This window comes from Sabethes cyaneus, chromosome 2 (genome assembly GCF_943734655.1).
Source record: "Sabethes cyaneus chromosome 2, idSabCyanKW18_F2, whole genome shotgun sequence".
Lineage (NCBI taxonomy): Eukaryota > Metazoa > Arthropoda > Insecta > Diptera > Culicidae > Sabethes > Sabethes cyaneus.
In genome coordinates, this window is record NC_071354.1 from 208,906,321 (window position 1) to 208,975,207 (window position 68,887).

The 68,887-nt window shown below is 39.8% G+C and overlaps 1 protein-coding gene, 1 non-coding gene and 1 pseudogene across 2 annotated transcripts; 2 read left to right on the forward strand and 1 right to left on the reverse strand.

Moving 5' to 3' along the window:
* The first annotated feature begins 7,059 nt into the window (after positions 1 to 7,059).
* On the forward strand, positions 7,060 to 7,166 carry LOC128739018 (U6 spliceosomal RNA). The gene has a single exon (XR_008412163.1). It is a non-coding gene; the product is annotated as a U6 spliceosomal RNA (small nuclear RNA).
* Positions 7,167 to 14,079: 6,913 nt separating this feature from the next.
* On the forward strand, positions 14,080 to 47,392 carry LOC128738503 (fatty acyl-CoA reductase wat-like; annotated as a pseudogene).
* Positions 47,393 to 57,409: 10,017 nt separating this feature from the next.
* Positions 57,410 to 59,096, reverse strand: LOC128738504 (fatty acyl-CoA reductase wat-like). The gene is made up of 3 exons (XM_053833693.1): positions 58,975 to 59,096; positions 58,314 to 58,912; positions 57,410 to 58,255 (listed from the first exon to the last, which is right to left on the reverse strand). Exons 1-3 carry the CDS (start codon positions 59,094 to 59,096, stop codon positions 57,423 to 57,425), a joined length of 1,554 nt encoding a protein of 517 aa, XP_053689668.1. The 3' UTR covers positions 57,410 to 57,422.
* Positions 59,097 to 68,887: the final 9,791 nt, after the last annotated feature.

The window sequence follows — 68,887 nt, forward strand, 5'->3', positions numbered from 1 at the left end:
ACATCAATCTTTAATTATCCCAGGCCCAGCTTAAGAAGATGTACTGAAGATTACGAGAAGACGATTGAAAATTACTAAAAAAATCACTATTTTAATTACAGATATCGATTCTACAGACTATTTTGCAGATATTGATACTCTAGAATCTTTTTTTTAATTTAAAATTAGTAGCAAAATGAGCGGAAAAGTTTGTAGAATCAAAATCTGAAATGAAAGTGGAAACTTTTCAAAAAATTTAGGTCCTTAAACGTTAGTCGTATTTCGAGAACAATGAAACAGTGGTGTGCGTTTTTTTTCGTTTTCAATTTTTGAAATTCAATAAGATGCGAAAACGAAATCATGAAATATTTACAGGAACGCAATGTACTTTAGTGGACAGCACACTTTTAGTTTCTTTTTGTTATTCTTAAAAATGACAGAAGTTACCGATTGTCAGGGAACACCCGCCATTAATCTATGACAGCTGACAGGTGTATTTATTGCCCTTTTACCATATTAAACCAGCGGGACTTCGCAAGGATTTCCTAACAGCACCGTGCTTGACTTCCGGATAAACTGTTGCCTGCTACCTTCCGAACTACGGTTGGCATGCAGCCAAGCCGGCCGTTGGATTTACACGCACCGCTGGCTGGCTGCACGACTTGTGCGTTTAAATTGATCTAGGTAATTATAATTGCTGCAGTATCCACGGCGTGCACTTCCACAATTGTTGCGGTTAGGTTCCAAACTGTACCGAATGCAAATTTGACCTTAATTAAACGGGTAAGTCACTTGACTCGGCCGGTTCGTGTTGGCTTTGAACTCGACTTTGTCACTTATTTTCCGCCAGCAGCGTCAAACTCTCACTCGTGCTGAGATGTGGAAAATCGTTTCAAACTGCACTAGGATTTATAGGTTAGATCCTGACCACACGACTAACTGTCCGAGAACTGGGGTATCAGATTTCCGATCTTGCTACTGCTAATTGCGAATGACACGTAGAGTCGTCTATATTAATTAATTATTTAAAGGCTGATCAGTAATATGAACATCAGGAAGCTTGATCGGATTTGCATCTAATAAAGTTATGTAGTTGATTTCGTCTACTTTGTAATCGTTTATTTGAACAGTGGCTAAATGTTTGTGCACCTGCAAAGGCATCGCGTACATAAAATCATACGTCATTCCGTTTTCTACATTTATTGATTGTATCAATTTGTAACCGGAAAAAACTGGTTTCCGCGTAATTGGTTCCTATTCTTCACCGCCAGTCTAAGTACAACCCTCAAGAGCATGACAAACTTCTTCGAACTTCATCCAACAAGGCAGACCGACAATACTTCACTTCTTCTGCGAAAGAATCGTGACGTACTATGTCCGAAATTATTGCCATTGCCAGACAGACAGAGGTTTATTTATTCATAAGTTTTGTTTACCAATTGAAAACTTTCGACAGTTCATTCTTTTTTGTGCAAAGAAGGATCTCAGCGGATGACGTCGTTAAACATCAAGCAATTGTTGGCGTAGTTAGCTTGCATTTCTCCTAAGTGTGGGCTTTTTCTCGTTTTGAATGGTCACGTAGTACAAAATCAATCGATGTACAAATAAACCTCACAAAGTGCAGTGAGACTAATTGTATTGTAAATAACCTTGGACGGAATGACTATTCAGGATTGTGTTCCATGAGGCATCGCAACAGATTTCGGCTTGGCATATACATCTGAGCATTGGGCGCTTAATTGCGTTTAGTTATGAGTATTGCAGTGGTTGGTGTGTGATATTTGTTAACGGAAACAGATACAATCAATGGCCAAGGTTTCCGGGGCAGCATACCTGCATACCGAATTGCAGTTGTGGAGCTGTATGAATCTGAACAATTTACTCAGCAAAAAGCACAAAACCACTACTGGTAGGAGCAATTTTGTGTTAGCTATGTCAAAAACTTCCATATCATGCTGACGGCTTGATTGTTTTTCTATATTGGGATATTGCTTGTCTCTTTACGTATGAAAATTTGAGCGCTTCATTCACCAAAGAAGGTCTCTATCTTTGCACAATTTGCTCAACTTTCATTTTTGCTATTATTCTTATGCATCTCTTTGGAACTGGATTCTTCTGCCTACTTTATGCACGTCATGCTCACTATGCTTTTTTCATACATTGCTGTCAAAATTTCGTTCGTTACATTGATTTTTCTTGAACTTATTTCATAGAAAGTCTAAGAGGGGATACCAGTATAACTAGTACATAAGGGTTATCTCTAATAGAATACTTTGGTACTCCAAAGCAATTATTTGAAATTTGAAATGCATTTCATTAAAAAATTGAAACTCTCGAAAACATCTAAGAATACACATCGAAAAAGTATTTTTATTGGATGATATCTTATCAAGCGTTTATTCCCAAGGCATTAGGTGTATAATAGTTAAATAACCTACTATAAGAATAAAATATATGTTAGGTGGTTTTGATAGATATAAAACTACCAGTTGTTGAAATAGCCACGTGTTTTCAACAAGACGGCCGCATTCCTGAAGTGCGTTCTTATGGGGGTTCGCGCCAGTCAGTGGTTGATTGAAAAGCGTCAAAAGCGGAAGAGCTGCAAGGAAAACAATACAATTGAACGCAATGCGTAAAAGATGCCGACCTTCATTTCATGTTATATGTAGGTATGTTTGAAAATGGTTCGAACGAGAAAAAAAATGTTAGTTTGTTTATCCGTTCTATCGACTGGACTTTTCTTTTTCAAAGAAAACTTATTAGTTTCATCTTCTGATTTAGATAAATTTCTTCCGTTCAAGTTCTTTATAGAGACGAAATAAGTATTTCACAGAAAATTAAGCAAAATGTTTCGATGTTTCCAACTTTTCTTACTGATTTTGTTTGCTCTGTTTAATTTTGACTGTCTTGCCACGTCTAGTAATCTCGACAGAACTGTAGCCTTCAACATAAAGGAGGATATCTGTTTACCTCAAGGAATATCACAAACTGAAACGGTTTACGCAGAAGTGCAATGCTTCCAAGAACAAGATCGTTTTTCAGATCGGTATTATAGATAACATCATATTTTCGTGGATTTCAAGACAGCATATGATACAGTCGAGCGCGTACAGCTATTGCAGATAATGCATCAAAAGTACGAATTTCCGGACAAACAGACGCGGCTGCTCAAAACTACCCTGGAGCGAGTGATGTATTACGTGCGTGTTTCAGGGGCACTCTCTAGTCCAGGGCTTCGACCGATCCTTTTTTTCTACCGCAGTCCCACCAACGCGCATTCAAGTTCACACCGTCCGTTTAGTGATGGAATACGAACGCTATGCATAACACAACTGGCAGTTTGCTCAGTCAAACGCCGATGGCACGCAGTAGTATGAACGGATTCTAAAGCTTTTTAACATTTTCGTTTCGATCAAGTTGCCTTTACCGTTTGGAGCAGCGAATGACTGCAAAACAGTCAAATGACTGGCAGTCACCACGCTTACGAAAAGCAACCGCACAATCGTATGATTCAATACTACAAAAAAAAAACAACCACTACATGTGCATGGAAGAAGTCGGTCGGACTCCGTCCAATACAAACGAATATTTTGCTTGCGTCGGACCGACGTCCGGGTGACAAACTATTACTGTGAGCAGCCGATTTGGAGACAAAAAGAGAAACGAAAAAATACGTCACCGTATGCTTCCAGTCAGTTTGCAGTTTATATTCTCAAAGCGCAAAGCAAAACGGGAGATCGACTGTTTGTTTTTGCAGAGATGCCGCATGAATTGTAAGACGGCAGCAGCGCAAGCGGCAGCTTGACTGAATTGAAAAAACAGTCAAATGATCGTTCAAAAAGCGGAGTTTGAATGCGGAAAGTTCGCATTCACGGCAGTCACATTCAACTTGCGATCCCTTTTCAAGCCCTGCTCTAGTCCTTTCGAATCGTGCAGAGGGTTGCGTCAAAGGGATGGGCTGTCCTGTATGTTATTCAACGTCGGTGTGTGATCCGGTAAGCGAGTATAGAAACGGCAAACGTAGCCTCCGTCTAGCTTTTGCAGACGGCCTTATTATTAGAATCCTTAGGACAACGGTGTCAATCTACGCCAGATTAAAAACGGAGGCTAGGAGAATAGGATTACAAATTAATGCGTCTAAAGCCAAATAGATGATAAGATGAGGTTCCACAGAAAGCAACGTTTGCCTCCCACAGACAGTGACTATTGACGGCTATGAACTACAAGTGGTTGTTGAAATCATATATTTGGGATCTCTGGTCTCCACCGATAATAATACGAGTAATGAGATTCAACGACGCATTAAAGCTGGAAATCGAGGCTACTTTTCCCTCCGCAAGACGCTTCGATCAAGGAGCATACACCGCCACACACAGCTGACGATGTTACTTACTTACTTAGGTGGCTTGTCGTCCTAAGACAAAGCCTCCATGTAAGGTTGTGTTAACTCCATGTAACATGTTTCTCCATGTAACTCGGTTGAGGGCTACCGCTCTCCAATTAATTCCTTGGACACCGAGTACTCTCCGCCAGATCTCGCTCCACCTGGTCTAGCCATCTTGCTCGCTGCGCTCCTGGTCGTCTTGTTCCTACCGGATTTGAGGCGAACACTATCTTTGCAGGGCAGTTGTCCGGCATTCTTGCAACATGCCCTGCCCATCGTATCTGTCCAGCTTTAGCCACCTTCTGGATACTGGGTTAACCATAGAGCTGGGCGAGTTCATGGTTCATCCTCCGCCTCCATACTCCGTTCTTCTGTACACCGCCAAAGATCGTTCTTAGCACTCGTCGTTCGAAAACTCCGAGCACTCGCAGGTCCTTCTGGAGCAATGTCCATGTTTCATGACCATAGAGAACAACGTGGCACTGTACATCTCGGCCGCCCGCGCAGCGTTCCCCTCATCCATCACCCTCCTACATTTATCGTCAAACCAATCGTTCCGCTGATTCCGGGTCACATGCCAGATGGAGCTCTCCGCTACACTGCTGATGGCTGTTTTGATAGTGTTCCAACAGTCCTCGAGAGGGGCTTCGTCCAGCTCGTCCTCTTCCGGCAGCGCAGCTTGGAGTGAATGCGCGTAGTTTGCGGCGACGTCTGGCTGCTTCAGCCGCGCGAGATCTAACCGAGGCTGGCGTCGGTACCGAATGTTGTTCACAACGGAGAGTCTTGGGCGCATCTTAACCATAACTAGGTAGTGGTCCGAGTCAACGTTAGCGCTTCGATAGTATCTGACGTCGATAATGTCTGAGAAGTGCCAACTGTCAATCAAAACGTGGTCGATCTGTGATTCTGTCTGATTTGGTGATCTCCAGGTGTACTTGTGATGGATTCTGTGCTGAAAAAAGGTACTACGTACGGCCATGTTCTTGAAGGCACCTTCCAGCATTGGACAAAAGATAGGAGTCACAACGACAACTTGTTAAGCATAGCTACCTATTACCCCCCCCCCCTTCTTTTCCTCCCTTCTCCTTCATTCCCGGAAAAAATCCTTCTTCATTACTTCCCCTTACCGTCCCTTCATCAAGTGTAGAATCATCGTTTCAAAAAAAAAATATTAATATATGCCTGACCGCATTTCAAGGTCATGACTAAAGTCACGAGTTTGGTCAATTCTTGGAGGCACCAAAGCTGATGATGTACAATACGTTAATCAGACCGGTAGACCTCTACGGACTTGAGACAGAACCTTTACTTACGGAGGATATACGTGCACTTTCCGTATTTGAACGAAAGGTGTTGCGGACTATTTTTGGCGGAGTACACATGGAAAGAGGAGAGTGGCGTAGACGTATGAACCACGAGCTGTAAGCACTACTTGGAGAGATCCCCATCGTACACCTGGCGAAAGTTGGGATACTAGGGTGGGCCGGTCACGTCGCATGGATGCCGGGCGACTGTGCAGTGAAATCCGTTCTCTTCAAGAACCCCAACGGCATCAGGAATAAAGGGACCCAACGTGCTAGATGGTTCGACCAGGTTCGACAACGCATTGGCTACGAGTAGTCCAGGACTGAGTGTACTGGGAAGGAATTCTTGATACGGCAAGAGCCACCTGGCCTCTATGCTGTTAGAAGTAAGAAGTAATTTATAGATAACATTAGTGGTTAGTTGTAAACAGAGAACTTTTTGTATACATGGTACTCATACGGAGGAATTGCCTCGAGCCCAACCGTTTCGAATGCACGGCATTTATAACAAACATATTATGTGGTTCCGATTACAGTTTTTGTCTAAGGACCGATCGGTTTTTAAAACGCTTGGTTTAATTGGCTTCGACACAGTTTATTATTTTGGTTCATTCGTTCAGCGCTTCGCAATTTTCATCTTCCACTGACTTTTGAATGTACTGCATAATTAGAATTCAGATTCATATACAGAAATATACACAAGTATAACCCGCTTACAATTATATGAACATAATTCATCTAATCTCCGACATGTGTCGCATTGCTTGTTGCCATGAACCGAACTATTCCAATGTTATGCTAAATATTCAAAAACATGCACTGAATTATAGCAAGTAACAAACATGATTCTTATAAGGAATGTTTGGTTTGGCATACCATCTGTACCCGTGGCTTGACATATGACATTTTAATTGTAACCGGGTTCGTCAATCAAGAAATTTTGTTCCGTACCATTTTAGCCGGATTTGCCATCTTGCCATTACGGAGGTTCGTCCAATCGAAAAATATTTGTCCATCGTGCTGGAGGTGACGCAGAAAATACTATTAGAAGCTAGAAGCAGTTTAAGCTTTAAGGTGGCGTTCTGCGGCAAACAAAGCGGACGAGGTGGCTGTACAGAATCTAATTGCAGGAGTTAAATGAAAGGCTCACAATTCTGTTTCGATCAACCCAAGAGCCTGTGTTTTATACTAACTAGACTTCCAAAAGAAAATTAATGTGATTTTTTTCTAATGTTGATGTTGATGATGGTCGAGTGCGGAAGCGCTATCTTGACTAACTGCGATCGATCGGATCGGATTGTGGTACTGAACACTTCAGCAAAAGATACTTCGCAAGACGACAATACAGGACAATACTCCTGTAAGTTGATACGTGGATGAGAATCATTGTCTGTCCTCGCTTCGGCTGGACATATACTAAAATTGGAACGATACAGAGAAGATTAGCATGGCCCCTGCACAAGGATGAGAATCATTGTCCAAATAATATTCATCCTTTTCCGAACTCTTTTACTCTCAAAAAAACCTTTCCCCAACAGAATCTTCCATTCATTCGCAGGCGAGTCTAGATTTTTTATTATTTTAATTGGTTCAACTATTGAAAACCTAACTGTTGTATACTAAAATTTAATTATTTGCATTTACAACATTTTTTAACGTTGCACTTCTAATTTAATTTTAATGCAATCCCTATCCAGACGCACATTTCTCGCGGTTTTAACCCCCCTGCCTCCCATCTCGCCAGGGCACTATGCCACACTAGAAAACCGGACTGTTTACATTGATAGTAACCGCACATTACTGGTCAAGAGGTGTGCTTGTTTCCACATTGCTTTGAGTGCCGTAAGCAGCCGCCAAAGCAATTTTAGGTTATATAATATTCATCTTGATGTGTATTTAATCGAAATATCGTGGAGGAAATTGTCCCCGTGGGACGAATGTGCACAATACAGGGCTTTTCATTAGATGTCATTTTTTTCTCAAATGAACTCGTTCCTCACTCGTATGCGCTGAAATAAGCAATCAGGTTACTACTATTAGAGATGTTGTAAATGTTAAGGGATTCGTTGATCGGAATTTTATTGAGGTGTAACAAATCGAGTGCCCTTGATTAGCTATAATGTCAAACATAATAAACAAAGCGTTATACACACGTACCTGTGTATGATAGTACAAAGTGGGTTCGTCGCTTCTACCTTTCTCAATCATGAATCCGATAGAATGTGGCTGTAGCAAATTACCCGCCGTAAAACCGCTGTCCAGTCATTTAAATTTTCCACCCGCCATCGATGCGATGTTATCTTGATCGATTGAATGTCGTAACGAATGCGAGTAAGAATAAAATAAAATACCCTTTATTAGTTAGCAAAATTAGTTTGCCACAGTCTATCTATTGTAAGTGAACGTTATTGGTTTGGCGCCACCCTAGAAACTAATTTCTAGCACCAATATATTTCAATAAAACTAGACAAACCTTTGAAGAAAACTGCAGAGCTCCAATTTACCACTTAATCAACTAGGAACTTTCCTATCAAAGCAATGATGATTTGCGTTGCTGGAAAGGCCAGAGAACGTGCGTTGAAAGTGCACACCGGGACGTTACTATAGATTAAGTTACAATGCAATGTGAAATTCTAATCGCTTCGTTCAACCCCCTTCGTGCATGGCGTCATATACAGTAGCAGACAATCAATGCATATTAATATGGAAATCCGTTTAGCTGTCGTATTCACCGAAGTATGATTAACAGAGCATTCAGAGATGCGTATCCGGCAATGTAACAGGTGTAGGCGAACATGAGTGCAATAAAATCAGTCCTAATTAGGTATCACATTTTGTTATAGTCAGTGGAAATTATCGAATGATTAGTAACGTGTTTCGTCAATATTTATCAATAGACTAACCTCGTGATTTTGTCTTGCGCTTCAATGAGTTCAGACATATAATTAAATTTTTATAAAGTAATGAAATAAAGATATGCTCTATAATCTTTTTGCTTCGCATTTTTGTCAATTGTGTTATTCTATAATATTAATGCAAGCCAATGATGCTAGATTTCTTTTATGTAGGAAAACCAAAATAAATTTGTGATTTTTGACAACCAAAGTGCGTATGATTGTCTATGCTGTCTATGCAGACGAGCGGTAAGATGAAAACATTGGTGATAAGATGAAAAAAAAGAAAGGAGAAGAGAGTGAAGTTCGAGTGAAGTTATTGTATCGACATTCTGTCAGCAAGTTTTGTGCACACTACAGTTTAGTGTTATGTTGTTTGTATATATTATTTCTCTAGCGCTAGATAGGCCGCTGACATAGCAAGAAATGCAAATTTCGAGGGACTTTTCTATAACGGCCTCACCAATTCTTGCTGAGGTTCAAATTGAATAACTCCCAAACTGGTTCTAAGCGCAGCCTAACAACTAGTAAGCTAACTCGACAGAATAAAACACAAATGTTGCATTCCTACTGGGTCAACTACGTTGACCTCTTTATAGACTGCATACGTCCAGCTGTGGAGTAAATGAATCGTGATATACCTGCCATAGCCACAAGTTCCATAATGAACGATACTATCTGAACCAATCTATCTTATCTTATTTCATTTGATCTAATATAGACTGATGTTCTTTTATTCAGTTTCCTGGTAGAATCTGGAAAAAATCTCCTTTCTTATCATTATCATTATACCACTCTTAGACGGATGTGGACGGATTGTGAATAGTGTCAAGTTAAGCCTCTTTTGAAGGTTCTCTTTTTAAAAATGTTCTAGTTTCGTGGTTCCAGAAGCTACGTAAACATAATTTTTCAATCCACTCCACAACTTGCACTCCACAGATTGCTTGCGAGGATTTTTTCGGGAACCGAGGAATTTTGCTTGTGACGCTTCTGCTAACTTCAGGCTCTGTTTGAAAAATAGTGGCCTTTTACTTTCTATGAATTTTAGGATCAGCCACCTTTGCTGTTCCGACTTCCAGATTTCTTGTCGATGGTTTGACAGTTTACAAATAGTTTCAGAGATTTGGAACAATTAAACAGTTCAACCGATGACCTTACGATGGAAAGTCTAGGAATTTCCCTGCGAGCGTGCAAGGGTCACCTCCTGAAGCGCTTGTTTTGACTGCGATCTGATGTAAACATATGATTTCATTTATCTCATCCTGACAATGAGTGTATACTGTGATTGTATACACTCTTAGCTTACTGTTCAGCTACCGCCACAGATGTTTTGCAGATAATATCCATGTCATCGGCAAAGCAGACGAATTCACTAGATTTGTTCGAGATCGTGCCTCGCGTGTAACGCTATGTTGAACAGCAGGCATGAAAGACAATTCCTGGGGAAACTGTTCTCGTTCTCGGAACTCTGTATTCACGGCCCTTCTGGAGGATCTGCCGCAGTGTTCATATTCGATCTGTTGTAAACCGACCTTCGACGAAACCGGCTTGATAAGTTCCCACAAATCTGTTCGCATTTGGTGATAGTCGGCGGAAAATGATTTGGGACTGCACTTTATATGCGGCATTGAGAACGGTGATCATTCGCTAGTTCTCGCAGTCCAACTTGTCGCCCTTTTTATGGATCGAACAGATAACCCCATCTTTCCACTCCTCCGGTAGCTGTTCCGTATCCCAAATTCTAACAATTAGCTGGTGCATACAAACGACCAGCTTTTCTGGTCGCATTTTAATAAGCTCCGCTCCGATGCCATCTTTCCCAGCTGACTTGTTGTTCTTTAGCTGCATGATGGCCTCCTTAACTTCGCCTAACGTTGGGGCTGGTACCTCTTCCCCGTTTGTTGCACCGTCAAAATCGCTTTTCTCGCCGCCATGGTTCTCCGCTTGGGCGCCATTCAGGTGTTCGTCGAAGTGCTGTTTCCTCCTTTCGGCCACCTCACGATCGTTCGTCAGAATACTGCCATTCTTGTCCCGACATACTTCGGCTCGCGGCACAAAGCCTTTGCAGGATCCGTTCAGTTTCTGATAGAACTTTCGCGTTTCCTGAGAACGATGCAACCGCTTCAACTCTGCATATTCCTGCTCTTCCAAGAAGCGCTTTTTCTCCCGAAAGATTCGAATGGGTCCGACAATCCACCCGAGATTCTCACACAGCACTGGATCCCATCCATCGTAGTCATAATAAGTATAGTAAGTTAATCCGGAAAGCCGTTTGCGTCCAAAATTTTCAACAGCTCTTGTCGGTTTACACTATTATATGCGGCTTTGAAATCGATGAACAGGTGATGCGTGGAGACTCGTAATTCGCGACCCTTCTGGAGAATCTGCCGCTGGGTGTAGATTTCATCCGTTGTAGACTGACCCTCCATGAATCCGGCTTCATAACTTCCCACAAATCTATTGGCTATCGCGAAGTCGATGGAAGATGACTTGGGACAGCACTTTGTAGGCGGCATTCAGGATAGTGATCGCTCGGTAGTTCTCACGATCCAGCTTATAGCATTTCCTGTAGATTGAGCAAATAACTCCGGCTTTCCACTCCTCCGGTAGTTGTTCCGTATCTCAAAACTTGACAATCTACACCAATATGGTCACTCCCCCCTCTATCATGGTCTTCCGCCACGCCATTCAGGTGTTCATTGTAGTGCTGCTTCCACCTTTCGATCACCGCACGGTCGTCAGTCAAGATACCTCCATTCTTATCTCTGCATATTTCAACTCGCGGCACAAAGCCTTTGCGAGATTCGTTGAGTCTCTGATAGAACTTCCATGTGTCGTGAAAGCGGTACAGCTGCTCGAGTTCTTCGTACTTCTTCTCCTCTTGGTGCCGGTTCCTCTCCTTGAATAGTAGAGGTTGCTGTCTCCGCTTCTGTTTGTATCACTGTATCTGACTGCTGGCTCTACGCAGCATTTGTATCCGCACTGCATTTTCTCATCCAATATCTGTTGGCACTCCTCGTCAAACCATTCGTTACGTCGATTCGGTGCCACAAGGCCTGGGACGTTCTCCGCTACGCTGTTAATAGCTGTTTTCACGGCATTCCAACAGTCCGCAAGAGGGGCTTCATCCAGTCTGGTTAGGTGATCTCCAGGTGGACCGATGGTAGAGGTTATGCTGGAAGAAGGTATTACGTATGTTCTTGGAAGCGGCGAAGTCGACAAGTTTTAAGTCGTTTTCGTTCGTTTGCGGCTGTTTGCGCTGAACCGTCCAATCACCGGTTTAAATTCCTCGTCCTGACCAACCTGAGCATTACAATCCCCGATGATGATTTTGACATCATGTCTTGGGCAGCGGTCGTATTCGCGCTTCAACTGCGCAAAAAATTCGTCTTTGTCATCGTCGGTACTTCCGTGGTGAGGGCTGTACACGTTAATTATGCAAATATTGAAGAATCGGCCCTTGATTCTTAGCTGTACATTCGGGAATTGATCGGTCACCACCAACACCTTATATAAGCAGTAAACGATAAAAGATTTGTCATAGAACAGTGCTTTGACATGAATCCGTGCTGATCCTCATCAATGTACTGATGGCAAAATCCAAACATGCGATTTGATACAGTAAACTCAAAAAGTTTAGCAAGCTCAGGGCAGATATTTCACGGTAATTTTCAATATGTATTTTATCCCCTATTTTATAGATTGAGATTGGAATACGGGTTGGGACTGGGATTGAGATTGGCATTGGGATTGGGATTGGGATTGGGATTGGGATTGGGATTGGGATTGGGATTGGGATTGGGATTGGGATTGGGATTGGGATTGGGATTGGGATTGGGATTGGGATTGGGATTAAGATTGGGATTGGGATTGGGATTGGGATTGGGATTGGGATTGGGATTGGGATTGGGATTGGGATTGGGATTGGGATTGGGATTGGGATTGGGATTGGGATTGGGATTGGGATTGGGATTGGGATTGGGATTGGGATTGGGATTGGGATTGGGATTGGGATTGGGATTGGGATTGGGATTGGGATTGGGATTGGGATTGGGATTGGGATTGGGATTGGGATTGGGATTGGGATTGGGATTGGGATTGGGATTGGGATTGGGATTGGGATTGGGATTGGGATTGAGATTGGGATTGGGATTGGGATTGGGATTGGGATTGGGATTGGGATTGGGATTGGGATTGGGATTGGGATTGAGATTGGGATTGGGATTGGGATTGGGATTGGGATTGGGATTGGGATTGGGATTGGGATTGGGATTGGGATTGGGATTGGGATTGGGATTGGGACTGGGACTGGGATTGGGATTGGGATTGGGATTGGGATTGGGATTGGGATTGGGATTGGGATTGGGATTGGGATTGGGATTGGGATTGGGATTGGGATTGGGATTGGGATTGGGATTGGGATTGGGATTGGGATTGGGATTGGGATTGGGATTGGGATTGGGATTGGGATTGGGATTGGGATTGGGATTGGGTTTGGGATTGGGATTGGGATTGGGATTGGGATTGGGATTGGGATTGGGATTGGGATTGGGATTGGGATTGGGATTGGGATTGGGATTGGGATTGGGATTGGGATTCGGATTGGGATTGGGATAGATAGAGTCAGTAGGATTGTTGCACTAGCCCCGTAACTATTCTGTACTCTAATAGCCTGTAAAATCTGTCGATAAAGAAGGGTCAAGTCTTAGAAAAGACGTTTAAGCTCAAGGCTTACAATTTTGTCCTTACCGACGTCTAAGGAGTATTGGAAACGCGCTTTGGTAGAATGTAATGGTTATTAATTTACAAATCAGGGGGCTGCCGTTTCTCATTAGTATACATTCAAGACTACTTTAGACTCTTGCCAGGTTCATTTCAATTTAGTTGTTGATATTTCTAATAACTGATATATTTTTGTTTTCGCCAATACTTTTTGCTAAGTTTATTCGTTCATAGCGAACGTTCGTTTCCAGCTCTAACGATTTTAAACATCAAGCAAAAGCCCCTTACAATTGCTCCGCAATGGTCGCGATACAGTTGTAAGTGCATAAATTAGGAAACCGGAAACGTCTTCAACTCGAATTTTCCGCAGTATCCAGACGAGCGAGAGAGAGAATACACACAGAACAATCATCGCCCGGCAGTGCCAATAAATTAACGCAACAATAATACTCCTTACGATGCCCCGTGCGTAGTTCAGGTTTCTCAATGGCCGATCGGATCGGAAATTATAGTGGTAAGTTCGCTAACACCAACGTCGCGCGTGCCACCGCCACCCTCGTGCCCGACTCTGCCACTACACTGCACCGCTGCGATGAGTGACGGTCTCCTCAGGCCTCAGTACCGACGACGGTACAGTGAGTGGTGAGTGGCGCACATGGTCCGTCCGACCGCGTACGTACGTACGTCCGCTACAAGTGCTTGACAATGAAATCAGAATTACCCGTGGTGCTTAGTTTCGCAAGCTAACTCGAACGGTGTACACGCACAGAGCGGAATTAGCGGTCCTGGGGAAGAATATTTTCACCATTGGCGGTTGTGTGAAGTGATTAGAAAAGTTCTTAGTGAATATTTTATTAGGATTGTGGCAATAATTTAAATTAATTTGCTTTGTAAGTTTGTGGAAAATTTTTATTGGCAGGACAATTTTTTGGTGCATATTATGGCACCACAAAATAAAATAGTGACAATTTTTCTAATGAAAGTGAAAAAGTTGGCTTGTGAAAATTTTATCATTTATTTTCCTTCGGTTGGTCTGTCGATTCTCAGCCTGCAAACGCGCTGCTAGGCGTGTATGTGACAAATGCCTAGAGGCGAAAGCTGATATTTTTAATTGTTGAAAGTGTTTGATTTGAATAAATAAATCAACGGACTTCACCGTCGCATTCGGGCGGGCAAGAAGAGCTCGATCCAGCACGCCGATACAGCCAGCCTATGAGGCAACACAGCTCTGTTTACTCATATCATCAGCGTACTGTTTTCTCCACTCTTCCTCGCACCCACACGTTCAGTATGTTGTTTTTTTTTACGATTTTGTCGCGCACATAACTAGCCAACCTGCATGCCATTTGTGCTATTTACAAAATTAGCTTTAAAACCATTCAAGGAGTCTGTCGAACGGTCGCGCAAACTATTCAAATCGATTATGCCGTGTGTACACTTGGAGTGCCTCGATTAGCCAATCGACAGTGTTCGTCCTAACGTTTTTTTTTTAATGTCGATAAGTGAACCCTATTTCGAAATATTCGGTGAATTGTGGAATATCTACATAACAGGAATATAATATTGAAAAGTAGGAGATTTCATAGAAGCTCATTTAGGTTTTAGCAGAAGAATACGTTAGATTTGGGTAAAAGGACAGGTTATTATACTTCATAATTGTTTCGTGAAGGCCTTACCTTTTTTCTCAGAATCAGTAACAATTTTTCAAGTCCTTGGGAAAATGTTTCCACGAATGCTTTGTGCATAAAGAATGAAGTTAATTGGTAATAGAGACCCAAGGACTAAACAATATAGAAGACCAATAATTTAACATTTTTATTAGCCATTGCCTTATAGATCGAACATTCTGAATCAGTAACACCTTTGTGTAACAAATCGGGCATTTTATTATTTTACCTAATTTCCTTACCTTTAGGGTGTACAACTTTATGTGCCCATATAAAACAAATTGTCGTGTTTGAAGCGCTTGATTCAAAATATTTATTGGTTTTTACAAAATACAATTTCACGTCCACAGTTAAAGCCTCGAATTGCTTTAATTGCTCGAATTATTCAATGTTTTGCAAAGCTGAAATCGAATTGAACCGACCGATTGAAAATAACCAAGCCAAAGTACTTGTGACCTCCGGCACCTAAATTTGCATTTTTTTATTTGCCCCGTAAAGAAAGCAAAGCACCACAGTGACACTTGGGAAGACAGTGCCAAATTAATACATACTATAGTGATTTCCTTTCCCGGAGGAGAACAACAAACTAACCAATACCGCGATGAGCATAGAAATCGGCCGGAACAATGACCTCTCGCTGACGGAGGAAAAGAAAATCGTCGACACACCGGTGATGGAGTTCTACCGGGGTAAAAACGTCCTGGTGACGGGCGGGACGGGATTTATCGGCCGTCTACTGATCGAGAAGCTGCTCAGGTGAGTCCTTGTTCAGGCTGTTCACTGTATCTGCGATCTTTTTCCTTCAGTGTCAGCGTCAAGCGTCGTGTGCGAGTGTGTGCGAAGCAAATGATGACCGACGACCATAGATAGTGTCACAAATTATGGCCTAATGGCTGTGTTAGCTTCCATTCCTCCCACATCATAATCCTCTTTACGCGTCGTCTGGTTGTAACTATTCGGTAACCTTGAGGAACGCGTGTTTGCGATTCAATGGAACCGATCGATGCAGTCCAATAATGTATTCAACAAAACATCCGTTCAGAGCTGCTGTTCCCATCATGATGGTATCCATCCACTACGAATCTTTCTACTAGGTAGGATCAATTAAGGGATGTGTTTTATGTTTGATAACATCCACAAACTGGGACTGTCAATGAATGATGGAGACGTGCGGTTGTATAGTTTGTGATTTGTGGAATGTGCGATGTGCAGCGAGGGCCAACGACACAAATATTTCTAGCTGCAATTTGTACTACAAGAGCGAGACTAGCTGGTTTCAGCATTAGCTCGAAAGCCATAGCTGGAAGCCACAGCGAAAGCAACCAGTTCGTGATACATATGCATAGAGGTATGGCATTCTGTGAGGTGCTAGTTGCAATGCTGCGTCATCTTGACACCTAGCATGGCATAATCCGACGCAGTTAGTTGAAATATGGTGAAATTGACAAGAAAAAATAAGGAAACTGGTTTCCTGTTATTTTATTATGCAAACAAAGTTGTACTTGGTCTTCAAAGTGAAATGTTTTACAAACTTTTTTCTGCAAATTCGGCAAACAGTCGCCGTCAGGTCAAGTCTGCGGTTTGCACTCTATTGAGTGCGCCGGCCCGGTCGTTAAAACTTGCTGAAACATCGAGTCTAGCCATAGAGGAGGATGCGTAATTATGGTAGGTACGTATGTACAAGTACATGTAGCTGATGGAAAGTCGTGCAGCCTAGTTCAATAGAAGAATACCGGAAAAAATCGACACCGATCGTGACTGTTCCATTGTTCATTCTGTTTCATTCTGGCTGCGGTCGAAGTTTGCTTGACGGGTTTTTGTACAATTGATGGTGGTGAAATGACGTCAAAACCGCCTTGGATCGTTATTTAGCTTGCTTCATTTTTCGCAATTATTCATGCTGATTTTTTTTGGGTGAGAAAATAATTGAAGTACTGATTATTTTGCGATCCTTCACTACATGATTATTAGCAAAAACAAAAACAAAACATTGAACAAAGACCTTCGTACATCGTCTAGGAAGAGTTTCTATATATTTAGAGATTTCTATGTGCGTCATTGTGAATACAATTCCTAGAAATAGTACAAATCTTGTACCATTTGTAAATATCTGTTCAAATCTTTTATACCCGTCAAGTTAGCTTCGAGTTACGATGCTAGTCTTACAAGTCAGTCGTCGTATTTTCGATTCTTGGCTGGGTGTTACTAGATAAAGCCTGAAGAATCGTTGCACTTGCCCCGCAATTGTCCCGTACACTTATAACTAGCTGCGAAGTCTGTCGATAAGGAAGGGTCAAGTCTTAAAGATTTTTAAACCCAAGGCTTTGCTTCTTTTGAAATCTTTTATCCATCACAGGGATAGAGTAAAGTCATTTATAACCTGAATACAGTTTTTCTTCACACGCGGCCCATCATGCTTTGCATTTGCTATATACCCTGTTGATATTGTTCTGCATACAAATTTTATTTTCACTTCACCTCTTCGCCTGCAATTCCACTCTTCGTCAATTGACGCGCTCGACAATCGACCAACAGGACTCCTCAATCAGCCTTAACTTCGAATACTTAGCATAGAGTATAAGGGGATTCCACTCTTTGGGAATCACGGTGACGTCAGCAGTTCAGTCAACTCACGACCGGATGGTCCGGGATTTTGATTGCCAGTGTGCAGGATCAACCTGCAACGCGTTTGATCCGGTGATGCTAGAAGTAAATAAACGTATTCAAGAATTACGTTGGAACTATATTTTTTCGAGGTACGATTTTCATACCCATTGCACTATGGTTCAGAAAGCGATTTTAGACGGACAAAAATGATTGCGCCTAAACGGGATATTCTAGTTCAATGAAGTCTTCGGCAACTTTTTGAGTGAAAACATGATGCATCTGTTGAGGGGTCGTCCAATGTTCAGATGATACCGTAACAACAATTCAAGTAATAATTTTTTAAATAAGTTTGTTTTCTATTTTCTGGTTTCAAAACAGCCCTGCTTCATCTTCCTCGTTTTTCACATCGCAGTTTTATTTTTAGTCTATCAAATATTTTCAAAAACATCTTCATATTGTGAATATACGCGTATAACAGTAAAAGTACGTGTTAGTATCTAAAGGGATCGCAAACATCGTTTAATTCAACGTTATTATTAAATTGTTACAGTTTTCCTTTTTTTCTCACTCGTTTTTTTCTTTTTTCTGTCTGCTGTTTCCTCTTTTTCTGTTCCTTCTCTCTCTTTTTTCCCGTTTCTCGCCTTTTTCCGGAGTCTTGATTTTCTTGTGTTCTGTTTTTCGTCTTTTGACGTAGGACTACGTCTCTCAGGAAGATAGCTGGTAAAGGGGGTAATTTCAAAAAATCAAAAAATGCGAGCGTCGTAAAAAAATGAAAAGACTTTGAACGCTAATAGCTCTGCCAATCATGAATGGATTTTGATGGTTTGAATACTCATCGATTCATAATAGATGTAGCAATCATATGGTTTTCATGGTTTACAACTTTCGTTTTCCATCACTGAATAGCGAAAATTAACGCGAAATTTCAATGTCAAATTTCCCCATACATTTTCTTCCTGATTACCTGTGTGCTTCATAGGTAGGGACGACAGTTAAACACACTATCTGTTTAGTGTGGTTTCCTTTTACAAAAAAAGCAGCGAGACCCCCTCATCCCCAGAGCCAGAGTGCAAAACTACCTCTCTTCTTCAATTTGTTTTATCGTTTGAACATTTAACTTAGTCCAATTTGATGTCCTGAAAGTGAAACATCATAGAAAAGTGAGCGGTCATCCTTTCCTTTTGCCTGATTGCATCGATATACATACTGCAAAGATTTGTTCGGAATTGATGTCTTGCATGGAAACAGGGATGAAAGGATATTTGTGCATATGACGTGACGCAGCAATTCTCAAAGCGAGGAACATCAGCGTCTGTCTTGGCTGAGAATAGTTTTTGAGCGATTCATTAGCTGATTTGCGTCAGTTAATTGCATGCAATTCTTTACGTAATTTCAATTATATTCTTGTCAAGTATGCAAATAACTGTATAATAGAGTGTCGAAAATAAGGAACTAGTAAGATGCAGAGAACGTTAGCTAATTGATATTTTAACTGGATGTCCACATGTTAGTTGAAAGACAATTATACTTCAAATCAATCTATCACAATGAGTGGTGCTATCAGCAATTTCGTGGAAATTGACGAATGCAAATCAGTATTGTAAATGATAATCCAGAATAGTTATTTATTTTTGCGGTTTAACCGTAGTTGTAAACAAGCCCCTAAAGTAAGCTAACTTCGACAACTGCGCACCAATATATAGACTTTTTCTTCCGTTTTTGCTCGTTTTCAGGACTGTTTTGCCTCTTTTTGTCATTCTCTGTTCCGTTTCGAAGTTTTTTCGCTCCCGGTTTTCGTCTTTTTTGCTTTGTAACTCCTTTTCTATACCGTTTTTTTTGTTTTCATCTCTTCAATTCTTCCCCTTATTGCGTTCTGCTTATACTCGTTTTCTGTCACGTTCTGTTTTTCTTTTCTGTTTAGATTTATCTCTTATCTGATTAGTCCCTTTATGTTATTTATCTTTGTTACCTTCCGTTTGATTCTCTCACTTTTCAGTTTTGCTTTTTTACCCCGTTTTGTTCTCGTTTTTATGTTCACGTTTCTCCATTTTTTGCTCCCAAATTTTCTTCTTTTCTTTTCCTCCTTTTCTTCCCCTTTTTCTATTTTTCTGGCCTATTGATCCTTAGTTTCTTTCTCGTTTTCATAAAGACTTTCCTTCATTTCTCACATTTTTCAGCTTTTCTCTTCTGTTTTTCGTCTTTTACTGTCCAGTCTCCTCGTTTTCCCCTTTTTTACATTTTTCACTACTCAATTTACTAACATTTTCATAACTCTTATTTTTTTCGGAAATTTCCTTGTTTTTGAATGGTGATAACCCTTGGTCAGCATGGTCAGAATGTTGTGATATTACCAGTGCTCGGGAAAATTGACAGCCCTGCATAAAGGCGACGTTCTTAGCATAAACATTAAGACCAAACATTTTAAAAAGATGTTGTAAATGTAAAATTTTTGATGCATATTGAGGTTTTCTACCTCCAAGACCCAGTTTTCGCCATTTCCAGAAGCATCGTTTGCATCTTGTTCTAGTCTGAAAACTCATTTATATTTATATATTTTCCTGAAAAAATTAATTCTATTTTCAGTTGAATAGTGACAACAGAGTGGGTTTCTGTTGAGAAATAACCGCATCACTGGTTCTCGTGATGTGCTCAGAAACGGTCCATTGAAATTCGCCAATTGCGAAAACAGGATCACAATCAAATCACCTCAATCTGATGATACCAACTAAAAGTAATGTCAATTTGAGTTATGTAATCATTAAGGGTTTGGAGTCCTATTATATTGGTTCAGTATATCGTTACGTATAAATTATTGAATTGCTAATGCTAATTATTGTATCCTAAATATCAATAAAACTCCGTGAACCGCTAGATCTTAGGATGGCAAAAATTACTGCCTGGTGCCATTACCCTATAATTTTCCGACTGTTCTTTTCTTCTACAGCAATTGTCTATTTTTTTTATCTCGATGGTGGTAATTGCCACTATTTTGAAAAGAATTAAACGACAGGATTGATTGCACTTTAACGATGATTATTTTCTTGAGTGTTTTAGCTTTATTCAAAATTCTAACTCTTCCTCTTCATTACAATTTTTTTCGAGATCCTGTTTTTAAAGCTAATTCGCTTCTTCAAGTACGAATCAGTATGCAACCTGCGTCTGCTACCAACAATAACACTTGATGTAATATCTTATAATTGCCCCTTACCGTGGCATTCCTGGAAGGCTTCGAGTCAGAAAAATCTACCCTCACAGAATCTCTTCCTTTTTCCTTGGACCTGCACGGCGCGCTAGCTGGCTGCGGTGAACGGACCATGTGGTAGCCGTATACGTCGAGAACACGTATTAGGAGTCATTAGCTTCGCGTCGAGTGATGAACAATCTTGAACTTGAACCGCGGTTTGCGCCGGCTCTACCGGTGCGGTGGTTTGCAGTGCCAAACCAATCAGCCGGGGAAAAAATCGTTCTTCAATATGATCAAATATTGAAGATAGTGATTTTTGCTGCTGCTGCTACTCACCCTGTGGCACAGGCTCATGACGCTGGCCAATGGAAGGTATCCGTATTTACCTGCAGGCCTGTAGCTAGCAGCGTAATTATCCGCCGTAATTGTTATTCACTTGTTTCGGCTCTTACCGCCGCCGCGTGGATGGCGTTTCGGGCCCACACTCAGCGCGCGGTGTTGTGTGTTCACTGAACGGCGGCGCGGTGCGGCGGCACTATACCTGTACACACAGTGCAATTCATTAGAAGTGCGATCTTCCTCGCTGGGGACCGATGGCTCGACAAATATTCTCCGATGGAACACTTCCTCGGAGACTCTTCAGCTGTCGAAGGTCACGAGACGTTCGACGGATCGGTACTAGTTTTTGCCCCCTGTTTGGACGTGAAGTGAGAAAAAATGTCTTATTTGAGGAGCAATTGTGCGCTACTAGAATGATGCTTTACAGCCTAAATAATTTGTCTGAAGCCCACCTACTTGTAAAATCATAATACCTTGCGCATGAGACGACTAATTGATGGATGGAAACATGTTTCGGTTAGAGATTTTTTTCGGTACTGAAGCATCATTTGATTGGCCTAATGCAGATAGATAGAACGAGGTCGAAATTGAACTGAATTTCCGGAGTCGTTGGGATCATAACAATAACAACATCAGAGGCGGTAAACCCGGTCAGATGATATTACCGCATGGGGAGTATGCACACGGACACCCACACTCAGATTTGTTTGTTGTTCTGGTGATTCTAGTGATACCATACTATCAACTACTTCGCGTGTACGTGAGAATCATTTATTAAACGGACGCCGAACGTTAGTTCGGTAAATTCAAACAGTGCGGTAGATCGGAAATCTTTTAAACTCCTACCCGTCCCAAGAGTATCAACAAAAACTCGACCTCGTTGATTCTACGTGAACGCCGGTCAGTCAGGTTTGAATTTGTTTTTGTTTGACATACACAATAAAAAGTCAATCTTTGTTTCGGTTGCCTCTAATTAGGAAATTGCGTTTCATGCAATTTTCTTGAGTTATCTTTATTGAAAATGGTGTTATGTGACTCAAATACCTTTAGTATTTCTATTGTTAGAAAACAGTAAAAGGAGTGTTAGGAAAAATTTTAAGGAAATAATACAAAAATTTTGCAGAAAAATACAACTAATAAGTAGTACAAGTGACTTACAAATGAGGCATTAATGAAACAAAAATCACATACAAACAATACAACTTACTTACTTTACTTACTTTAGTGGCAACGGTCCGTTACCGATCCTGCACCGAACGAATTATGGCCCTCCAGTACCGTCGGTCCTGGGCTGCCGTTCTCCAATTCCCACGAACACCAGCTGAACGGACATCGTCTTCGACAGCACACACCCACCGGGTGCGGGGTCTGCCTCGGAGTCTACGGCCTCTTCCTGGTTCTCTGCTGAAAATAGTTTTGGCTACTCTTTCATCGGGCATTCTGGCCACGTGTCCAGCCCACCGCAGCCTGCCACATTGCATTACCTTCACTATATCAGCATATGTGTATACTTGGTACAGCTCGTGATTCATGCGTCTGCCCCATACTTCAATTTTACGCTCAAAAACCCCAAGCACTCGCCGATCAGCTTCCTTTAGCGTCCATGATTCATGTCCGTAAAGGGCCACCGGGAGGATTAGTGTTCTGTAGAGCGCCAGTTTTGTGCGAATTTGCAAACTACGGGACTTCTGCTGGCTACGTAATCCGTAGAAAACCCGATTCGCAGCTGGAACTCGTCGTTTCACCTCGCGGTTTACATCGTTGTCACATGTCACGAGTGTACCAAGGTATATAAATTCCTCCACTACTTCATATCATTCCCCGTCTAACTCCACCTCGGCACCAACACCACATGAGCTCCCACGTTCCCTACCAGCAACCATGTACTTCGTTTTGGCGGTGTTAATGGTAAGTCCCAATTTCGCCGCTTCCCTTTTAAGGGCCTGAAGGCCTCTTCCACTACTCTACGGTTGATTCCGGTGATATCGACGTCATCCGCAAAACCAACAAGCATGTGACCGCTAACGGTCTCAGTCTGCAGAACAGGATACGGGAAAGCACCTTATAGGCAGAATTGAGCAATGTAATTCCTCGATAGTTTTTACACTCCAGTCGATGTCCCTTTTTGAAAATTAGGCAAATGAGGCCATTCAACCACTCCTCCGGCATTTGTTCTTCCTCCCAGATTCTGACAATGATCCGGTGGATTGCTTCGTACAGCCGCTCGCTCCCCGCTTTTAGATGTTCAGCCGGGATACCGCCCTTCCCAGCAGCCTTACCGTTTTTCAGCTCACTGATTGCCTTCTTAACCTCCTCCTGTGTTGGTGGCTCCACAGCTTGACCATCGCTTACAATTTCTATCCTGTCCCTGCTGATCTCCGCATTTACCTCTCCATTCAATAGTGTCTGGAAGTGCTCCTTCCACCTGGCTGCTACCGCCGTTTTGTCGGTAAGCAGGTTGCCAGCACTATCATTGCACATCACAGGCATGGCAAAATTCCTGCATCTCACCGTTTTATAGAAACTCCGTGTGTCGTTGCTGCCGTATCGCTCTTCTACGCCGGCGATCACGTGCTCCTCGTACTCGCGTTTCTTTAGACGATGGATTCTTTCTTCCGCAGCTCTAGTCTCTCTGTGCCTCTTTCTGTTTTGACGCGTTGCCGCGGTGACCATGCGACTCCTGGCCTGGTTCTTTTCATCCGTCACTCTCTGGCATTCGGCATCAAACCAGCTGTTACGCTGTCTTCCACGCGTCGTGCCTACCACCTCTCTCGCTGCTGTTTCTATGGCACCATGGATGTTCCTCCACAGCCCATTTATATCTTCTCCTTCTACCTGCTGTTCTATGATTCGTTGGTCAAGCTTCTTGGCGTACTCCAGTGCTACGCCGTCTGCCGTTAACCGCTGGATGCTGAAACGCAGCGTCCTCTCAGTGCAAGCTTTCGCCGTGTTTGACAGCCTTGCGCGAATCTTACTTACGACGAGATAGTGGTCAGAGTCGACATTTGGTCCCCGAAAAGACCGTACATCGATAACATCCGAAAAGTGTCGACCTTCAAACAAGACATGATCGATCTGAGAGCTACAGTCTCCATTTGGATGCCTACAGATGTGTTTCCGAATATTCAAACGTGGAAAGTAGGTGCTATAGTTGGCCATTCCTCTAGCCGCGGCAAAATTTATGAGCATCAGACCGTTATCATTGGTTGACAGATGAAGGCTATGTCTTCCAATAACTGGACGGAAGAAATCCTCCCTCCCGATCTGCGCGATTGCATCTGCGATGATGAATTTCACGTCGTGTTTTGGGCACTCTCCATTGGTCTTCTCAAGCCTGTCGTAAAACTCGTCCTTAGCATAATCGGATTTATGATTTGTCGGTGCGTATATGTTGATTAGGCTGTATTTAAAGAATTTTCCCTTAATTCTCAACACGCGTATACGGTCGTCTACGGGCCTCCACCGGATAACTCGTTGCTTTTGTTTTCCCAACACTACGAAACCGACTCCATGTTCTGCTTTCTTTCCGCCACTGTAGTAGATGTGGTACTTGAAAGAAGTGCCTGCAATAGGGTCTACTACACGGAACTCCCTTTCTCCGGAATTTGGTCACCGAACTTCCTGAATAGCAGGTACCTCCACTTCGAGTTAATGCAGCTCTCGAGCAAGCAAGCCAGCCCGTGCCGGTTCTTGGAGAGTTCGGACATTCCAGGTACCAAGTTTCCAATCGTTATTCCTTAATCGTTTTCTTGTCCCTTGCCGTGTCCTATACCGATTGTTCCGTCCTGAATTTCTTTGTTCGTTGTTCGTGGTAATTGAGTTTTCGGTATACTACCTCACCGGGGTCGCGATACCTACATCCCGCTGATGGGTCTGCCATCTTAGGTATAGCTTGCGGGATACAGCATTTCATATCCAGCCACCCGTTTCGAGACAGACGCTGTGTGAGCCGCCCCTCGCCTGGAGAACAGGCGCTCTAGTTCGAATCTCCTAGCTTAGCTGCTTCAGTAAGTACATGAAGCATTTCCGGGTAAGGCCATCGACCGTCATCATTTGACTTAGATCTGCGTGGAGACGCCATTTCATACCCCAAACAATACAACAATGATATCAAATTTGAAACGGAGCGTTCGAAATATAAAACCTGCGATATTTTGGTCTTGAAACCATTCCAAATGACGATTTTGAGTTTCCCGACATATTCGAGCCATAATATAATAGATTACACAGTTTCACTTCATTTGGTCCAAATTTAGGTAGGATTTATTTCCAATTCCCGTCGTAATAAGCAAAGCCATTCAAATTTTCAGCCTTTGTTGGACGGATTTAATGAATACTCTAAAAGTTCTTGTGCTGATTTGACTAAAACACACTTACCTTCCGATCCATGAACTTTGAAATCACTGAAAAGCGATTATTGAAGGATATTATTGAAATTACGCAACTGACTTTATTTCTTAAATTCGTCCTACCGTTTTAAAACCCGTCCCTGAAAATTTTTCATCGTCCGAACTAAAAATCACAACAATGTTTACGAAGCTAACGCGCATGTGTTTGTGTAGAACGGCATGACAAATGTTATTGTGCAAATTTTCTGCAGGTCAGGCAAGTTTTTCTGGCTGTAGAATAACGACAATGCCTTGCGTGAGTTATTTTTATTTATGAATGACGGAAATTATTAACTGAAGTTTTTGGAGCGTCTTAGTAGAATACGAAACCTAAAAATAAAAAATAAGAAAACTTATCCAATTTAATTCTACTATGTGTATTTTATTCAATGACAGATACGTATTTCGCCTACGACTTGCAGGCTTCCTCAGTGTCTGTTTTCGAAGTTCGAAGTTCGAAAACAGACACTGAGGAAGCCTGCAAGTCGTAGGCGAAATACGTATCTGTCATTGAATAAAATACACATAGTAGAATTAAATTGGATAAGTTTTCTTATTTTTTATTTTTAGGAAATTATTAGTTGACATTTTCTTCTTCTTCGATAAAAAGCATTTAAACGGATCTCAGCTCACTTTGATTGATCGCGTATGATAGAAAACGAACTAAAATATTAGGGAATAATTAGTTTTGCATTGTATGTCATAAAAATATTTTTAATAATTTTACGCAATTACGACGAAGCACCCTATAACCGGGTCATAATGGGTTAAAAGTGATACAAAATGACACAAGAAATGTAGGTCGGACTCGATTATCTTGCTGATGATGATGATGATGATGATGATGATGATGATGATGATGATGATGATGATGATGATGATGATGATGATGATGATGATGATGATGATGATGATGATGATGATGATGATGATGATGATGATGATGATGATGATGATGATGATGATGATGATGATGATGATGATGATGATGATGATGATGATGATGATGATGATGATGATGATGATGATGATGATGATGATGATGATGATGATGATGATGATGATGATGATGATGATGATGATGATGATGATGATGATGATGATGATGATGATGATGATGATGATGATGATGATGATGATGATGATGATGATGATGATGATGATGATGATGATGATGATGATGATGATGATGATGATGATGATGATGATGATGATGATGATGATGATGATGATGATGATGATGATGATGATGATGATGATGATGATGATGATGATGATGATGATGATGATGATGATGATGATGATGATGATGATGATGATGATGATGATGATGATGATGATGATGATGATGATGATGATGATGATGATGATGATGATGATGATGATGATGATGATGATGATGATGATGATGATGATGATGATGATGATGATGATGATGATGATGATGATGATGATGATGATGATGATGATGATGATGATGATGATGATGATGATGATGATGATGATGATGATGATGATGATGATGATGATGATGATGATGATGATGATGATGATGATGATGATGATGATGATGATGATGATGATGATGATGATGATGATGATGATGATGATGATGATGATGATGATGATGATGATGATGATGATGATGATGATGATGATGATGATGATGATGATGATGATGATGATGATGATGAAAAAAGAAACAAAATGATAGAACAAAAACAGATGATACAAAATAGGCACCAAAGCGTTACAAAAATATAACAAAAATAATACAATTGTAATAAAAGTAGTCAAAGTTATGTAGGTTAGGTCACCTACACAAAAATAAATAATAAAATACAAGAATGACACCAATTTAATACAAAAACAGTACAAAATGACTTGAAAATGATACAATAACGATATAGAAATTAAGTGACAAAGCAGACAAAGCAGACATAAAAAGAGTTCAAAAATGACATGACATGACATTTAATTTGAAACAAAACCGACAGTAGTCGAGCAGCATTGAGTAAAGCTTAAACCAATTTAAGGAAAAATTGAATTAACAAACTCTTAACGCATCTGATAAATATAATTTTCCAACAGCTCAGCCAGAGTCGATTTTTTCTAAAAAAGACTAAATAAATGAGTGTAAAACTAAATTCTACTGATGAACTGATCTTCGTAGGTTCAGATTCGCTGCACTCACAAAGTATGTTTCGAACAGATGCCGGTTTAATTGAACTGTTTATTTTGTTGAAATGTCAATGGTATTTATGTTTCCAGTTAAACCTACCTACCTATACATATGTGCATTCTTCACGTAATACTCCTCGGACTTGCCCTAGATTGCCAGATCAACGAACAAGCGGACAGCTAATAAAAATGGAGCATAAAGTATCACTTAATGGCAACCCGTTCGGAAGATATAAAAAAAAGCTTCCGTGTTGAAGGGAACATGTACTGATAAAATGCATATTGCTTGTTCGGAACAAAATCGGACGTGGTGAAACATAAAGTAAAACATAAACTAGAACTGACTGTTCAAGTGTACCGATCCAATTTTCCAGATTCTTGATTAGGCTACGCACGATCGAGGGAATTTACAATCAATTTGAGGATATCAATTTGCACAGAATGCAATAGCAGCAATCCGTTGCAGTAGATCCGGTATTGATAAGATATCTGCATATAGAACCTTCATATTAACTAAGATAACAAAATCACCATCATTAGCGCTTTGATGCTAACAAACAAGAGCAAGCTTTAGTTCTAATCTGTTGGGCTTGGGTTCCACGCCGGTAAGTTAGCTGGAAAAATACCGTGTCAACAGTAGTGGTTAAGCGTTTAGGCGTGGTATCGTTGCACTACTGCAGTAACCGGTAGAACGCAGTTTGCATTTATTTTGCATCCTATTAGACAGGGGTGATTTTTTTTTTCTTTCTAAACTAACGACATGTGCTTCAAATCGTTGCATTTCAATCTTATCGCAAAGCGTAGCGTCGAACTGCGTTCGATTATGCCTCGCCGCGTCGCACGGTAGATCAAAACAGTACAGCAGTTTGGATAGAATTGTTTTTTTTAGAAATAAGCATAACTTCATATCCTTATCATAAAGCGATTCGACTGTGAATTTTCAACTAATCAAGGCTTAAAAGGGAATTTTTCGTATAGAAATTCGTTATAAAAACAGCCGATGTTATTCAGTACGACTTGACAGAACCGTAGCTCTAACTCCGCATATTCCTCGAACAAGGCAACCAGCAAGTGCGTTCTGCTTCACTGTGAATCGAGTGGTGGCGTATTAGCTTCTTTAGGGTTTTTGAATGTTAATCAGGTTTGCTGCCGGCTAGTTTACATCATTTGTTAACGATTTAATGAAGTGGTGCTTATCTTTCCAAATTTATTCAAGTGAATATCAGCTGTGCGTATTGAAGTGCAGCAGGGAATCCTCTCGGGCCCCGGGGGCTTTTTGCCAATTGGAATTAGAATTCAAATCACTGCTGGAATTGAGTGATTGTAACGTAAAATACGGTTTTTTTGATCCAGTGTCATGCAGTTATCGTAACCGAGTAGCTGGACTGGAATTTATAAACAGAATCAAGTGCCAGGCAAGCAAACCGCCGACAGATTTATCGATTGTAAGGCTTCTTATGAACCCTCGTAGCATGAAATATGGTTAGGTTTTGCTATAAATCCACGGAAATGTTTCACTTCAAGCTATAAATTACCAATGAAGAAACATAGAAGCAGCCATGGGCCCTCATCGGTTCTTGCTTTTAAGGAGTATCAAGTACTTCCTATTAAGTTTCTGTAATACTCGACTACCGGCTCCCCAACTCTAATCAAAACATCCGCACCGGTTGTTACGGAACGATATTTCTTCGGATGTTTATTGTACATTCCAGATTTTGCGTCGTAAATATTCAGAGGCCTTGATGAAGCGAGAAATAATAATAAACGAGAAAAGAGGCTGTAATAAAAAATCTAGTGTAATCAAATAAACGAGAACATAATCGTAGTCGGGTTACAAAAAAAAGGTTACCCACCTTGTAAAAAAACTGTACAACGCCAGATGCTACTGTTTTGCAAGGGAGAATTTTCGTATTTAACTGAACAGTGTATTGGAAAATTCTCAATTCTGATGTTCAGATCCATTTGGACGTTAAGCACGTTTCAGAAGAGGACCTTTAGTTTATTGAACAAATGCCATGCCGTCACATGATCAAGGGTTTTACTCGTGTTCCGTATGTTTGAACTGAATGTCACTAAAACGATTCACATAAGACGAAGAATCCGAGATCCAGCGATTGCGGAGTCGGCCTCGGAGTCGGCCGAGTTCTTTACTGAATATTGTCTTCGCAGATCATTCATCAGGTATTCTCGTTACGTGGCCAGCCCATTATAGTCCATTGAGTCTTACAGTCTATTGACTCGAATCAGTCTTACGCTCGAAGGCATCAAAGGCTTGTCGTTCACTGGAGTGTCACCAATAGTAGCAATTACAGTAGGATCTGTCACAAGCTTCGGTCGGCTGGTCCGTTGTGGAGCTACCCTCTCATAAATCTCTTTGCATTGGCATTCGCCAACAAAAAATTGTTGTAATTCCCTCAGTTAAGTGTCAGTAATCTTTATTCTCTATCTGTTCTAACCGACGACTCCGTCTTCCTTACCGAAATATTGTTTTTGACACCTGACCACCACCGATTCGTCAGTAATCATGTCTCCATCGTTGCACGCTATAGGAGTTATCATCGTCATTTATGGTTGTATGGAGGCTCTTTCTACCAATAACGGGTTGAAAGAACTTCTTCAGACCTATCTGTGTCCCCGATAACAAGCTTAGTATCATACACTGGGCACTCTCTATTAGTGAAGGGAATAACTCGAAACTTTAAAACAGTAGTGAATCTTGCCTAATCTCATTTTTGCAATTTTCAACTGCTGTAGCACAAAAACAAAACTCATTCAAATGGCTTTCTACGAATCTCATTTTTGTTACAACTGATAGAAGAGTCGACAATTACAGCTATCGAAGCGCATCTGCGCACCTCTCAAATGTATGCTATAAAAAACATTTACATGCAACTTACAGGTACAATGTTTTTCATTACCAATCGAGCAATCAGAAGCTTGTAATCCGCTGATTGGGTGACATAAATTTGACAGTTTTTTATGATCAACCATGCGACATGTTTCTACCACACACGTACTGAGACGAAAATTGATAAAAACGACGAGAACGATGACATATTTTGGTCTCTATGTCGTTTACACTCACATACTCTTCTCCGCCATTCTAAAGGCGTATTTGATTGATATACTATTGGTGATTTGATTTGATATTCTATTGGTGACAAACTGAAGAATTTAACATTCCACACCTTCCATCAGATTTTGTCCCACGCTGGTTTGTTTTGAACTGTTTCACATACCCTACTGTTTTCTTGAAGGTCCGTCTAACGATTAGAGTAGGGCGGGGCATAAGTGCGATGTTTGAAGTTGTCATCAATTTTCGCGAGATATAAAGAAGGACAACAACAAAATATATTTTATTGTGATACAGCTACTCAATGTCTTTACATTCAACTATAAATCATCTGGAATAATAGTGTTATTGAAAATAAATTCTTCATTCTTCTGATCAAGTGCCGATTCGCACTTTTACCCCACTAGCGGGGCAAAAGTGCGAATACCACGGGACAAAAGTGCGAAGCTCGAATCCATGAAATTAGCACAACAGTAGCTAACAAAACCATATTATCGTCAATCTGCGGTATGTTTCGATAAGGAATATTCTCAATTTACACCTTTCCTATTTTGCGCTGGTGTATTGCAGCCTCCGACAGATCGAAACTTCCCAAACTTTCCCAAACGTTTGTTTTTTGTTTCATCAGCGGAAAAACATTCTTTTCCATCGACCAACATCTGTAGAGCACAGTTTTCTGCAGATCTTCCATTTCTAGTATCTGTAATATAGTGCCAAAAGCTGTACATAAGCTATACATTTTTGCCTCGTCCATGAATCGCACTTTTGTCTCGTCCGTTAATCGCACTTTTACCCCGCTAGGCGCTTGACGGGGTTTGATTACATTATGGAGAAGCGAAATATATTTTGTAAATTCTTTTCACCGCAATTTCAAGAGAGATATCTGAGTGATGTAAAACGCCGCTACAATTTGTCAATAAGTAATATCCTCCTATTGATATCGTATTTGCCGTACAACGAAATATTACATCAAAACCGTTCTAAAATAACAGTTATCCATAACTCAGCAACTATGATTCGTAAACAACAAATGTTTATGATAGATTTAAGCTGTCAAAGTACTCACCCATCTATGCCACTGTAGTCAATTTACTCGGAATCCGCACTGATAAATCATTAAATCGCACTTTTACCCCTCCTTACTCTACTCAATATTTTTCAAGTAGACGCAGCTTCAGTGATCCAAACTCACTGGTTTTTCGGTTTTCCGGTACGACCGGCACATGGTTGGCCATATACAATTCTTTTTTCCGCAGTAACAGGAAGTGTGATCTGGCCAAAACAAGACGGAGCAACTATGTGTTCAGCCCGCCCGTGCAATTTGCGCTAAATCAATTATATTTTCGGGAAAAATGACAGTTTTTTATACTTACACTTATCTTGAACCTTTCTTTTTCCGATTCTCATGTAAAACTTTCAATTTGGGAGCTTCTTGATATCTGCCTTGACGTGTGTTTCGTCAAAAATGTCGTGTAAAACTTATACATTTTTGGTTGGGCCAAGGTGTTTTGCTTATCACTATAGTTTTGTATGCCCTAGCAGCAATTCAAATTTTATTACGTTTCTCTAGTGGTTTTCATGACCAATTTCATGAAATTGCAAATAAAACTATTATAAACCGCTAATAAACTTCTTTCCGACCAACAGGCCCACTCTTCAAAAGGTTTTTATGACCGTTTGAAGAGTCAGATCATAACCTCAAGAAGTTTTATCACGCTCTGCTGGAAGCAGCAATATAACCGATTATCATTTTCGTTTTGTTCGACAGAGCTTGCTGCGTAAAAAGCTAAATCACCCAGACAGTTTTTTCACTTGAAAGGTAAAATTATACATCCTGATGATTTACGGCGATTATAATAAAATATTCGAAAGTATATACAACAAATATTCAGTAGTTTTCGTAGTTGTGCAGTATATGCGCATTAAATTTTATCGTGCATACTTGAATGGTAAGTGGCTAAAAATACTACGCCATCGCAATTTTTCAATTTTTAAAAACCAGTTGGGCCATTGCAAATTATTTTTAAAGTTTTTGTTTCATCCCGCCCTTCAACATCGGTTTTTAAAATCGGGGGATAAAAAAGTTTGTTGAACCAGAGTAAAAATGTCTTTTATAAGATCAATTATTTGTGAGTATTATAGTGCAAATAACTTGAAAAATATGAGTACGGAGTGTTAACGCTTCTGGCATGAAACAAAAGTGGAAGTTTAAGGAATGTAATTTCCGAAAATCGGCGTAAACAAATTTCTTTCGATTTTCTCGATTAATCTTAATTTTTGTTTCGTGATTGAAAAAATCTCATTGTTTTTTTTTCGCCTCCTGTTTAGGTTGTCCAACTTCAGAAGGACAAAAACTTTATAAAATAATTGTTAGAGCTTTATTAAACAAAGTACTTATATTCGGTTAGACATTCTTAGTTTCTAGCAAAACCATTCTAGTTGCATTCTGACATGTAAACCGATTAATAATAACTTCCTTTCTGCAACTTACAGTTTGTTTTGATGAATTTTTTTACGACCAAAAAATGATATAAACGGAAGCATGGCCTCCCAGAGAAAAATTATTTCGGTGTTGAACTCTAATATTCTTCATAATAGCAGCAATAAATTTGTTTGGTCAGGATTTTACCGATTTATTAGTAAGGTACACCGGGGCAAGTGGGACCTAAAAAATGCATAGTTTGGGTTTATTCCACTGTGTTTTCTATACCTATGATTATTTCAAAATTCTTTCAGCACAGAAACTCTTCAGTGGTATCACTTCGAAGGAATAATTACGAAAAAGGCCTATAAATTTACATGAAATGAATCTGGAGGAGAATTTTCAAAATTATGGCGATGAGTCCCACTTGCCCCATTTACCGGGGCAAGTGGGACCTATATTCAAATTTGATTAAAAAGCATGAAATAATAATAAATTGTGTAAGTTAGTATACAGAAATGCTAAAGCATTGCAAGAAGCAATCAAAAACAATATTTGTACGAAGGGTTCATCCAAAAATAGCGTAACAAAATCAGATCACTACGGGCGAGCTTATCTATACCTATAAAGAAGGATTTCTGTCTGTCTGTCTGTCTGTCTGTCTGTCTGTCTGTCTGTCTGTCTGTCTGTCTGTCTGTCTGTCTGTCTGTCTGTCTGTCTGTCTGTCTGTCTGTCTGTCTGTCTGTCTGTCCTGTGTTCCTTATAGAATCAAAAACTACTGAACCAATCGGCGTGAAAATTTGCATGTAGAGGTTTTTGGGGCCAGGAAAGGTTTTAGTGATGGTTAGAGACCCCTCCCCCCACTAAGAGGGGGGGCTCCCATACAAATGAAACACAAATTTCTGCATAACTCGAGAACTAATCAAGTAAATAGAACCAAATTCGGCATGTGGGTGTTTTCGGTGACAAGAATTTATTCTAGGGTAATTTGAGACCCCTCCCCTCTTTATAAGGGGAATTATAACTCCTCTCCCCTTTAAGAGGGGGGGGTTTCCATACAAATTTCCTCATAACTCGAGAACTAATCAAGCAAATGGAACCAAATTTGGCATGTGAAAGTTTTCGAGGGCAAGAAAATTTTCTATGTTGAATTAGGACCCCTCCTCACTTTAAGAGGGGGGCTCCTGTACAAATGAAATACCAATTTCCTCATAACTCGAGAACTAATCAAGCAAATGGAACCAAATTTGGCATGTGTGTGTTTTTGGAGACAAAATTTTTTTCTATGATGAATTGGGACCCCTCCCCACTTTAAGTGGGGGGGGCTCCTATACAAACGAAATACAAATTTCCTTATAACTCGAGAGCTAATCCAGCAAATGGAACCAAATTTGGCATGTAGGTGTTTTTGGAGGCAAGAATTTTTTCTATGATGAATAAGAACCTCTCCCCACTTTAGGAGGGGGGGCTCCTATACAAATGAAATACAAATTTCCTCATAACTCGAGAACTAATCAAGCAAATAGAACCAAATTTGGCATGTGGGTGTTTTCGGTGACAAGAATTTATTCTATGGTAAATTGAGACCCCTCCCTCTTTATAAGGGGAATTGTAACTCCTCTCCCCTTTAAGAGGGGGGGCTTCCATACAAATTTCCTCATAACTCGAGAACTAATCAAGCAAATGGAACCAAATTTGGCATGTGAAGGTTTTCGAGGGCAGGAAAATTTTCTACGGTGAATTAGGACCCCTCCCCACTCTAAGAGGGGGGGCTCCTGTACAAATGAAATACAAATTTCCTCCTAACTCGAGAACTAATCAAGCAAATAGAACAACATTTGGCATGTGGGTGTTTTTTTTTGGTGACAAGAATTTATTCTATGGTGAATTGAGACCCCTCCCCTCTTTATAAGAGGAATTATAACTCCTCTCCCCTTTAAGAGGGGGGCTTCCATACAAATTTCCTCATAACTCGAGAACTAATCAAGCAAATGCAACCAAATTTGGCATGTGAAGGTTTTCGAGAGCAAGAAAATTTTCTATGGTGAATTAGGACCCCTCCCCACTTTAAGAGGAGGGGCTCCTGTACAAATGAAATACAAATTTCCTCATAACTCGAGAACTAATCAAGCGAATTGAACCAAATTTGGCATATGTGTGTTTTTGGAGACAATTTTTTTTTCAATGATGAATTGGGACCCCTCCTCACTTTAGGAGGGGGGGTCCTATACAAACGAAATACAAATTTCCTCATAACTCGAGAACTAATCCAGCAAATGGAACCAAATTTGGCGTGTAGGTGTTTTTGGAGGCAAGAATTTTTTCTGTGATGAATTAGGACCTCTTCCCACATTAGGAGGGGGGGCTCCAATACAAATGAAATACAAATTTCCCCATAACTCGAGAACTAATCAAGCAAATAGAACCAAATTCGGCATGTGGAGGTTTTTGGAGGCAAAAATATTTTCTACGGTGAATTAGGATCCTTCCACACTTCAAGAGGGGGGGCTTCTACACAAATGAAATACAAATTTCTTCATAATTCGAGAACTAATCAAGCAAATGGAACCATATTTGGCATGTGGGTGTTTTTGGAGGCAACCATTTTTCCCATTATGAATTAGGACTTCTTACCTTTTTAGGAGGGGGGGGGGCTCCCATTCAAACGAAATACAAATTTGCTCATAACTTTAGAACTAATCAAGCAAATGGAACCAAATTTGGCATGTGAGAGTTTTAGATGGCAGAATTTTTTTTCTGTGGTGTATTACGACCCCTTTCCCTTTTAAGAGAGTGGGCTCCCATACAAATGAAATACAAATTTCCTTATAATTTGAGTACTAATCAAGCAAATGGAACCAAATTTAGCATGTAGGAGATTTTTGAGTCTTGAATTTATTTTATGATAGTTAGAGACCTCTCACCCCTGTGGTAGGGGGATATGGACTCTCATACAAATAAAACAGAAATTTTTGCGAAACTCAAAAACTAATCCAACTCGAGAAATTCGAGACTCTTCCATAAAACATTAATCAATAACAAGACCACAAAAACTATCTATAGTAACACTAGATCATTCAGGACGAGCCGGTCGCGAGTGTTGCCGGTGACCCGCCGTCGGAAGCGCCGCCCACTGGGGGGCTTGCAAAACTCGAGATAGTGACAAAGATCATCCGAGATTCATGATTTATGTACAACACAGGTTAATTTGTGGCAATACGAAGTTTGTCGGGTCAGCTAGTAATTTATATAAAACACAGATTGTGTACAATTATGTTGTAAAGCATTATTGTAATGACATGTAGTTGAATAGGTCGTTGCATCCAATTCTTGCGAACGTAATTTAGCATTAACCATTGTTTAATAGCTCAAAAATACGATTATGATCTGTTTGTTCTACCATGCCCAATTCGGTAGAGCTACTCATAAGAGATAGTTACGCTATAATAACCACAACACTTTATTGTTTCAATTCCAGTTGCAGATTTGTTTAATTATGTCAAATTTGCCTTTCCAAATTCAATTAACATCGTTTAGGTGTAACCAAAATGTGACCAAACTATTTGTTCCCTCATAAGCTGTGCATGTGGGTTTCTTTTTTGGGGCCACTTGGTTTAGTCCTTTTCGGTTTTATTTTAAAGCTTTACTGATACAAATATTATGTAATTGAACTGAAAATGTTTGGTAGTACATCTAAAAAATGTATTAAAACAGGAAGTTTTGTGCTGAAACACTTTATTTTTAATAGGTCCCACTTGCCCCGGGTGCTTCGAAGTGCCGACCTTATTTCGACCCATTTTTTAATGCCATTTTTCAAATTAAACAACTAGTTTTCGGGTATAATTTGTTAATACAGTCGTTATGTTTATCTACTGCCAGAAAAACATGTACTTTTACGTAAAGCTTGTGGCCAAAATATCATTTCTAGAAAGGTGCGTCAAACTTACAACGCAAATTGAAAATAACGCTCAAATTTAAAGTCTAATTTTGTCATTTGAAATGCCTGTTATAAATAATCTATAATTTTAATACATGCGTTTGAGTTGTATCTTTCATTTCTAGAAAGGTTCAGTTGGAGAAAATGAAGTTGAAGATAGTTATGAGCTCCGTTCCCACTTACCCCGTATTCCCACTTGCCCCGGGGTACCTTACTATAAAACTACCAATTTTATAACGGTGTGGCAATCCGAAAAAAAATAGCCATTACACGAAAATAAGAATTATTGTAACAGTAAGATACAAAATATAGTAAAAACATTAAAATTTTGTAGTCAGAAAAGATAACCATACTATCAAACTTATTGTACTCTACCTTAACATTCATGGTTTTAAGAGATTTTAAAAATGGCGGGTTGTTAAGTTTCTTAACAATAAATAAATCTCTTTTTTGTTAACCAAAATTTTCATTTACAGTAAATATTATCGTCCCTTTATGGTGTTTTTTTTAGGTGAAAAGGCAAAATACAATTAAAAACGGCAGTAAATATGTGATGAAATATGGCCAATTCCATTCCATAAAATAAGAAACAAAAATATGAATATAATTCGAATTTGTGACACTTTTACAATAAATTTACCAAAAATTTCGTTGTACACAATAAATACTGTTGTAGACGCATTGTTTTTATTACAAAATTTAATGTAATTTTTTTCGGGAAGCAACCGCAATATGATCAACTTTAACGGCCCATGGTACAATTTGTGTTTTATTACACTCTTATGATGGCATTTAAGACCAAAATTGGTCTTGACGATCACCATAAGAGTTGCTTGGGTGATGCGCCATATCGTATTACTACGTGTCACTTATAGAAAGTTTATGAGAAATGTCTTACGAATGCAACAGGTATTGTCACAATCCATTAAGACTTGTTTAGATATCAAGTATCAAGTATTTGTGGCCCCAGGTGATTCACGATATTCAAACTTACGGATTCAACTTATTCATCTTAATCGTTTCGCCATTTACAATTAAGGAAGAAAACAGAAGGAATCTAAAGGTTAAAATTTGGGATATTGCGGAGAATCTTGAGAATAAACCCATGCTTTAACATCGAATATCCTAATGCTACAAAATTCTAATCAAGGGTTCGCTCGCTTGTCAAAGTTTTTTTTTTGCAGTTTCATGGATAAGCAGCCGTGTTAACATGGCTAGCTTAGGAGCGCTTCGAATTTTTTATCAAAACTCAAGCAAATCAGAATTATACTAAGTTTTACGAGAACCTAGAGGGGATACAGTTTGTCATCACCAACAATACCGAGGTTAAACATGTTGAAAACTAAACCTTTCACGTGTAACCTAAAGTTTAACATAAAATTTGACTGGATGAAAGCATTCTGGAATGAATTGCAATCGAAATCGCACCTCTATTCTTCAGCATTGCTTCGTCACATTGTTGTGCCGCCGGGTCAGGAAGTTATACTCTTTCCAAATAATAGCGCAAAACATAAATAGCTGTAATTATTTACCTATTCCCTTTGCTGACTTCATTAGCGTGTGCCATGACGGGTACGAGCTTGGCAGTATCGTGATTTTACGGCCGTAGTTCTGAAAAAGTGTGATGGTCAATGGTTCTAATTTGAATTTCCAATAAATTTACCACGACACGACACCACCATGACACGGCACACAGCCAACAAATAATGCGCTGGTCATGATTCGCCCCATGACAATTACACTTAAGAATAATGAATATTTTAAAGTCCTACTGCTTGTTCCGACATTTGTTGTCATCAGCAGGTTTCCGGATATTTGTCTGATATGCTTACTGTTATGCTATTCTTTCTTTCTTTTTTTTTCTAGAATTAACGTCAGACAAATCATCCTGCTTTCGAGGCCCAAAAAAGGCAAAACGGTACAGCAACGATGCGACGAGCTATTCGGCAGTGTGGTGTTCATGAACCTCAAGAAAGACTATCCGGCATTTATGGATCGAGTGAAAATCTTGGACGCTGACCTGCAGCATCCAGGAGTCGGACTGTCTGAGGAATCGATCGATTACATCGTCAAAAACACACAGATTGTCTTTCACGCCGCATCGGACGTACGATTCGACCAGGCACTGAAAAAAGCGATAGAGGTCAACGTGCGGGGCACCCGTGATCTGCTGAAGATCTGCGAAAAAATCATCAATCTAGAGGTACATTTATTATTCTAGTAAGATAAATTTAGGAATGATTTAACATATGATTATGTCTTTTACAACAAACAGCTGTTTATCTACATATCGACTGCCTACTCGAACTGTCCGGAAGAGACCATTAAGGAAGAATTCTACCCGCCACCTTCCAATCCAGAGCGAATGATCCAGCTGGTGGAGGCAATGGATGACCACTTCGAGGAGCATCTGAACCGGACCGTCAACGAATTCATCCACCCGTGGCCGAACACCTACGTCTACACCAAGGCACTAACGGAGGACGTCGTGCGACAGTTCGGCGAGCTCCTGCCTATTGCCGTGGTGCGACCATCTATCAGTGAGTATCTAAGGCCTATCATATGGATTTGTGGGAAACAATTTTAGATTTTCAATTGCACTCGAAGCAGTATAAACAAAACGCTGAGGATTCTATTCTAAGTTTACTGTCAAGTAATGAGTTCGATCCTAATTCGTTTTATTTTAAATTAGAATTCAAAATTTTATTTGGGTGCAGGTTCTGAACAAGTGCAGTATTGAGAACCCTTGCGGACCAGAACTCAAAACTCGACGAACTGGTTTACTCCCATTTACCACATTCAAGACCAACAGGGTCAGGTTTAAGATCTTGCATAGCACAAACTTGTTAGTTTTTGAGTATAGCGAATCGATTTAATCTTCTGAATTAATTGCGTATGGCTCAGTTTTTTGTGAGCGTTTTACATACAATACGATTTGCGTCAGTACAAATCGTATATGAGATGCTTTGAAAAGCATGAAATAACTTTTTTGGTAATGTGTAAGCAATATATTTTGCTAAGGTTTTTCATTTGTCATTATTTAAATTACTTTTTAGAAAAGTATAAAGCGACCCAAATTCCGGGCGCCTCCGTTTTCGGAATTCGACGCTTTTGTTCAATTGACTTTGCAGGCAAGTTAGTGTAGGAACATGACAATTGCGGGGCGAGTGTTACAATCCTATGAACTCTAACTGACTAGCATCAGGACAGCAATATCCTGTACCTGTAAATTAACGGAGGAATCGAGAAACATTTCATGCCATAACAAAATTATTAATTATTAACAGTTTATCGAGGATAATTCCATCAAAGTTAGGAAAATCTCTCTTGTAAACGGTAAAATAAATTTCAGTTTCTTTTCTCACAACTGCTATAAATACACCGATTTGACAAACAAATAGGTACGTGTTGATCAGTATACACGACCGGCGGGTGTTAAATCGCTGCAAAAGGTAGAAAAATGCCATTTATAGCTCGAACGCTAATCAGTCTGAATAAATATGCATCATTAGTTCGGCCGCTGGATGGCCGGAAATGACTCGGGCCTGTTGTTGATATTTGAACCATGGTTTAGTAGCTAGTACTTAGTAATCGTCATTTGCTACTTAGTGGTTCACTTTAGTTGACCTTCAGATAGAGTTAATCAAAACTAATACGGAAGTGCCAAGATGATCCCAACTTAGTTTAAATCGGCATTTTTGGGGCAACCGCAGCGGAAATCTGTATTGAAGTTTATCATTTGAAGAATATAAGAAAGGTTTCTTGCATTTGCTTTACTGGTGCACTCTAGCTTTTACCTAAGTACATGAATATATCAAATTGGGAATAACTCAAGTTTAATATGTAAAATTTCATACCACTTCGGGCCACTCTAGCGCATCATTAGAGTAATGCCAGAAAGCGAAATCAAGCCAAAAGATTGCAGGATTGTTAAGCTTTTTGATCAAGCGTAGCAATCTAGCAATCTTTTTAACAGACCCTTTAGCGTAGACTTTTCTTTTCATTGACATTTTTCCACATTCGCAAATGGCCTGTCACACCATAACCCTCTTCCCGATTTTTTCGGTGTGAACCGCTTTCACTGATTCAGGAAAATTCTTCCCCTTCGGTGAACTATAAAATTACGGTTGCGGCAAAGTTTCATAGTCAAGTTTTATGTAGGTTTCATCACCCATAACACCCCGATTTCAAGATCAGCGATCAGATTTGTTATACAGCTTCTGAGATTGCGGTTTCACGGATTCAGCCTGCTTGGCGATTCCACCGGGTTTGCAGGCCCGTTTTCTCTTTAGTCGAAAGATAGCACTGTTGGTAATCCCTTATCGTTCTGTCCATTATATGGTCAGCCGGACCAGGTTTTCTACCACGTCTCGAGAGATTACCTACGAATGACCGAAACACAAATGGCTGAATCTCGAAGGACCGACTCACAAATGGTCGAAATAATAAATGGTATAATAGATCTGTTGGCCGAATCACAAAAGGTCGAATTACAAATGGTCGAAACATGAATGACCGAATGTCATATTCGGCCGAAAATATTTATGACCTTCAACCTGCACAAATGTTCAGTACATGTTGTCCTTACTCGCTACCACTCTTTCGGACTCAACTAAGGGATAATCTGTACTAGTCAGTAAACCTAGGAAATTGCATGCACCTAAATAGAAGGGGCTGCCGCAGTGTCCAGTGTTACCAGGTCGATTGTCCATTTTCCCGCTGCCCAGAGGTTGATTTCCCGCTGAAATCGCGCTATCTAGAGTCTATTTCCCGCTAGAAATCCCGCTGAATCAAAAGTGATACTATTCTTTCGTTGTTGGTGCAGAATAAAAAAATATTCATTTCACTGTAGGCTTGCATTTGAAATTAAGATGATCTGCTGAAATTGAGAGGTTGCAATTAAATGAACATTATGCAAATTTGCTGCATTCATGTTGACGAATTTTTTGGGTTCAGGAAACAGAAAAAGAAATATCGTGTTATCATTACTGACAGTTTACTACGAAATTTCGCAAGAATTATAAGATTAAGGAGTCTAAGAACACATGCGAAAATTTCGAAAGAAGCTTTTAGTACAAATTCTTTTTCCGTGTCTAGCTATGATAAAAATCATGCAAAATTGCAACGCTGGCAAATGGTTATGGATTTTGGTAACAAAAAAAGATATGTTTCAATCCTTATAAGCACCCAAAAATCAAAAATATCTGTAAAGCGCATCGGCTCTTTGTTCTGGCTGATATTTTGTTTTGGCAAAAATGTACCGATTTGTTTTGGTTTTGTTATCATACAAATGCTGCGGGATATAGCAAACTATGATGTATATAGATACATAAGTGTTGTTTTGTTTCCAATTCATGAATCAGTTGGATTTTGCCATTGGCAACGAATTAGTTCTATTTTGATTGAAGCAGAGGAGCGTTTGGTGCTAAAAATGTTAGACTGAATACTGGGCAAGTTTCGATCTGCGGCTAAAAACGAATTAGTTTGTAGAAAAGTTAGGAATACGCAAAACGGATTGGTTTGGTGGTCTTCTTTTTCAGTAAGTTCTAATGAGTATTTGTCAGAACTCATCCTGTTTTAGGCAAAAACCACGGAGTTTTCTAATCAACAGAATATACTGAACCATCTGCCAATGCTTGAGCAGACATTAGAATGGCACTAAACGAAGGGTTTTGCTGTCAACCTCTCTTTCAGCACTCTTCTTGCCTACCAAATATCGCTAAATCGAGATCCCGCCAAAATCCCGCTGAGTTATTTAAGAAAACCGCTAGATTCCCGCTAGCCACTGTTTGGTTATTAAGTCCCGCTGTCCGACTTGAAATCCCGCTAAATCTAGCGGGAAAACCGCTGATCTGGCATCGCTGCTTCTGTCACAGTTGCTGCAATTCGGCCTTTTAAATTTCGACTATTTGTTATTCGGCCATTTGGATTTCGGCCAAGGCTCTGGTACCCCTTCTTAGCTAATATTCTGATCTGAAAAACGCGATGACTACTCCGTTTCAATCTCTTTTCTTTGCTCGAGGCAAAGGCAACGCATTTTAACGAACCGGACTGTTGACTTATAAGTACGTAGTGGTACCAAATCGCGATGGTCAACAAACAATACGGCCAAAACGATTCCGGAAGCTGTACACAACAATGTTGATGGAAATATATTATGTGGCAGACTTCAAACAGCTTTCTGAGTAGTAGTTCTTTGTGGCAACTAGAAGAGGAAAGAGGGCAGATATTTTCAAGCATATGTGTAGGAACGTAAACTGCATTTCTCACTGCAAATTCAACCGAGTAACAATTTTCAGTGCGAGTGTTTTGGTAGAGGGATAGCCATGGTCAAGTTAATTTGCTTTGCATTTTGTAGTATTTTTCTTGTACTTTCACATGGGTAATAAATGGCTTAAATATATTTGCATGTGTAGGAGTTATTGCTATTGAAAATTGTATGATTTTTAAACGAAAACTTTAATTTTCTCCGCAAATATTGACGATAGCAAGTTACTATATTCTAGAAAAGTATGTAATTTGACTGTTTGAAAATCTTTGCCGAATATAACAAATGTGTATAAATACTGTAGAAAGAACTGTGGTCCAAAAATTGATTTTCGTAAAGTCTCCACAAAAATTGTTCCTTATCTCTAAAACTATAATAGCTAGAAGGTTACTTTCTTTGGCAAAGTTCTTTATAATAATCTTTTCAAAAATTGTGTAGAACATTGTTTTGCTGTATCTCTCACTGTTCAAAAAATAAATTTTTTATCTTACTTTTAGGGGGATTAATCAAATAATCGTTCATGCCATATGAAACAGCTTTCTCTGAACAAATTTCTCTGAACATACTTAACCAGTATAATCAACCATTTTGGCACAATTAAAAAAACGGAACCACTGTGCAGTGTTGCTGTATGGATGTTTGCTGTATGACCTGCACTGCATTTCTTTTTGCAATAATCGCTTTTGAATGAGCGATATGCTTATTAATTTTTATGCGAGCTTGTGTGTATTGGGGTTTACCCTTCCTTCAAAGCTTGATCTACTTTACCCACTTATTCCTCGCTGCCAGTACTATCCCATATTATAGCCGTCCCTGGCGAGAACTCATTTGTTCCTCTGACCAGTACATTTAACTATAGGAGGGACTTTTGCACTGTCAAGAGGCTTCAGTGGGTAAATATAGAATCCAGCATGAAGGAAGGGTAAATGGGTGGTAAACAAATTCGTCGACAAAAGTATCACCACCGCAGCTCCAACATCCGAAGGGTTGCCACGCTCTCTACCAGCCACCATATGCTTCGTTTTGGCTTTTGGCAGAGTATATGATAATTCCTATCCTCGCAGCTTCCTTCTTAAGATGCGTATACGCCTCTTTTTGAGCTCTACGTTTAACACTCTAGAAGCACGTGAGATTTCGTGATGATGGTGCCGCTTCTATGCACTCCTGCCTTTCGAATAGCACCTTCCAACGCAAAGTTGAATAGTGACTTTGAAAGTTTGTCACCTTGCTTCAAACCATTAATCGTCACAAACGAGTCCGATGTCTCATCCACTATGTTGACGCTTGATTTTGAACCATCAAGGGTAGCAACCCAAGCAACAATGTGAGTTTTATTGTATTCTTATTGTGGTCTTCAAGACAAATTTTGGTCTTAAATGCCATCATAAGAGAGTAATAAAACCCAAATTGTTACTTGGGAAGCCTAATCAGTTTTGTGGGAAAACCAAGTTCAAGCAAAATCCGCCACAGCTAATTTCGTTTAACTGGATCGTACGCTCCCTTATAGTCTGTAGCTGCAGCTCAACATTTCTCGCGCTGTAGTACTGATTGCATCATGGATGTGCCTCCACTCTTCGTTCAGGATCTCTCCAAGTTGTTCACTGATCCGCTTGTCAGTTTTCCGACAGTACTGTGCAGCAACTCCCTCTACTGATAACCGCCAAATGTTCAGTCGTATCGTCCTTGTTGGTCTCGAAATGAATACTGAAAAGAATCAACAAGTTCTAATGATATCGATATGAATACGTTGGACAACCAGGCACGAATCTTGCTTACTACGAGATAGTGGTCCGAAGTGACCGACTTTTAGTCTCCGGAAGAACCGCATGTCTGCGACACCTGAGAAGTACTGACTATCAACTAGCACGTGGGCGATCTGATAGTAGCCCTCTCTGCTGGGGAGTTTCCAGGAATGCTTCCGAATGTTCCGTCGTGCAGAATAGGTACTACAGATAGCCATTCTTCTGACTACAGCGAAGTAGATGTGATACTTGAATGTCGTGCCCACAATATGTTCTACTACGCGGAATTTGCAGTCTCCTTTCTTCGTCCATCGCACTTGCTGAATGGTTCCAACCTCCAGCTTTATCTTCTGCAGCTTTAATACTCGGATTCCCGCGCGTGCCGCTTCAAGTCGAATCCTGACATTCCAAGTACCGAGTTTCCAATAATCGTTGTCCTTTTTCGTTCGTCCATACCAATTATTCCATTGTGGTTCATTTTCAAAACTGTTCGTAGTATGAGGTTTCAAACCATGCCGCCTTACTAGGGCAGCGATGTCTAGTCTCGCAAACAGGTCTACTGTCGTTGGTATAGCTGTCGAGACACAGCGTTTCATAAGTCTACCGCCCGGTCCGGGTCAGTCGCTGTTGTACGCCGCCCTTAAATGAGACACAGCTGCGTACCTGGTAAAGAAACGACGATCCGCCGTGGAATCACCGTCATGAGCGGAGGCTGGGCCTAACCTGGAGTCAGGCGCCCACGGCTGGCAAGGCTTTTGCCTTTTGCCAATACTCAGCAAAAGCTTGAGAGCCTGCTTTTCTGTCTGTAACCCATCTTAGTTTCCACCGGGGTTCGTATTCCGACATGACTAAAAATGTAATATTTTTACGATGTATGACTTTCGTAGACATTATCTTTGACTAAATGGTTCGTATCATTCTTCTTTTTCCAGTCATTGCCACCTGCGAAGAGCCCATCGAAGGCTGGACGGACAACATCTACGGTCTGAACGGAGTGATCGCCGGCATTGCGCTGGGAATCATCCGCGTTATGCACCTGGACGACTCGAACAAGGCCGACATTATTCCGGCGGATTTTGTCGTCAACGGAGTACTGGCAGCCGGCTGGCAGACCTACGTAGAACGGTAACTATTGAACGTTCCCTCTCCGAACGCCGATTCGACTCAAGGGTAGATGTTTGGTCTCTGTTAAAATAAAGTTTTATTTATCGTCACCTTAGGAAACACACCCGATCGATCGAAGCAAAGGCCAGTAGTACCGATATGAAGGGAATGGTTCGACCACGCACGAAGATCTACAATTGTGTCACCGGAAACGATAACCCGATTACATACAGTAAAAATATTACCTCAAATGTTTAAATAGCAGAAGTGAATTAATCATTGCTTAATTTTTCAGAGAAAATCTACGAGTATTCCGTGTCGGTCGGCAAGCATTGTCCCCCAAAGCGATCGCTTTGGGTTGTATGTCATAACACAACGACGAACAAGTATCTGTATGAATACTACAAATTCCTTTACCATCTAATGCCCGCCTTCATGATCGATCTATACCTGCGTGCGATTCGCCGAACACCTCGGTAAGTATCTCCTTTAAAAATGTTGTTAGTTGAAAAAATTAAAGAAAATATTTTTTTTTGTAGAATTATGGATCTTTACCGAAAAGTGCACAAATTCGCAACGGTAATTTCCTACTTCGCCAACGGTCGGTGGCAGTTCGAAAAGGAAAACATGAACGGGCTAATCGAAAAGTGAGTAAAACCTCCCATTCATTGCCGTGTTGGAAAAAGCCTAAAATTTATCCACGTTGCTTTAGGTTATCACCGGACGATCGGGTCATGTTTCCGTGTGACATCAGCCGCATCCAGTGGCCGGACTACTTCTGGACGTACATCCATGGGCTGCGTCGGCATATCGCCAACGAGCCGATGGACAACCTGGAGGATGCCAAAAAGCGACACCGGCAGATGCGGATGCTGCACTATTTCATCGTGGCGGTGTACTACTTCCTGTGGTTGATGCTATTCTTCTACATCTTCAAGTGGATGCTGTTGTGAGTGAGGTCACACCCAGAACGAGACCGGACTCGTGTATTCAGTCGAAATTAACTGCTTAGGTTATGTGTAGTTTGCTAAGACGTGTTTCTTTTTGTTATTGCTGAAGAATGCATGCTCAAACGTTTTTTTATTGTGACTTCCTTCAATGCGGAAGGAGAGGAACCACTTTCGAACGTTATTTTTACAACTAATGCTTTAGGCTAAAAAGGGTGTTTCTCTAGCGATTATGTGGGTCTAAGTTGATCGTACTACTTAAGTGCATCCTACAAACGGGTGTTTCAGTTCGAACAAATAAATTATAATTTATTTTGTAAGCAACTTTCTTTATTTGTGAGATAATTCGAAATAATGAAAATTCTTTAGTATCTGTAGTATTCTGTTGATCATCGCAATTATTTTTATTAACAAGATGAGCAGCATTTATTGTGGTAAATAATTTACGTTAGAATTTCGCGAAGTACAGGCTGCGGCTCAGACGATATTTCTTCCTTGAAATTGATATCGAGCAAGTTAGACCAGTTTGCCGAGCCTGCTTCTCGCAGTATCGGATGGCGTTGGTACCCGCCTCCGGAGCAAAGTGTAATGTAAGCGACAGTAATTAACTAGACGCTACCTGAATGCACAATCTGAATGCAAACCGCATACCGGTTCTAATGCCACTCGAAAATTACATAACAATTTGGTAAGCTTTGATGTGATAGTACTTACCTTCAAACCTGACCGTGACGTGGTGATCAGAGAGTGACCGACAACAACATACTCGGGCATGAATCATCCGAGTGACAACGGATCCGGCGGGACTTGCGATTACGGAAAACCGAAGGATAGGAGCAGGTTTTCAACGCAAACTGTAATTGACTTCAATATTGATTATAAGTGAAGTACATCTACGTAGTCAGAATGAGAGAAATTAAGAGGGGAAGAGTTGGAATAAATACGATAGAAAAAGTTTCTACTCTTAGTGAACATGAATAAAGGCATTTACCACAAGTTTGAAACAAAAAAAAACGGATTTTTTCAAGTGTATCCAAACTTTTGGAACAGAAGCTTTAAAACTGACTGTCGACGAACTTTCTAATACGCATTCTGTAGCACGGTGGAAGTTCCGTGAGCACCCAAAAAATATCATCTGCGTACACATACAGTGACATTTATTAACTTCATTGGGATGAAGTTAAATAAATGTCACGATTAAGAATAAAATAGCGGAAATTACCGTCGGAATTTACTAGTCTTTCTATAAGACCTTCACAATTCAGTTTATCTATTTATATAAAATCTATTTATATAAAATCTATTTATATAATCTACTAGCTGACCCGAAAAAATTCGTATTGCCACAAATTAAACTGTGTTGTACATAAATCGTGAATCTCAGATGACCTTTGTCACAATCTTGACTTTTGCAAGTTTCTGGGGAGTTCATGGGTGTTTTAATATAGGGTAAAGAACCGGTTTTAAGCAGTCTAAGCGGGCCACTGATTGTTTTACCTTATTACAAGCGATGGGTTAACTAAGTGGGGGATATCAGCATACCAATCTTCTTGCTATCTTTAGTTCTTCAAGCTGTTACCATTGAAAGACACTATTGTTGTGCTAAACTTTTCATTTTCCGCTTTAAAAGTTGGAGCGGTGGAACTAATTTTGATCAGACCGAACATATTTTCACCCTCAAGGTGCTTTTTTAAGCAATCCTGAAATTTGAATTTTTTTACGTCCCCGTAAAAAATCCCTCGAACTTTTCCCCCTATTCCTATCCGCGACCTACTAATCGGCATCTGATGCGTAATCGGCATAGCGTATCAGCATAGATGGGTGAAATGCCATATGTCTAAATTGTTTATCGGGGCATACACTCACCGCACCGTTCGGCAAACGGTATTCGTCGTCTCTTTTATTTTCTAGTGTTTTTATAGAAAACTGCGAGTTTGACGTCTCACTCGCTGTTCATAAGGATGATGGGAGAACAAAAGAGGTAAACATATAGCAGTACGCACGGTCCGACTCAGAACAGTGTTGGCAAAGCAAATAACATTGAAACGCATCGTTGCTTCATTAAATCACTGAGAAAATCTTCGAAAAGTATTGAAAAAGCTGTCTTTTCTGTTGTTTTTAATAAAGAAAAATTAATTATGAATATACATTTCTCTTGAAAGTATTGAACCACGTTTTCACCATTGGAGGTTTCAGTTAATTTCAAACCTATAATTCTTATTTCCAGAACCGAAACTGTATCTTGGCAACACGATTGTTTATCAGTTTTGCTGCAGCTGCTGCTACTGGTGAACAGGTTCCGTCAGTTCAGAATTTGTTTTCAGTTTTGTTATAAAATAATAAAACTTTCGGCTAGTGACAAAGCCTTAGATAATACAAAAAAAGAGAGTGAATAATATGGTATGTGACAATTGAGTGCTTTACTTTTAGAGTGGTTGTAATCAGTGTTGAAAAATGTGATGGATTCGTTAGTAGCGAGGTGGCGATTGCCTTCAGCAGCTGAAAAATGTACGTTTTTGGACAAACAATTTTTAATTCACCATATTTCTTGTCGGAAACCCAGTAAATTGTGTTTGTGTGAATCAAATGTATGGTTAAGTGATTTGTGAAGATGATCCTATCAAAAGATTTTGGAAATATGAATAAAATAGTGCATTTTCGGCTCATTTATTTTCAATTGATTAAAATAGGTGACACTGCTTAACTCTTTTTTGCCCTACAAATTTTCCTCACAGTAAAGTAGAAAACAACTCGCCCCATTGCGTAGCCTGATAAAATAAAGCAGATAGCATTAAAATATTCGCCATCATTACAAACCATTTCGCCGAATACCATTTTGCGGACCACCAATTCTCGGTTGACCATAACGCGGAATATAGAGTTTCGCATAATGCCATTTCGCGAAAAACCTTACGCGGGATGTACCATTTCACGGAAAATCTTTTCGTAGAAAGTACCATTTCGCAGGGGTGACCCAACTGAAGGAAAGTAATAGAGGTCAGTAGATCTAGGAAAATAAATAAACCTAGATAGAGGTGATCTCTACGGGGGCTGCCCCTCGCAGTGGCCGACGCTTCTGACGGCAGGTCGCCGGCAACACTCGCGGCCTGTGGCCGTCTCGCGTTGAATTATCAAATGTTACTATTGATAGTTTTTGGTGGTCTTGTTATTGATTAATGTTTTATGAAAGAGTCTATAATTTCTCGAGTTCGATCAGTTTTTGAGTTACGCAAAAATTTCTGTTTTTCTTGTATGAGAGTCCTTATACCCCTGTCACAGGGTGAGGGGTCTCAAACCATCATTAAAAAAATTCTTGCCTCCAAAACCCCCCACATGTCAAATTTGGTTCCATTTGCTTGATTACTTCTCGAGTTATGAGGAAATTTGTATTTCATTTGTATGGAAGCCCCCCCTCCTAAAAAGGGATAGGGGTCCTAATTCATCATAGAAAAAATTCATGCCTCTAAAAACACCCACATGCCAAATATGGTTCCATTTGATTAATTAGTTCTCGAGTTATGAGGAAATTTGTATTCCATTTATATAGGAGCCCCCCCCCCCCTCCTGAAGCAGAGAGAGGTTTTAATTCACCATAAAAAACATTCTTGTCTCCAAAAACACCCACATGTCATATTTTGTTCCATTTGCTTAATTAGTTCTCGAGTTATGAGGAAATTTGTATTTCATTTGTATGGGAGCCCCCGCTCTTAAAAAGTTAAGGGGTCTCAATTCATCATAGAAAAAATTCATGCCTCCATAAACATCCACATGCCAAATATGGTTCCATTTGATTAATTAGTTTTCGAGTTATGAGGAAATTTGAATTTCATTTGTATAGGAGACCCCCTCCTAAAGTGGGGAGGGATCTCAATTTACCATAGAAAAAATTCTTGTCTCCAAAAACACCCACATGTAAAATTTTGTTCCATTTGCTTGATTAGTTTTCGAGTTATGCAGAAACTGGTATTTCATTTTTATGGGAGCCCCCCCCCCCTCTTAGTTGGAGGAGGGGTCTCTAACCATCATGAGAACCTTGCCTAGCATCAAAAACCCCTATATGCAAATTTTCACGCCGATCGGTTCAGTAGTTTTCGATTCTAAAAGGAACATAGGGAAAGACAGACAGACAGATAGAAATCCATTTTTATGCCTATAAACTAGAAGACCCGGCAAACTTCGTACTGCCACAAATTGGGCTAAATATACGATATGTAAACTTCAGATGAACTCCTGCTGCGTTTTAGAAAAAGGAATATTTTCTAGGTATAAGTCAAGTTTTGCCGTTGTCTAAGGAGTTCTACGTTTGGTTTATTAAACGCTGTGATTTCAGAGAATGTCTAAATTTAACAACTGTATTAAGTCATTAGTAAGAAATGCATATCGGCGTTAAAGTTGGTTTGCCAATCCCCGCAATATCAACAGTCGTGTTTGTGGTAGTTGCATTGAGTCTTGTTTTATAAACTCTGCTGGTTAAAAATAGTAATACTGGATGTTAATATATTTGTTGTAAAATTTGTTACGACGGCTAATATCGTCTGCTGCAACTTTGGAATTTCTCGATAATTTAAGGACCAATTTTATATTCTGATATGTATTCAAAATCAATAGTCATCAGATTTTTATTTTTTTTTTTTGATTCATAAATCTATTGATAAAAATTACCCAAAAGAATTGCATTGCTGAATCTCGATAACTGTTATTCTCAATTCTCAAAACAAACTAAATTTTATTATTCCACAAAATCAATTGATCGCTGTATTGTTCCTTTGGTAATTCACGCACTAAAACAATTTAACATAAAAGCGTCATTTTATAAACCTTTTTACACTTCTAAAGAGTCTAATACGAAATGAAATCGACTGAAAGTTAAATACGAATGTTTTGCCTTTCTACTATATAAATATATAGTATAAAGGTATAGAAATCACTTAGAAAACCGGAAATGGGAAGAAGGTCCTGCGGGCCGAATGTTATATACCATTCGACTCAGTTTCGGAAACTGAGCATTTTCTGTGTGTGTGTATGTATGTGTGTGTGTGTGTGTGTGTGTGTGTGTGTGTGTGTGTGTGTGTGTGTGTGTGTGTATGTAACGCTTTTAATCTCACTCACTTTTCTCGGAGATGGCTAGACCGATTTTAATGTTCTTAGTGTCAAATGAAAGGTCTAGGTGTCCCATTGGTCGCTATTGAATTTCATACTGATCGGACTTTTAGTTCAAAAGTTATGTATAAAAATACGAAAAATATGGGACTTCATTATCTCATAGATCCCTTAACCGATTTGAACAAAATTGATTGCATATGAAAGAGGAGCCTTACAAACCCTTAACTTCCAAATTTCATGATGATTGGACTTGTAGTTTGAAAGTTACATAAAGAAATGTGAAAAAATAGTATTTAAAACATGTTTTTGTAACATTTAAGAATTAATTCAATGAAAAATATCACACATTTTATTATTATTTGAAAATTACTGCTGAGATCTATCAAACGAAACCGAGTTATTTAAAGTCGGACGGTTCATTCAAAAGTTATTCAAACTTTAACACTTAAGCACCGTATATTAAACCGTTAAAACGTGTGAAATCAAAACATATCAATCAAATGATGATTGTATTCAATGTGTGTGATGTATGTGTGTATATATGTATGTATGTATGTATGTATGTATGTATGTATGTATGTATGTATGTATGTATGTATGTATGTATGTATGTATGTATGTATGTATGTATGTATGTATGTATGTATGTATGTATGTATGTATGTATGTATGTATGTATGTATGTATGTATGTATGTATGTATGTATGTATGTATGTATGTATGTATGTATGTATGTATGTATGTATGTATGTATGTATGTGTATGTGATGACAATTTGCAATGAAATTCAAGAAAAGTGAGAAAAATGTCAATAGTCTGAAGTTTTTGAAGCCTCTTAGTGGAATACGAACTCTGAAATAAAAGAAAAGAAAAAAACTTTTACCGACTAAATTCCATTATTTAATATTTATTCGTGAGAGATACGTATACGCTTTGAAATAAGACACTGATGAAGCCTGCACGTCGTAGGCGAACTACGTATCTGTCGCAAATAAATATTAAATAGCGGGATTCAATTGCAAAGTTTTTTCTTTTCTTTGATTTTAGATTTCAATTGTCATTTTCTTCACTTGCTGTTACTCACAATTGTACACGAAAAGTAAAAAGCGGAGAAAAGCAGTTAATTTAAGTATATAAGTATAGTGGTGTATAGAATCAAAATACTAGTGAGTTGATTTTCCAAATAAATTTATACAAATTTCAAACAAATTTTGCGCATCAATATATGCTCTTTTCAATCCATAGATACTAGAGCTTAGAAATGTTATATGAAAAATAGGAAGTAAACGTTGCACGGTAGTAACTTTGTAAGATTTGTTTTCGTTAGTGACATTTTAAAGGACAGATGTCTTATGTCATGTAACATGTTTTAATAAATAAATCAAAAATGACAAGCACTGGAAATCATATCGATCATATTTCTCATTCTCAAGCATGTTTATGGTGCAGTTTGTGCACTATTTTTCGACCTCATCTTGTTTTCCTAACCCTCTAACATTGTAAAAAAGATGCGATCAAGCTAATGAATGACTATCTTTTCATGAAAGTACATTCAAAAGAAGCTCAAGTTTTGATTTTCATGCAAAAATAATTATCTGAAGGAGCGCCAGCTAAGAAAAAGTTCAATTTCTCTTTTTTATATCTAATGCTCTATTCAGTTATTTTTTCTAATTCAGATATATTGCAAAATTGAAGCCAAACAAACTAATAGTAAAATTTTGAGATTAATCATTTTGTTGTAGATTTGCTTTTTCTTCAAAAGCAAAGTATAATAATAATTTTTCTGAACTCCTGTTTTTCAAAGATGCTAACTTTTGAACGCATGGTATTAATATCAAAATATCAAAAAAAATCTACCCTTTGGGCTAAAACCAATCAAAAAAAAAAATATCAAAAAATCTACTATGAACACATATTTCATATTGTCAATTCAAAACAAGTTTCGTATGTGGCTCAGAAACCCGAAAGTTAAGGCCGACCGATTATAAAACTAAATAAGGTGTTCATCAAATAACATAAATGACGCTTACAAGTATTTACGCACCCAAGGAAAGAAAATATAATTATTCTACGCAATACGTTGTGAATTTTACTGGCAAATAAGGATTTTGAGGAATACGGAACGGATATTTAAAAATATAGTCAAGTTAATTATAGATGTTCCTGAGAAATTAAATAATGATTATTGTGGCAGTAGAAAGGCTAGGTCACGCCGCTAGGTGGATTAATTCGGGTTTTTTGTTTTGATTATAGTCACTTTAACCAGCTTGGGTCATTCGTGACTTCTGCGGGGTTGGGATTTGAACCCGCGTCCTCGGCGTGAAAGGCGTGAATGCTAACCACTACGCCGGGACTGATCCCTTAAATACGATGTATAATAGTTGCTTCGTTCACTATTTTTTGAAAAATTGTAAATCATATGCTCTTACTGTTGATTTATTAGCTTGATATCCAGTTAAACCGAATATGCTCATAATCCGTTAACATATGCAAAATGTATTCTTCATTTGACGATTGGGAAGTGGCAATTTAGTGAATTTAGTGCTTAAACCTTTTATTAACCCGCACTGGATCTTCTGGCTACGCATCCGATGTAAAAAGGAATAAAAATGATTTGTGTTTGTTTCATAAATTTGATAAATGAATGAACGAATGAATGAAATTAACGAATTTTATTGCTGACGCTTTAGGCTTGAGTTTAGATTGATTAATAAGTTGGACCTATTGATTCGTTATTTTCTGACATTGTAAACCCCCAAAATGTTTATTAGCATTATTAGATGTGGCGATTCCAATGAAGGTAGCCACGTGTTTGTTTGAATACGACAACGGTACTGCAAAAAATCGTACGATGATCATAGCAACCAACGACACTGCGCATACAATGCGTTGCGGGTTTTATATGGAAAACTAATTTTTCGAGTTTTCCTATCTTCCGAGTAAATTTTTCACCTTTTCTCGCCGTAAAAACATAGCGATGGTGGAAACGAACGCAATAAAGAAAAGACGGCTCAAATTGGAGGCTCCTTTCTCAAGTGATGCGCGGGCGAACTTTTTCACTTCCATTTTTATATATAAGAATTATTTATATTATCTTTTTATATAAGAGGCTTATGTCTGTACCGAAAACCAGATCTCTGACAGGACGTCATGCTTTCGTAGCAATGGGTTGTATTCTCAGTCACCTCACTGGTCAACTGCTGGACTGCTCGATTGCTCAACTGGTTGACTAAACTGCTCGACTGGACTGGTCGATTAGACTGCTCGATTTGATTGCTCGACTTGACTGCATGACTGAACAACTCATTAACTGCTCGAGTGGACTACTCGACTCAACTACTCGATTCGACTGTTTGACACATTTGCTTGACTTACTACTCGACTGGATTGTTCGATTCGACTGCTCGACTGGACAGCATGATTCATCTGCTCGACTCAACTGTTCGATTCGACGCTCGACTCAACTGCTCGATTCAACTGCTCGACTCGACTGCTCGAATGAACTGCTTGACTCAACTACTCGATTGAACTATTCGAATCGGTTGCTCGACTCAACTGCTCAACCCGATTGCTCGATTCAACTGTTCGACTAGACTACTCGATTTGATTGCTCGACTCAACTGACAGCTTGATTCAACAACTCGACTTAACTGTTCGACTTGGCCACTCAACCCGACTGCTCGACTCAACTGCTTGACTTAATTGCTTGATTTAACTGTTTGATTCGACAGCTCGACTTAACTGCTCGATTCAACTGCTCAACTGGACTACTCGACTGAACTGCTCGACTCAACTGTTCAACTTAACTGCTCGACTGAACCGCTTGACCCGACTGTTTGTCTAGACTGCTGGACCACTGTTAGATTCGAGTGCTCGACTCAACTGCTCGACTAGACTACTCGATTTTACTGTTCGACTGGACTACTCGACTTAACTGTTCGACTTAACTGCTCGACTGAACCGCTTGACCCGACTCCTCGACTAGACTGCTTGACTAAACCATTCGATTCGACTGCTCGACTCAAGTGCTCGACTAGACTACTTGATTCAACTGCTCGGCTGGCCTACTCGACTTAACTGCTCGAGTTTCGAGTGGACTGCTCGATTCAACTGCTCGACTCGACTGTTCGACCGGACTGCTTGACAGAACAGCTTGATTTAACTGCTCGATTTGACTACTCGACTTGACTGTTCGACTCGACTACTCGACGATTGCTTGATTCGACTGCTCGACTCGCCTGCTCAACTCGCCTGCTCAACTCGATTGCTTGTCGCGATATCATATGGCCGGTGTTAAATCAGACCGAACCAAGTCACAAAATTTTAAAAAATGAGTTAATGATAGCAAACGATCAAGAATGTTCTAAGCAACATTTTACTCTAATCAAACTACATAAATGTTGCAAACAGCCAGATATTTTTATTCAGTTAAATAAAATCCAATACGACCATAAAAACTGTTTCAGTTTTCGGCTATAACTCTTTTATGTACAACATCTTAGAGCTATATTATGCAATATAAGAACGCAAAGAACTAGTACAAAGATTAAACATCTTCGCAAACACTGGGTAATGTAATGTATCTGCAGTTTTCTGAATTCTTAACAGATATTTATATTTTCCGGATCGTAAGATTCGGGTTCAACTAGTTACAGATATTAGCCTGTATTCTTCTGGGTTTCCTACCTTTCTTGATGCTTTAGGTGTAGGTACCGCAGCATACTTCCAATTTTAAGGAATTTTCCCTGATTTCAGTGTTCGCAACAAAGTAAGTTTGCCCTGAAAAGGCAAATTTTTAAGAAGCGGATAGCCGATTCCATCAAAACCAGTTCCTTTACTAGTGCATTTTTCTAACGTCCAAACCAACTCACGAATTCAGTAAGTATATTTAATGAATGTTTAATTCAGTAAGGTCGGTCGATTTGACTTCGTTTTTTATCTGACAGCCGCTAGTCGCTAAGATTGATGCATCTAAATTAGTGGAAGTTATGCTGGAAACACAACTAACGGGGATCATGTGGGGTTGAATCTTTAATTTTAATGTGGAATTTTAGTAATCTGTACTGGCCTTGGTAAGGCTCCCACGCTAGCCCAAATATCAATTAATGAAGCAATTGTATTTATTGTACAACATTGGTCCAACTTTTTTTAATTCATCAGTAAATTATTATGCCGGTTACAAATGCTCACACAGTCCTACCATATCAACCGAAAACCACTCAACAACCGCCTCTAACAAACCATAGGCCTTCGCAACCTTATAGATAACATATAAAAGAACCCCATAGTACACACCTAAAAAGATTAAATGCGCCAGCTTCTGCCGGCGGTACTTTTTCTTGGCATCCTTCAGGGTATCCCACGATTCCTTCATAATATACATTCGAATCCCTTTCAGATTGTTGGCCAAAAACTCGGTCCAATCGATTTTCTTCACATCACATGGAAAATACCGATGGTCGTCCTCGGTCATATGGCCTATCACCGTGTGGTAGTGATCGTTGCGAAATTCCCACTCGTTGTTAGTGAAAAAGCTGAGCACCTCGGAGAATTTGTGCACTTTGCGGTACAGTTTCAGGACCTTCGGTTCCTGATTTTTGAGCCTGAGCGCCATATCGAACAATATGGCCGGTATTACGTGGTAAAAGATTTTCAAAAATTCCGACACGTAATAGTACCTTGTAGTGTTGTAGGTTACAATCCAGAGGGCATTTTTGTTGGGGATTTTGCCTTTCCATTTGAGCTGTTCCTCCCTAGCCATTCCCCAGCTGACGGGGTTATCCGCTGCGGTGCAGTTGATGATATTAGTTTCCGATGGGTAGCTAACCGCGTACCAACCGACGGCCAAAGTAGCATTAACCACAATATCCGCCGGAATGATGTTCGCTCGATAATCGTTGTTGATGTGAAAAATCCGCAATACTCCAGTGGCTGCTCCTACGACAACCCCATTAAAACCATAAACGTTGTCCGTCCAGCCAGGAATTGGATCACTGTCGGTTGTCGTCACTAAAATCGATATAATAGCAGAAAGTTACGAATTAAGAACTAATATTTAATTTCTCACCAGCCGATGGCCGTATCAGAGCCGTTGGAAACTTGTCCGAATATCGCCTCACGATGTCCTCCGCCAGAGATTTGGTGAACGTATACGTATTAGGCCACGGTTCAATTATTTTCTTGCTGATTACCTCAAAATTTTCCTCATCTTGGTCCTGCTCAACCAATTTAATCAACGCATACGGATCGAACGCCGGTTGATAAAACTTTTCCTCTACCATTTCCCGATTGCAGTTAGAAAATGCGGTGGAAACGTAAATGAAGACTTCCAAAGTTTTTACATTTTCCGCAATTTTCAACATCTCACTGGTACCTCTGACATTGGTTTCGACGGCTTCCTTCAGTGACTCATCAAACCGCACGTCGGCCGCTGCGTGAAGGATGATATTCGTGTTGTTCACGATGTACGACATGTCGTCGTTGCTGATCGCAAGTTGATACTTGCTCACATCTCCATCGATGATTTTTATTTTACCGTGGTACAAATCCGGATTTTCCTTGTAACTTGTGAAGATGGCCTCGGACTCCAGTAACGACGTTAGTCGTTCCGATGGAGTTTTACCCTTTTTGGCTCGGGATAGTAGTAGAATTTTAGAAACTCCACATCTGAAACGAGCAAACCTCATTCATGATACAAAACATCAGAAAGAAATAATTCCGTATCCCACCTAATCAGCTTCTCGATGTAAAGTTTCCCAAGAAATCCTGTTCCGCCGGTTAGCAGAACGATCTTTCCCTCGTAGAAATCCTTCAACGGCGAGTGGTAGGATTCAAAATCTTTCAAGTTCATTGCGTGACCTTCCCGGTTATTTGAAAAACTTAAACCGTCTTGACGAAAGCACTGCAGGTGCCTAACTGAAGATGCTAACGGGTTCGAATTCCTGTCGGGAAGCCCAATGAATAATTTACAGCTTGTGAATGCATTAATTTTTTTGACCACCGTCACCGGTTGAGGTACAACTGCATTTGCGTGTGCCTACCCGCGCGTGGCTGAATTGTTGAACGGTACAAGTGTTTAATATTTTTGCTTATTAATATTATGAATAGTTCCTATCTAATTTGTACGTTCGATTTAGTCATCACCCCGGGGCAAGTAGGAATAGGGGAAAAGTGGGAACCGAGCTCATAACTGGCTTCAACCTCATTTTCTTTAATTGAAACTTTCTAGAAATGAAAGATAAAACCCCAACGCATACATTAAAATTATTGATTATTTTGATTTTGTGTTGTAAGTTGGACTATAAATGAAAGTTTTCAAAAATGATGTTTTGGTCGCAGGTTTGCGTAAAAGTAGGCACACATAATTAGTGTATTAACAAGTTACACATGAAAACTAGTTGTATAATTTGACATACGGCATTAAACATGGGTAGAAATGTAGGCGGCACTTTAGAGCACCCGGGGCAAGTGGGACCTATTAAAAATAAAGTGTTTCAGCACGAAACTTTCTATCTTTATTAACCTTTATGTGTGCGACAAAAACAACACCTTTAGCAGGGCGACAAGGGTACCCGGGTACCCAAAATTAATATTGCTATAACGTCAACAATTTTAAACCGATTTTGATGAAATAGGTGTCATTTGATTCGTTAATTTATCTAGTTTTGAATTATTTGGCCATTTGGCCATTAAAAGACATACGGGGCTCGAAAATTGTAGCCCTCCAAACTGCTCAGCGGGAAGGGAAGGGAAGGGTAATGGTGCTAAAACGACTAGAAACCGATGTGCGTCACGGCTATTCCTCAATTGCCGTCCTCAACCTGCTGCCAGAAACAAAATGATCGAGTTTATATTCAGGTCACACTTCAGGAGAAAAATAAACGACCAGGACTGAAACTCCTTTCGAGCTAGCAAACGAAATTTACAATCAAGGTGAAGACAAAATTAGAGGACGGTGACGCTGTTGGTAAAACTCTAGAATGTGTATATAACTTATAGTTTTATTTGCCCTTTCCTGACAATTTTGGCTTAAATCTAGGCTACTTGCTTCTCTAAGGCTGGTGGAACGACCTTCTCCTCTCAGCGACGACGACGGTTTTTCCACATACGGCAATTTTGATGCTAATGTGGTCAAAGTTGCCTCGGCCACCGTAGCTTGATGGTACGGGGTATTGTTCTCGTCCCGCAATGAGTAAATCAACAGCTACGTTACCGAAAGCAAGGGTGTTCGAATTGCAGATAAATGTTGAACTAGCCGCAGGGAGGCTTTTGCGGCGGGTACGGTCAGCAGTAGACGCCGGATGGTATTGCGTCTCGGCCTGTACCAAACGATCCAACGGCCAAGAACACCGATTTACTCGCTCTGCGCCGAATGCTGACGGGCACGCAGGCTCACTGGGTACAGTTGCTAGCGCTGATGTTCTGCGCCTGTGAAATAGTCCAAGAATAAAAGGTCCCTCGAGGACGTTTTTGAGGGATATTAGCCTTTTTCGCACACCAGCCTTTGTTTTTCCTACACCAGCCTTAGTCTACTTTTACACATTTTATAATTTGCGTAAAACTATTTTTACCTTTTTCTTCCTTGTCTATCGGCACTATTACTTTTATAATTCTATTTATCCACGTTTGTTTCTTCGTTACGTGTTTGTGAATTGTTCACTTTTAGCTCTTTCTGTGGTTTTTATAGCTTAGCACTATAATATAGATTTTACAATAGATTTTTTTCTTTCTACAATACACTTTTTACTACTTGACAATTACCTATTTTTGTTCTTTTAATTTCACACAACACATGACATAATCTTCGTTTTATCTTATATTGGCAATAATCAAATAGATAATATATATTTCTTTAAAATAGTAAAACACAAAACGATACTCGCGCACTACTATCGTTTACTTTTCCAAACATCAAATGATTTGTTTATCGAGCCTGAGCCCTTTTATAAGTTCGGTCAGTTAAAAATTGAATCTTTAAAAGTTTTTCAATTTTTAACAATCTTTTGTCCTGGCAACCATTATTTACTGTATAATACCCTATGGCTCTGAATACCTTGGTTGTGTTTCTCATGGTATCTGTGGGAAACCCTGTAGGGGGGACCCCTCCGTCTATCGGGGACGTGGAGGATTATCCCACTTACAGAGGAATCTTCTGGTTGTATTTGAAAAGGCCTTCCCGAGAGAGTTACCCCTCCGTCCCAGACGAGAGACGCCAGACGTGGAGGGATATAACTCACCCAGTCGATCGCATCACCGTTTCTCTGGCAGAAAGCTTTCCGAAGTGGGCGACCCGTCCGTCCCGGTCGCGATGCGACAGACTTGGAGGGATATCGCTCACCTCGTTGACTGCTAACTCAAACCTGTTGAACTATGCCAGAGAAAGCTTTCCTGAGTAGGTGACCCGTCCGCCCCTCGCAAAGCGAGAGACTTGGAGGGATATCACCCACTCAGTAGACAGCTTACTCAGGTTGTTTTAGATATGACCGAACAAGCTTTCCCGTGTGAGTGACCGCTCCACCGGTTTGAAGCGGTTACGGTTTGGAGCGCTATCAATCACACAGTCGACAGCTTGCTCAGAGATGGACTTAGGAAATTTGGATTGGGAATTATGAGCAGATTGAAAAAAAGCATGTTAAATTGGCAGAGCTAATTTTATAAAAAATATGTAACCGAAGGTTACCAAATCTGGAATTCCGACAGAGTGTCCGCTGTGAGGTAGAGAACTGATTGTATTGCAGGAAAATCAGTCATGCGGATATATAAACTCTAAAAATTCATACAATGAACTATTTCATATAACGAGATGAATCAGGTTGGCCATTCCGGAGTAGGGTTCTGTGGGGTCATAGGTGGCCAGTCTAGGATTGGAGGTAAAACCTAGCAATATGGGTATCAAAGTTCTTGGAATTAGTTCGGTAGGTGATATTTTTACATTTCGATGTATTTTGATTGGTTATTTCGAAAATGGTTTCTACGGGGTCCCAGATGATACCGCAGGATTCAAGATAATGCTTAGCATTATCAGAACAGTTCAAAACGTAGAACCATCCGTTATACATTTGGAACTAGTTCCAAAATTATTAATCAGTACTAAACTGGCCATTTTAGTTCAAAACATCCAAACGATCCGCTAAACCAATTCTAATATTGGATTAGGCACCCAACTGGCCATCTGTAACCCTACAGGAACCCAATTCTGGAATGGCCAATGCGATCTAAAGTCACCAATTTATATAATAAGTTGTAAAAAGGGTCCACAATGTCAAGTTCAAAGCTAATAGCTTTGCTGAAAGCTGATATTCTTTCAAAACAAGCGGCTTTCCACGATTTACCGGACATTACTCCGAAATTACCGATTCCCGGGAACTATATGACATTTGATGGCGAAATGCTTTATCTAATCAAAACTAGATAAATGTACGAATCAAATGCCACTGGTTTCATCCAAATCGGTTCAAGATAGCCAAAGTTATAAACATAGCAAATCATGGGTACCCGGGTCAAAATTCAAGTGCCTCTCATTGGTAATCCCCTTTATGGATATGCACCAAAAAAACCTCAACTACTTAAGATCAACGAGTTTTACGATGTCGCAAAATTTCAATGACGTATGTTTTAAATTGAATGAGTTATAACAATTTTAAAACTGAAAAGGATGTACTATCGAATATTTTGGGTTGAATTGCCTAATATTTATATCGGTAAAACTTTAAAATAAATCCGAAGTTGAGTAAGCCAAGAGGAACAAAATGGCAACACTTAAACGAGCAGGTGTGGATTAAAAGTTGTATGGTAGCATCCGGTGCTGAATAAGTGAATTTGTTGAAGTACCTGTTGTTTAAACGTCATGTCCAATATTTTTATGACTTCTAAGCAACATCTACACGTTGTTATGTAATTGTGGAAGAAGAGTCGTATAAACGTTGTGCAAATCTATCAGCAGCACAGTTAAGAGCAGATGTGGAATACTTGTCGCTTAAAGGCTACCATGAAAATGCATGTCGAATAGACGTGCAAACGTATAAGCTAAGAGCAATTGTAGAGTAAAAGTGGAATAAGAGTGGAATGAGCATTGCGCAAACGTATCAGCAGGATTACTGACAGCAAGTCAGTAGACAGCAGTGGAATAATAGTGGAATAAGGGTGGAATAAATGTTGTGCAGACGTATCAGCAGCATTGCTGAGATCAAGTCGAATAACAGTGGAATGAATTCCGGAGAGTCGCTGCCTCGTCGGTAACGTTGCTGTTGATAAAAACTAGATCAATCAGGCAGCTATCATTGTGACCTGGTTCTTCGGAAACCAGCACCGGTTGATCGACAATTTCATCGTCGATAAGAAAATCTCTTCCGCCATCTGAAAGCGAGAGGAAATTTGAAGCATGGGTGGGTGTTACCGGACTGCTAAAATCATCCAGCTTGGGTGATATTTCATCGATATCCTTTTCTTTGTCCCTATCATTTTTCCCTCCAGTGGGGCGCACTTTTCGCGATTTTTATGAACATCATCCGAATTGGTACAGCTGCTGACCAGATTGTCCGATGGTGACGTTTCGTCGTCCAGTAACATGGCATCGCCGACCGCAGCGGCTAGTTCGGCAAACTTGGTTTCCTTCGATCGGACAATCTGATTACTATCCGGTTGATCGGAAGCAGTGTTATCATTATCAATGAAGCTGAAGTGTGAAATGAATGTGTCTCAAACGAATCAGCAGCATCACTGAAATCAAGTGTGGAATAAAAGTGGGACTTTGTACTTCCTTATCGCTCCTCCGGTTCCAGTGCGGATTTATTTGGTCTCTCTTCTGGTTATTCTACACGTACATCTACATCTCTGCCGCATTTCTACACCTCGCCTTTGGTAAACACTACAAGTCAGTTAAGCTTAAGCTTATCACCCGGTCCGGGACGCCTACCACAACGCGATATGGAAACCCCTGATCCGCCTAGCTCAGTCGAGCCCCCCGTAAACACCGAATTACAATCGCAATTGACTCGTTCCTGCCGTCCAAGTCGTCCCGGCCCTAAGTGTAGTGCTGGTGAAGGGGTTTTCCAAGCCGCCTTCCATGGCAAGTATCATGGCTCAATTCCGAGGACATCAACCGTAACAAGTATCGCTGCATCTGCTACCTCGAATGTCCTGGTATACTATCAAACCGTTGGAGGAATGAACAGCTCTCTTGCTTAGTACCAGTTAGCCTTCAGCGATTACTGTTATGACGTATACGCCCTCGCCGAAACCTGGTTGAATCAAAATACGACGACAAGCCAGTTGTTTAACGACTCTTACTCCGTTTACCGACAGGATCGGTCATGTTCGAATAGTTGTAAAAGTACTGGAGGTGGCGTTTTGTTAGCTGTTCGCTCAGGATTCAAGTCCGGCACAGTTAATCCTCCCAACGTTGTTCGGCAGCTGAACAATTATGGGTTGCGATAACCATTGTTGACGCAATACTTTATCTCTGCGTAGTTTACATTCCTCCCGATCGAGTCAACGACGAAAACTTGATGGGCAACCATCTCGAAACTATCAATTGGGTTGTGTCGCAATTAAAGCCTAGAGATAAAATTGTTATTTTGAGTGATTTTAACACAAGGTAACATAAACGACTACAAATTTTGAAAAAATCATAATTTTTTTATTTCAGATTTTTTATTTTGCCTTTTTCGCTTATTTTGATACTAAATTTGTAAAGATCCGACCGCGGGAAGTGGCCGAAAAACGATCATACACATAAGCATTCCAGTTTGGCGTGGAACAACTTCAGCGGAATAAAACGCCGCTCTTGGAAAACCACGATTTTCAAACTTTATGTACCCTTTTCTCAGAAACTACACAACGTATTGGAACAAACTTTTTTTTTGTTTTGTTGGTAGTAGCTTGGCAAAGACTTTTATAACTTTTGAGGTTTGTAAACGAAACACAGCCCGTGAGAAAAGAAAAAGAAGACAAAATTTTATTTTGACGTAGGACTACGTCTTTGTTTACTATATGGGACTGGGTAGCACTTTGTGAAAACGAAAATAGAAGTGTAACGTTTGAATGAAAGATTTCAAATGTTAATAACTACTAAACCACTGAACGAAACTGAACAATTTATATGTCGTTGGATAGATAAAATGACCAGCCATTTTATGGAGGGGGTAAGAGAGTAATTTTATGGAGGGCGTAAGGGGGGGGGCTCCTATACAAGTGAAACATAAATTTCCTCAAAATTCGAGAACTAATCAAGCGAATGGAACTAAATTTGGCGTGTGGGTGTTTTAGAAGGTAGGATTTTTTTCTATGGTGTACTGAGTCCCCTTCCCCTCCTAAGAGGGGGGGGGGGGGGTTCCCATACAAATGAAATACAGATTTCCTCATAACTCTAGAACTAATTAAGCAAATGGAACCAAAATTGGCATGTAGGGGTTTCGTAAGGCAAGATTTTTTTTCTATGGTAAATTGAGACCCCTCCTTTCTTTAGGAGGGGTGGGGGGCTCCCATACAATTAATATACAAATTTCTACATACGTCGAGAACTAATCAAGCAAAAGGAACCAAATTTGGCATGTGGGGTTTTTGGAAGTAAGAATTTTTTCTATGGTGTACTGAGACCCTTTCTCCTTCAAAGAGGGGGAGGGCGGGGGGGCTTCCATACAAATGAAATACAAATTTCCTCATAACTCTAATAAACAAATAAATAAAACAGAAATTTTTGCGTTTGTGCCATATTTTCTACTATGTAACATGCGGTAAGCTGTGTACTTAAACTAGTAAAACCTTCTCGGAGCAAAAGACAGTGACAGCAAAAGACGCCGCTAACTCCTCGGTTCCATCATCATCACTTACGTGCCAGTTGCCATTTATGTCAAAAGTATGTTATGTATTTTATGAACATACTTTGGCTTTAATGTTATTTGCAACCAATGGCCCTTTTAAAGGCCACAAGTTAAAGTAAGATTTTTGAAACATGTCAAGCTACGCATAATCATATTTAGTACAATAATATGTGGGCTGGTCATTCATTACTATTTCAACCTTTATGATGCACACAAATGATTTTAAAAGAAATCTCTGTCTCAATGCTTGCAGGCATTGTACTTATGAACCACCGTCCACCTATTTTCAAAGTCACCATTGCATTCAATGAAGAATTGAATCTGAATATTTCGCTCTTTTAATCATTCAGTTAAACAATGACACTCACAAATTCTTATAAACATACATACGCCAGTTTATGCAGTTTATAGTCTTTGATCTAATGATCTGATATAGTCCTACGTCTCCCTTTCGTACAACCCGTAAGGCTGTATACCTTGTAGTTTTTTCAGGCATCTTTTCTTCTTTTCCTTCGTTCTTTTTTGATGGTCATCAAGTGAACGCGATATACACAGACTTATCTGCAGCATGTCCGTTGTAATCGACCACCTCCGACTCCACATTCAATTTCTCAAAGTTTTGTACAGATTGATCAATCCCCCTTGCAGTGACGCTTCTCTATTTTTCTTAGATTTTCGAAAAAACTCATTTTTCATTGCATGTCACTGCAAGGGAGAATGATCAATCCCTACAAAACTTTGGGAAATTGAATGTGGGGTCGGAATGAGTAATTATACCAAATTTGGTTGAAATCGGAGGTGGTCGATTACAACGGATATGATCACTTGAGAGGGAATGACCCCTATATAACCTTGAAAATTGTATTTTATGAAAAAACCAAGATAGAATATTTTAAGACCTTCTCTAAATTAATTGTTTTGACCAATACAAACATCCTGTGAAGAAAAATCTGAGGTGCATGAAAGTTGAATAATAATTGCCTTCGGACATAGCGTGTGTCTGTGAAAATTGGTGATCACATTTCTTCGCCATTTCCTGTTTGTTCTGGTGTTCCACATGGAAGCCACCTAGGACCGTTTTTATTCCTGCTGTATATGAACGACGTTAATTCCATTTTGAAATGCGCGAAACTCTCATACGCTACCGATCTAAAGCTATATCATACGATAAAGCAACCATAGGATATGAGTTTTCTGCAGGAGCAGTTGGGAAACTTCGCTAAATGGTGTCAAATTAACCGATTGTCGCTGAATGTGTCTAAGTGGTCGGTAATCTCATTTGGATGAAAACATTCACTATTCCACTATGATTATGCCTTAGCAGGCGTATGTTTACTGCGCGAATCCACAGTTAAGGATTTGGGAGTTTTAATCGATACAAAATTAACATTCAAGGATCACATTTCATACGTGGTGGCAAAAGCTTCTTCACAACTGGGCTTTTTATTTGGTTTCGCGGAAAAGTTTAAAGACATGTACTGCTTGAAAACACTCTATTGTTCAATTGTGCGACCTGTACTGGAATACGCGTCTCCCGTCTGGTCTCCTTATTACCAGAACGAAATTCAACGCATCGAGGCTATGCAGGCAAAGTTCATGCGCTTCGCTTTACGTCATCTTAGATGGACGGATCCACGGAACTTACCCAGCTATAAAAACCGTTGCACGCAATGCGGCAAAAGTATGCTTTATTGTCGATCTTCTGCAAGGTAACGTTGATTGTTCAATACTCCTCAGCATGCTGGATATCAATATACGACGCCACAGACGTCTCAGTATTACTCCAGCTAGGACGAATTATGGTCTACATGAACCAGCGCGCAGTATGTCTCGTCTATTCAATCAATGTTACCATATGTTTGACTTTAGTGTGTCTCGAGAAACAAACAAGTGTAATTTTAGACGTGTTTTATGTTAATAATCAATACAGACGAGAATTGCCAATACGTTAGTTAGTTAATTCTATCATTGGGGTGATAATTTACCTGTTGACGTTAATAAAATAAATAAATAAAGAGTGGAATAAATGTTGCCCAAACGTTACTAAGAGAAAGTGTGGAATAAGAATCGAATAATCGTCGTACAAACTTATTAGCAGCGCCACTAAGAGCAGGTGTGGAATAAAAGGTGCTTGATGGCAACCAATAACACCAATAACTTGAATGACACTTTATGCTTTAAATTTATATTAGGCTTACTTTATTTCACTTCATGCCGACATTCATTCAGATACTGCTGCCAAATTTGTTAAGAATAAATAGATGTGATAAAGCGAAATACATTACTTTAATACATTAAATTATAATAAGGCTTATACAAACTTGAAAAAAAGTTTATGTCGCCCCCCCCCCCCTTCAAAATTTTTCGAAATGTGAAGCAAAAAAATAAAGTGTTATATTATAATGTTGCGTTCTTGAATGATAAGCAGATTTTTTACAGTTCAACGAGTTTACATCTCTAAATATGTGCAAAGTTAAAACAATTATCCTGTTAGTCTTGATATCAACTTTCTTTCACCAACTTAGCTTTAAATTCCCATCCATTTCAATTCAACTTGTTTTAAAAGAACCGAATTAGATTGAGGCAAAAATCAATCCAACAAAGTATGAGTGAAATTCGGTACCGCTTTTGACGGAGATATTCCAAATTGCACTGGAATTATTTTTTCCCATGATAGAATAAAAATAGAAATACGACAAATTATAGTCACTCCGGAATATCAGCTATCGGTGCTTCCGAGGCTCCAAATTGGGCGTTTTATTCCGTAAAGTGCCTAAGTACGTACCCCAATTTTGGATGTTAGGAACGTAAAACTCAAACA

Excerpts from the sequence above, each read along its gene's own strand:
- LOC128738504 (XM_053833693.1), bottom strand. The coding sequence starts at position 59,096 with ATGAACTTGAAAGATTTTGAATCCTACCACTCGCCGTTGAAGGATTTC. Across the intron at positions 58,913-58,974 it reads TACATCGAGAAGCTGATTAG|ATGTGGAGTTTCTAAAATTC; the intron begins GTGGGATACGGA and ends TGCTCGTTTCAG. Across the intron at positions 58,256-58,313 it reads TCTGATACGGCCATCGGCTG|TGACGACAACCGACAGTGAT; the intron begins GTGAGAAATTAA and ends TATCGATTTTAG.